Source organism: Arachis hypogaea, chromosome 9, assembly GCF_003086295.3.
Source record: "Arachis hypogaea cultivar Tifrunner chromosome 9, arahy.Tifrunner.gnm2.J5K5, whole genome shotgun sequence".
NCBI classification, from domain to species: Eukaryota; Viridiplantae; Streptophyta; class Magnoliopsida; order Fabales; family Fabaceae; genus Arachis; species Arachis hypogaea.
In genome coordinates, this window is record NC_092044.1 from 105951733 (window position 1) to 106023821 (window position 72089).

At 32.6% G+C, this 72089-nt stretch overlaps 3 protein-coding genes and 1 pseudogene across 3 annotated transcripts in view; 3 read left to right on the forward strand and 1 right to left on the reverse strand.

Moving 5' to 3' along the window:
• Positions 1–14993: 14993 nt before the first annotated feature.
• LOC112711500 (uncharacterized) lies at positions 14994–17586 on the forward strand (annotated as a pseudogene).
• A 595-nt stretch (positions 17587–18181) lies between these two features.
• LOC112711499 (uncharacterized) lies at positions 18182–21572 on the reverse strand. Its single transcript, XM_025764170.3, has 4 exons — positions 21027–21572; positions 19098–20324; positions 18941–19017; positions 18182–18636 (listed from the first exon to the last, which is right to left on the reverse strand). The coding sequence occupies exons 1-4, from the start codon at positions 21456–21458 to the stop codon at positions 18354–18356; spliced, it is 2019 nt and encodes a 672-aa protein (XP_025619955.1). The 5' UTR covers positions 21459–21572; the 3' UTR covers positions 18182–18353.
• Positions 21573–21807: 235 nt separating this feature from the next.
• On the forward strand, positions 21808–22352 carry LOC112711502 (histone H2B.11). The gene has a single exon (XM_025764171.3). The coding sequence runs from the start codon at positions 21808–21810 to the stop codon at positions 22216–22218; it is 411 nt and encodes a 136-aa protein (XP_025619956.1). The 3' UTR covers positions 22219–22352.
• Positions 22353–70306: 47954 nt separating this feature from the next.
• The window catches only part of LOC112711503 (uncharacterized), a 5625-nt gene continuing 3842 nt past the window's right edge, over positions 70307–72089 (forward strand). Inside the window, exons 1-2 of the mRNA XM_025764172.3 lie at positions 70307–70620; positions 70838–72089. The exon at positions 70838–72089 is cut by the window's right edge and continues 211 nt beyond it. Of these exons, the coding sequence (XP_025619957.1) occupies positions 71158–72089 (932 nt within the window). The 5' untranslated portion in view covers positions 70307–70620; positions 70838–71157. The remainder of the gene's footprint in view (positions 70621–70837) is intronic.

Consider the following 72089-nt stretch of genomic DNA (forward strand, 5'->3'; position numbering starts at 1 on the left):
ATTAATGTCAAATAAAAACGTCACTAATAATTTGAGTTAATAACAAAAAATAGGTATTCTCATTTTCTTCAACAACTTCCAACCATTGATCAATGAAATGATGATTCTTGATTTCTCTTTTTTTCTTCTCTCTCTTCACTCATATCGTGATTCACAATTTGATTTAAATCGTGTATAACGATTTATGTATATACCGTTATTAATCTCATATATATACATTACACACTCAAACTCTTATTTCAATGTATTACACTTATCTAATCCTCATATTAAAAATAAAAAGTGTAATTGATCCTACTTCTTTCTCTTGTCAATAAAATACACATAGAACAATTCCCATAAATCATATTTATATATGCGTGCCATATTAAACAATTATTTTGTGACACATAATTGTTTGAAATAGACTAAGAGAGTAAAATAGATATAAAAAAATCACCTATTTTACCACAACATATATTCCATTTATATATATTTGAACACCTCAACTTTTTAAGTTATTGATATTTCTCACTTTTATCGTATTCCTAATATCATAAAAAATAGTAGTTTCCTTTTTCTTAAGAAAACAATTGTAGTGTTGATGAAAAGTGAAACAGCAAAATTAAAGCACATTTAAATTGTGGCAATCCACCTAATTAAATAAATTCTGTGAATTATTTACCTGAATACACAAAAGAAAAACCTCTTACGTGCATGTGCAATTTCATCTTTATGTAAACCGTGGGAGCCAACCACGGTTTCAATGTAATACATAAACCGTTGCTACTAGGCACGGTTTACTTGTGAATGGAATTTGTCATAAACCGTGGCAAGGAACCACGGTTTATGAGAGTAGGCAAATGCACATAAAACATGGTAAGCAGCAACGGTTTATGAAGAAGTTTAAGTGGGCATAAACCTTTGTTAGCTGCAATGGTTTATGAGGAGAGAAAATCTATATATATGTGAGTAAGATTTAAGTTGGTGAAGAGATTATTGTCACAATGGCAAGTGAGGAAGAGAGTACTCTTGTCTTAGTGCATTGCCCTGGGAAAATCCAAAGAAGCAAAAAATATGGTGTAAAGTTCACTGACAGAGAACCACTGAGTGTTTTCATCAGTTCATCAAGCACTTTGTCAGATTTGAAGAACAACATCTTACAGAAGCTTGGGGTATTTGGTAGCAAGTGGGTGAAGAAGCTATTCTACAATATTCCCATCGCAGTTGTCTCGACCGGTGTTAAGTATGATACCTTTGTGCTAGCGGCTGATGGAGATACTAGGGTTCTGTTTTATTGTGTTAGGAGTTTTCTGGATGTCAGAATACACGAGTTGTTCGCGAAGTTGGAGGTTGGTGTCAATAGTTCTGGGGCATCAGCTCCAGTTCATAGCTCGTCTGCCGCAGGAGGTGCGTCTAGTTCAATGCATGTGGTAAGACCATCTGTTCCGCTGGTCGGATCCCCCTCATTTGAGGCTGATTTAGATCGAACAGAGGTTGTTGGTTCTGTACCTTTGGAGAATTCAGGGGTCTATGGGCAGGCATATGTGGTGGGCACCGGTGGTGGCTTGATCCATGATGCACAAAGCTTTCGAGAACCTGATCAAGTAGAGAATGCAATGTCTGACGATGACTCTTACCAGGAGCCTGTAGATATCATTAGGGACAGCGATGATGACACAGGTGCAAATCCACATACAGAGCATGGGCATTCAAGTTCTGGCACTCAGCAGTACCCTCCACACTTCTCCACTCTTAACTTGGAAGCTCTGGGTCAACATGCAGACAGTGGTCCTATAGTTGAGGGCTCTTCTATAGAATTTCAGATTGGGCAATCATTCCAGAATAAAGATGAGGATGTTTTGAGTGTGAAGGACTACAGCATCCATCGAGGTGTTCAGTACAGAGTCACCGAATTAGACCATCTGAAGTATCATGGAATGAATCTCAGGCATTTGTGGCCTATAATGAGTCGCATCGTCATCCCTGAGCATGTCTGCTATATCCCTATAGAACTCTGACTGAGTAATAGGATCATCGATGTCCATCCTGACGGCCGCGGTAGTAAAATAAGCAAATGCCTGTGCCTCGACACCCCCAAACAGCTGAGAGCTACTCCCCACATCGTAGGTGGGCTGATCCATCCCTGAGGCCAAACCTCCAACATCCTCACCAACCCCGTGCTGAGTACCATCATCCTCAGCAGATGGTTCTCTGCCTCGAGCTCGTCCACGACCGTCCCGCCCAGTCTGTCATATGGCTCTACATCAAGGAACCCGATAATCCACCGGATCTCCATCACCAGCACTAGGGAGGTCTTCATCCAAACGGTCATGGAGCCATCGCCACTCTCGATCTGTGGTACGTGTGCCTATACGCCGACGTCGATCGACTCGCCTGTTGTCTGGTCTGTAAAAAAATGATGATAATGTAAAATATGATTTGTGTTATGATAGAGTTGTACAGTTTTTGAGCTTTTATAATAATAGGGTTTTACTATAGATACAAATAAAAAATTGTTAAAAAATTAAGCATAAAAATTAAATAAAATATTTTAAAGTAACTATATGTTTATTCATATTTTAAAACTTAATGTTAAAAATTGAAAATGCTAAACTTGTCATAAGAAACATATGAAGTAGAAAAGGATTTTAAGTTGTTATAGGGAAATATATAACTGAGTAAAATGTAAAATATTTTTAAAAATTGCAAGAAAAGATATATATGGTTTAATCATATTAATTAAAATTAAAATTATGAAAACAGTTGAAATGACATAATATTTTTGGTACAAGATGAAATTTTAAATCACACTGAAAAAGGCATATATATATATGGTGCCTTCTATGGTACCTATTATCTTATTGTACCTATGGTGACTACAAAGAAGGTTACCAATTAATTGTGGACATTTGGTAACTAAAAGCGTGTCACTAAAAGTGTTGCTTAAAGAAAAAGTGTTACCCTTAATCGTTAACTTGGCTCTGATACCAAAAATTTTTAATTTCGATTTTTTCTTTTAATTTCTTTTTCGAAATTTCTATTAGCTCTTCAAATTTTTCTTTGAAAGTATTGACCATTTTTACCAGTTTATAACTTTTCAATCTTGTTTTAGTTTATAATATTCCTTTTTGCATGGATTATTGTATATAAAATCTTTTATCTGTTTGTCTTTTTCTTTAATATAACTTCTCAAATCCTCAATAACTTCTTTTATTTCTACACTTTCTCCTGTTTCTAAATGTCTGTTTAATTTTTCAATTTCATTCTCTATTTTTTCTTTTAATAGCTTTAATTCTTTTAGGTCATAATATGGTGTTCCAGGCATTTATAAATTTTTTAAGTTTAGCTCCAACTTGTTTATATTTGTTCTTATTTCTATCCTTTTTATTATAAGGTCATTAATTTCGAACTGAAGATTATTTAATTCTCTTTCATACTCCTTTATTTGACTTTTTAATTTTTTCGCCCTTTTTCTTTTTATTTTATTTTCTGGTCTTTCAATCTTTGTATACTTCATTAGTTATCTTAGAATTTCTGCAAATTCTATCATCGATTTATCACTATTTTCTAGAGATTCTATTAATTTTTCTAACTCTTCAACTTCTCCTTTCAATTTGTCATAGATTATTTTTAGAGCTTCAAATGCTCTTTGATTTATTTCAGAAAACTGTAAATAATTCAACCGATTTTCTCTTTCAAAGAGCTCTTGTTTCTTGTCTTGATAGGTTACATATATTTTCTCTTTATTTATTGTCATAACTTAGTGTTTAGGGTTTCATTTAATTTTTCGACCTTTTTTGTTAATTCTTTTATTTCAGAATTTTCTTCTTTAATCTTTAACTTAGATAAACTTAAAGGGCTATTAATTTTGGATTCTCTTTTGAAAATTCGATGAAACTAATTTTCATGATGGTTCTTTTAGTAAAAGAACTGGGTTTTCAATAGCTTTATATTTTGGTATTTCTGTTTTTACAATTTTCTGAAATAATTCATCGACATAAATTCTTTCTCTGTTTTTAAATATTATACTATGATGGCTATTTGTTAAAGCATAATTTATTGCATATGTAATTGAAAATGGTTCATCGTCTTGTTCCATTAGATTCTTTCTGTGAAATTTATAAGCCAAACTTATAGATCTTCCAAGATTTTCAGTTGATAAAGGTATAGCATATCCAAGATGGGCATTGAATTTAACATTTACATTTGCCAAGTTTCCATGAACAATTCCAATTATTTGATCTATTGGGTCATCAGTAATTCTTTTGTCACAGATTGCTAAGCTTATTGGTGAATTAATTCCTTTCATATATGTAGATTTGATTAAGACTTGTATAGTACTAATATGAATCCATCCAATTTTAGATCTTTTTTGTTGATCCTTAATTTTCTCAATCTGTTTACTCAATTCTTCATCATTTATCAGAGCTATTTCAAGTTCTCCATTATCAGATTTTATCTTTATAGGGGCTTCAAGTTGAATTTTTCCATAGTATATTATATTTTTTCTATTAAAAACTTCTTTTAAAAGATTTTGTTTATTAAAATTTTTATTTGATTTGAGATTTAATTCTGTTTTTAGAATAGCCTGTTTTTCATTATCTAATAAGGCAGATAATCTATAATAATCAGATTCTTCCGTTAATTCTAAACTTTCTAAATAATTCATAACTATGAGATTAAGATAAAGGCGTACCTTTCTGGAGAAAAACTTCCTTTATTTAGAATATTTTACATAAGATGTTTTTATCTCCAGAGGGGAGATTGTAGATACTAACTCCAGAAGGGAGTTTAGAATTGGTTTTTCTTAAGGGAATTCTTCTTCAAACTATAGAATCGCCTCGGCCGCTTCCTCCTTGCTCTCCTAGCATATGAGTACTCTTAGCCTCCTGCTTTCTATGGTTTGATGCCTTCTACAATTGCCTAAGCAACCTATTTATAATGGTTGGGTCTGATGGACAATTCCCATACTTACCCTTCTTATGACGTCATTGCTTACGTCATTGTTTATTATCTTGCACCAGCTACATTGTTGGTGCTCTATGACCTAAGCGCTTACGTCACTATGCAATAATGTTGAGAGATGCTTCAGATGTGCTGTCCTCCTCTTTCATCATGTGACCTTCAGATGCGTTGTCTTCTTCCTTTATCATGTGGGTTGATTCCGTTTTATTATTGCTTTCTTCAGATAACTCTGAGACACATAGCTGGCACTTGTGGTCTTCTATGTCTTTTATCAAATAGCAGAGATTCCTCTTTATCCCTTCGGGGAGCTTTTCTAAGAGTCCAGATAAGTTGTAGAATGCTGATTCAAATTCCACTAAGAGTCTCATCTCTCTTTCTTCAATTTCATTCCTTTTACTGGACACAAGCAAAGTATTTCTGCTTTTATAATTGATTCTTGTGTGAGATTCTCTTGTTATCTTTTGAGTTATTTCGAAGACCCTTGCTAGTGTGCTGGCTAGTCTTCCTTCATGACTGTAGATTGTTAAATCTTGAACTTGATCAATTGGTTGAAAATTTCCTGGGAAGACGGACATGAAGATCACTTGATGTGCTGGAACCAAGCATTCTTCTTCTTCATTAAAAATAGGTTGACTATTCGTAAATTTTAGGGATATATCCTTTGGATTTACGTTGTCAATCATATTTTTAAATCTTTTTACTGCATCAATAAATCCTGCAGGAAACTCACTAATAATTTTTAAATCATTAAAAATTAAAATTGTATCAATTAATCCATACTGGAAAAACTGATAGGTGTCAGATGGGGAAGCCTCTGAAAATATAACCAGCTTTGTTAGCTGTTCTTTGGCAATAGGATAATATCCCAAGATTGCCCTCTTTTCTGCAGTCCAATTCAAGACTATGTTAAGGGTTTCTCTGAGATTTGATCTACAAACCCTTTTCTTTTCCTTGATTTCAGCCCTTGTAGGAATGTTTCTTATTATCCCTGTTCTCTGGGTTTGAATTGGAGCTTTATCTGCTCTTTTTAGGGTTTGCTCTGGATGAAGAGCTTCATATTCTCTAAAAGATTCCTTTGCCTCTTCCAGTGTTAAAAACCCTCCTTTATGAATTATCATTGATTGCTGTGTAAATGGTGCTGCTTTTTCCCAAGCATCATATACTCCTTTCATGGGGCCATTATAAATTACATAATATTTTTTTATCTTGGGTGGATTTTTTGATAATTTCAGCAATTGTTTTATTTTCTGAAATTTTTTCCTCACCTGATTTGTCCACCACGCTTAGCTGGCTGAACTCTGATGATTTTGGTTGTTGTGTTGATTTCATTGCTTCGATGGCCTTCGTGAGGGATTGGATCTGTGTCCTTATTTGCTAACAATGCTTGCATTTTTCGAGTTCTTGTTCGTATTTTTGAATTTCTTGATTTAATGCGTTGTAGACGAACTCCATTCTCTTGTTAATGTATCTGCAATAACATTTTTGTCACCCTTAATATATTCAATTTTTATTGGATATTGTAACAAAAATAATTGCCATCTTACCAATCGTCCATGATTATAATCAACTTTCAAATTATATCGTATGAAACCTGTTAAATAACTTGAATCTGTCCTTAATGTAAATTCTTTGGGTAGTAAATCAATTTTCCATTTCTTAAGAGATTTAATTGCTGCTAGAGTTTCCCTTTCATGAGTAGTATATCTCTGTTCTGTTGGAGTAAAAGTCCCTGAAATATACCTGCAGAGTAATAATTAGAAGATTAGAAGATTTAAGAGAAGTTATCACAAAGAAAAGCGTCATCTAATGGAAAAAAGTAAATTAGAAGATTTAAGAGAAGAAATAATTAAGTTATCAAAATTAATAGATCAAAAATTAATGATTTTAACTAATGATAACTGTAATGACACCGAATTCTTAAAATCAATACAAAATGATTTTTCTCAAAATCTTTATTTTACTATAAGTTTTATTGAAGGACTTCAAAAACCTGAAAAAACTTATTTTTCACACGGAATTTCTAAAAAATGTTACCATGGAAATGATTCCCCACATCTATATCATACTTTTAACCCACAATTAAATTCTATAGTAGATATGCTTGAAGAAATATTAACATCCATAAAATTTCAAAGAAATAAGGAAAAAGAGAATCCCAAGGAAGAAAAATTTCAAAACATAATTAACATAACAGATTTAAAAGTAAAACCACCACTAAAATTATGAATATTGAAGAAAAATTAGAAGAAGTTACAATGCTTTTTAAACAATTAAAAATGGCTCAAGAAAATAATATTATGGAACATGGTTTTCAGATAGAGGAAGAATTAGTAAATTCTGAAAATATAGAAAATGAAGAACATATTCTAGATTATTCAAGTGACGAAGAACTAGCTATTCCAATACAAGTAAAAAATGAAGCTGGAACATCTAAAGATAATCAATCTCAATTTAAATGGGAAACAGGTTTTGATAATTATGCTTTTAAAAAAGGGTTTATAAATAAAAATTCAAAATATACAAAAATACCATCAAAATACATTCCTAAAATCCAGGAAATGGAAGGAGAAAGAATACTCGATTTAGACTGCAAAAAGAACGAAAAAGAAATTTTCGAAAATTGGTTGAATTCCTTCTTATTAGAAGCCTTTACTAATCCAAAACTTGGTGAATTATCTGGAAGGGACATTTGGAATTACATAGGGTTTCATACTAAAGGAACTATAAGAGATTATATGACATCAATAGAAAACTAAATAATAGAAGAATTAGAAACAAAAACAACAGCTTATGATAAGATATTATATATAATGATGATTTTATATAAAGAATTTTTTGGAAAAAATATTATAGATCATAGACAAGAAGTCTATAATAAAGAATATCAAGAAGCAAAAAACCATTTAGCTAATATTCAGATATATGATTTATGTAATGTGGAGTTTTATATATGTGAATATAGAATACATTATTACAAATTAAAAGAAGAAGATAAAAATCATTATCTTAGTATGTACATAACAAAACTTCCATATCCTGCTAATGAATTTATAATGGGAAGATTTATAAGAGAAATAAATAGAGGAACAATTGAAAATAATTTTGGTGGAGCAACTTCTGCTATAAGAGAGGAAATAAAAGAACGTTGTATGCAAGAAGCAACTCAAAAAAGATTTGCAAATATAATAAGAATTTGCTATCAGGATAATGAGGAGATACCTAAAAAATATGGTCTTAATAAAAATCTTCAAAGAAAAAGAAAATATCAATTTAGAAAAAGAAAATACTATCCAAACTGGAGAAAAAAGAGATATTTTAGAAAAGAAAATAACAATAAAAACAAAAGACAAAGAAATAACTATTGCCCGAATAAAAAAGAAAATTGTAAATGTTGGTATTGCCAAGAAGAAGGACACTACGCAAATAAATGCCCGAAAAAGAAGGATAAAAAGGATCTTACTAAACAAATAGAAATTGCTAAGTCTTGTTTCATGGAACCATTAGAAGAATCTGATGATAACTTAGACTATATTTTTGAATATGTCTCGGAAACAGACTCAGAGACTGAGCAATAATGCTATATTTATTACTATAAAAATAACAGAAAAGTTTATAAATACTTTCATAGATTCTGGGGCAACACAATGCTTTGCTAGTTCAAGTATAAAACTTGATTGGAAAAAATTAAAGAAACCATTAAGAGTCAGAATAGCTGACAAATCAATACATAAAATTAACCAAAAAGCAGAGATGGTTGAAATTTTTATTCAAAATTATAGGTTCATTGTTCCATCTATATATATGTTAGATTCTGGAATGGATTTTATCATAGGAAATAACTTTTTAAAGCTATATCATCTATTCATTCAAGAATTAACATATATAGTTTTAAAAGCTCCACACGACTCTTCAATAAATCAAAAATCAAAACGTATAAGAATACCAACTACTACTATAGATAAAATCTTAAAATTTAAAATATTTTCTATATTAGAAACATGTTATTTAAATCTATACTTTCAGATAAATATTCCAAAAAATAATCTTGAAATAAAAATAGAAGAACTCTTGGATGAAATTTGTGCTGAAAATCCTTTAGATATTAAAAATACAAATAACGAATTAGTAAGCATTAAATTAAAAGATCCCACAAAAGAGATAAATGTTCCAAATAAAATTCCTTATTCCGCGAGAGATAGAGAAGAGTTCTCATTAGAGTGTAAAGATCTTTTGGAAAAAGGAATTATAAGATCAAGTAAAAGTCCTCATGCGGCTCCAGCTTTTTACGTTGAAAACAACAATGAAATTAAAAGGGGAAAACGAAGAATGGTAATAAACTATAAGAAAATGAATGAAGCAACTATTGGTGATGCTCATAAACTTCCAAGAAAAGATTCTATTTTAGAAAAAATCAAAGGAGCAACTTGGTTTTCATCTCTTGATGCAAAATCAGGATATTGGCAACTTCGTTTAGACGAAGAAACAAAGAAATTTAACTGCTTTTACTTGCCCAACAAAAGAATCAACAAGTGTGTTGCTTTATGAATGGAATGTATTACCATTCGGATTAAAGCAAGCCCCAGGTATTTATCAAAGATTTATGGAAGAAAATCTAAAAGAGTTAAATGAATTTATTTTAGTATACATTGATGATATACTAATTTTTACAAAACAGGATAAAGAAGATCATCTTCAAAAATTATTAATAGTTTTAGAAAGATGCAAGGAAAAAGGATTAGTTCTTAGTAAAAAGAAAGCAAGAATAGCAAAACAAGAAATAGAGTTCCTTGGATTAATTTTATCCACTCAAGGAAAGCTAAAACTTCAACCAAATGTTCTAGAAAAGGTAAATTTATTTCCTAATAAAATAGAAGATAGAAAACAATTACAAAGATTTTTAGGGTGTATAAATTATATTTCTGATCAGGGATTTTTAAAGAATATAATAGAATACACTAAAAGTTTATTTCCAAAAATAAGTACTAAAAAAGTATGGAAATGGGATGAAAAAGATAGTATACAAATTCAAAGAATTAAAGAATTATGTGAAAAACTTCCAGAACTTTATATTCCAGAAGAAAATGACTACTTAATAGTAGAAACAGATGCTTCAGACATAACCTGGTCAGGATGTCTAAAAGCTAAGAAAGCTATAAAAAGTTTGGAACAAGAAAAAGAATCACTAGATTCTAAATATCCCCCAAAGGAATTACTCTGCAGGTATATTTCAGGAACTTTTACTCCAACAGAACAGAGATATACTACTCATGAAAGGGAAACTCTAGCAGCAATTAAATCTCTTAAGAAATGGAAAATTGATTTACTACCCAAAGAATTTACATTAAGGACAGATTCAAGTTATTTAACAGGTTTCATACGATATAATTTGAAAGTTGATTATAATCATGGACGATTGGTAAGATGGCAATTATTTTTGTTACAATATCCAATAAAAATTGAATATATTAAGGGTGACAAAAATGTTATTGCAGATACATTAACAAGAGAATGGAGTTCGTCTACAACGCATTAAATCAAGAAATTCAAAAATACGAACAAGAACTCGAAAAATGCAAGCATTGTCAGCAAATAAGGACACAGATCCAATCCCTCACGAAGGCCATCGAAGCAATGAAATCAACACAAAAACCAAAACCATCAGAGTTCAGCCAGCTAAGTGTGGTGGACGAATCAGGTGAGGAAAAAATTTCAGAAAATAAAACAATTGCTGAAATTATCAAAAAATTCACCCAAGATAAAAAAATATTATGTAATTTATAATGGCCCCATGAAAGGAGTATATGATGCCTGGGAAAAAGCAGCACCATTTACACAGCAATCAAGGATAATTCATAAAGGAGGGTTTTTAACACTGGAAGAGGCAAAGGAATCTTTTAGAGAATATGAAGCTCTTCATCCAGAGCAAACCCTAAAAAGAGCAGATAAAGCTCCAATTCAAACCCAGAGAACAGGGATAATAAGAAACATTCCTACAAGGGCTGAAATCAAGGAAAAGAAAAGGGTTTGTAGATCAAATCTCAGAGAAACCCTTAACATAGTCTTGAATTGGACTGCAGAAAAGAGGGCAATCTTGGGATATTATCCTATTACCAAAGAACAGCTAACAAAGCTGGTTATATTTCCAGAGGCTTCCTCATCTGACACCTATCAGTTTTTCCAGTATGGATTAATTGATACAATTTTAATTTTTAATAATTTGAAAATTATTAGTGAGTTTCCTGCAGGATTTATTGATGCAGTAAAAAGATTTAAAAATATGATTGACAACGTAAATCCAAGGGATATATCCCTAAAATTTACGAATAGTCAACCTATTTTTAATGAAGAAGAAAAATGCTTGGTTCCAGCACATCAAGTGATCTTCATGTCCGTCTTCCCAGGAAATTTTCAACCAATTGATCAAGTTCAAGATTTAACAATCTACACTCATGAAGGAAGACTAGCCAGCACACTAGCAAGGGTCTTCGAAATAACTCAAAAGATAACAAGGGAATCTCACACAAGAATCAATTATAAAAGCAGAAATACTTTGCTTGTGTCCAGTAAAAGGAATGAAATTGAAGAAAGAGAGATGAGACTCTTAGTGGAATTTGAATCAGCATTCTACAACTTATCTGGACTCTTAGAAAAGCTTCCCGAAGGGATAAAGAGGAATCTCTGCTATTTGATAAAAGACAGAGAAGACCACAAGTGCCAGCTATGTGTCTCAGAGTTATCTGAAGAAAGCAATAATAAAACGGAATCAACCCACATGATAAAGGAAGAAGACAACGCATCTGAAGGTCACATGATGAAAGAGGAGGACAGCACATCTGAAGCATCTCTCAACATTATTGCATAGTGACGTAAGCGCTTAGGTCATAGAGCACCAACAATGTAGCTGGTGCAAGATAATAAACAATGACGTAAGCAATGACGTCATAAGAAGGGTAAGTATGGGAATTGTCCATCAGACCCAACCATTATAAATAGGTTGCTTAGGCAATTGTAGAAGGCATCAAACCATAGAAAGCAGGAGGCTAAGAGTACTCATATGCTAGGAGAGCAAGGAGGAAGCGGCCGAGGCGATTCTATAGTTTGAAGAAGAATTCCCTTAGGAAAAACCAATTCTAAACTCCCCTCTGGAGTTAGTATCTACAATCTCCCCTCTGGAGATAAAAACATCTTATGTAAAATATTCTAAATAAAGGAAGTTTTTCTCCAGAAAGGTACGCATTTATCTTAATCTCATAGTTATGAATTATTTAGAAAGTTTAGAATTAACGGAAGAATCTGATTATTATAGATTATCTGCCTTATTAGATAATGAAAAATAGGCTGTTCTAAAAACAGAATTAAATCTCAAATCAAATGAAAATTTTAATAAACAAAATCTTTTAAAAGAAGTTTTTAATAGAAAAAATATAATATACTATGGAAAAATTCAACTTGAAGCCCCTATAAAGATAAAATCTGATAATGGAGAACTTGAAATAGCTCTGATAAATGATGAAGAATTGAGTAAACAGATTGAGAAAATTAAGGATCAACAAAAAAGATCTAAAATTGGATGGATTCATATTAGTACTAAACAAGTCTTAATCAAATCTACATATATGAAAGGAATTAATTCACCAATAAGCTTAGCAATCTGTGACAAAAGAATTACTGATGACCCAATAGATCAAATAATTGGAATTGTTCATGGAAACTTGGCAAACGTAAATGTTAAATTCAATGCCCATCTTGGATATGCTATACCTTTATCAACTGAAAATCTTGGAAGATCTATAAGTTTGGCTTATAAATTTCACAGAAAGAATCTAATGGAACAAGACGATGAACCATTTTCAATTACATATGCAATAAATTATGCTTTAACAAATAGCCATCATAGTATAATATTTAAAAACAGAGAAAGAATTTATGTCGATGAATTATTTCAGAAAATTGTAAAAACAGAAATACCAAAATATAAAGCTATTGAAAACCCAGTTCTTTTACTAAAAGAATCATCAGGAAAATTAGTTTCATCGAATTTTCAAATAAGAGAATCCAAAATTAATAGCCCTTTAAGTTTATCTAAGTTAAAGATTAAAGAAGAAAATTCTGAAATAAAAGAATTAACAAAAAAGGTCGAAAAATGAAACCCTAAACACTAAGTTATGACAATAAATAAAGAGAAAATATATGTAACCTATCAAGACAAGAAACAAGAGCTCTTTGAAAGAGAAAATCGGTTGAATTATTTACAGTTTTCTGAAATAAATCAAAGAGCATTTGAAACTCTAAAAATAATCTATGACAAATTGAAAGGAGAAGTTGAAGAGTTAGAAAAATTAATAGAATCTCTAGAAAATAGTAATGAATCGATGATAGAATTTGCAGAAATTCTAAGATAACTAATGAAGTATACACAGATTGAAAGACCAGAAAATAAAATAAAAAGAAAAAGGGCGAAAAAATTAAAAAGTAAAATAAAGGAGTATGAAAGAGAATTAAATAATCTTCAGTTCGAAATTAATGACCTTATAATAAAAAGGATAGAAATAAGAACAAATATAAACAAGTTGGAGCTAAACTTAAAAAATTTATAAATGCCTGGAACACCATATTATGACCTAAAAGAATTAAAGCTGTTAAAAGAAAAAATGGAGAATGAAATTGAAAAATTAAACAGACATTTAGAAACAGGAGAAAGTGTAGAAATAAAAGAAGTTATTGAGGATTTGAGAAGTTATATTAAAGAAAAAGACAAACAGATAAAAGATTTTATATACAATAATCCATGCAAAAAGGAATATTATAAACTAAAACAAGATTGAAAAGTTATAAACTGGTAAAAATGGTCAATACTTTCAAAGAAAAATTTGAAGAGCTAATAGAAATAACGATTAAGGGTAACACTTTTTCTTTAAGCAACACTTTTAGTGACACGCTTTTAGTTACCAAATGTCCACAATTAATTGGTAACCTTCTTTGTAGTCACCATAGGTACAATAAGATAATAGGTACCATAGAAGGCACCTTATTAAATTACTATATATATAAAATAAGATGCAATTTTTTTATACTTATTTAAATAAATAAATAAAATAACTATCCCACCTAGTCAAATTAGTTAAAAATGTTATGTTTATTAAGATGAGAACACAACTTCTTGCAAAACAGTTATTTGGTAATAAAATACATTAGTAAAACATATTGATTAACATTACAGATTTCTGAAGGGGTTAATTATCTCCAAGTTTAGGTTAATAAAACTTTACTAATAAATGATTAGAAAGAGAAAATAAAATAAAAAAGAAATTTGGTGTTTAAGAATGAAGGACACACATACGCCACAGGGTGAGGTTACTGTCTCTCTTTCTCTCTCTTCTGCCCCTAACTTTGTCTCTCTATCTCTATTTTGTGATTTTCTCTCTCCTCTGTAATAATTTATAAATTCTCACATCATGCTCTCCTTTCATCTCTCTCTCTTTTTCCTTTTCTGCGTTTTCATTCATTCACTCATCTAATCATCTTCTTCCATCAATTTCTCTATTTCAATCTTATTTTCTCTAATTTCTTTTCCATTCTCACGCAATTCTAGGGTTTCTTTTTTCCCCTCTTTTCATCACACAATCGCGCAACACCCTCCCAGGTAACACCTACCCTCCCCTCATTCATATACCTTCTTCTGCTTCTACTGCTTTTCCATTCTGTACCCTAATTCCCCCTTCTCATTGATCCCAATTTTGTTTTCATAATTCAATTCGCGGTTTGATTGCCGTAAAGTTTGAGTTTTTTTTTTTTTTGTGCTATTTTTCTGGTTTTGTGTTTATTGTTATTTGTGCGTTTTGATTATGACTCGTATCGTTTATCAGGTGGCATGTGTGGGGCTTTGAATTTCGGTTTGATTAGGGAAGTCCCTTTTCTGTGTTCCCCCCATTTTCCACCCATGGGTGTGACTCTCAGATTGGGGTCACCGTTTTTCTTTTTCTTTTTTGTTTTTCTTTTTGGTTTCCGGGAGATTGAGATGGTGGTTTAGCAACTGGGTTGTATTTCTTACAGGCTTTCAGGAAATAGTTGTGTGTGTTCATTTATGCTTGGTGGGGTTGATAATTGAGAGGGATAGAGGCTGGGGTTTGGTTCTATATATAGTAGTGTGTAGCAGTGGTGAGGAAGTTACAGAGGTTCTGTGAGGATGACAGATGTTCAGCCGCTACAGCAGAAGCCTGAGTCTGCCGATGCTCATGCTGAGTTCGAGCGTGGACTGGAGGACTTTATGCGTGGGCAGTTGGATGATTGTATGTCATTTGCCTCCTGTAGTTCCTCCCAGGCTCAGGGGGATGAGGAAGATGAGGGTGATCAGCTCGCTCGGAGGAGGCGTAGGTCTGATCTCGAAGGGGATGATTTGGCGGAGTCCTCGGCTGCACAGAGGCGCCACTCGCGAAGTCTGAGTTGATGGCGCTGGCTGGGTTGCACACGGTGTCTATGTTGGACTCCTCTTTCTTGAGGGGATCACAGTCCCCAACTTCTGGACAGGAGGGTGCCGTGGAGAGACCGAGCACTCAGGCATCTGCTATTCTGCAGATGTGGCGCGAATTGGAGGATGAGCATTTGTTGAACAGGGCTCGTGACAGGATGAGGGAAAGGTTGAGGCAACAGAGGGGTTCTGAGTCTAATACCAATGGGTCCAGTACCATGTCTGATAGTCGAGGCATTGAGAATCAAGGCAGTTTGGGGGATGCGAGTGAAAGCGAAAATGATTTTGGTACTTGGTCGCATGATCGGATTGAATCGCGGAATGCACGTGGGGATCGTCTTGTGTCTAGCAGGGAGCAATCTCCTGATCTTGGCGAAGTCGAGAGGGAGAGAGTTAGACAGATTGTTCGAGGATGGATGGAAAGCGGTATTGGTGATCATTCATCGAATGTGAATCAGAGAAACAATAATGGTAGAGCAGAATGGCTTGGAGAAACAGAGCGTGAGAGGGTAAGAATTGTCAGGGAATGGGTGCAAATGACTAGCCAACAGAGAGGCTCACAGAGAGGCTCACGTGGGAGCTGGAGGGATGCTCAAGTCGATCGAGCGCGCGATGTGGTTGCTGATCACGATGAAGGCCAGCCAGAGCATGTTCGGCGGGACATGTTGAGGCTGCGTGGAAGACAAGCTCTAGTTGATTTGCTTGTGAGGATAGAGAGGGAAAGGCAAAGAGAGCTGCAGGGATTGTTGGAGCACCGAGCTGTATCTGATTTTGCTCACCGCAACCGCATTCAGGTCTGTTGGGTACCCTGTCAGAATTCCTTTGCAATTCATGGTTCTTTTAGTCATGGTGTCCTCAATTAATCTTGAGTTGATTATGTAAGTCAGTCATACAAGAACTGTGATTTAATTCAAGGAGATAAAAACTTATATTATTGTGTGGATTTTAACTCTATAAAACTCATTTTATGTTGTGTTTGTGTTAATATGAATAATCTACATACATTTGTTTCTGTTGTGTGATACATCTGATCTGGACTGTTGCATTTCAATTCTTTGTATACTTCCTGTTGTAAATTGACTATTTACACGAGATGGTGTTTTCAGTCTTTGCTCAGAGGTAGATTCCTCCGAAATGAAAGAACTGTTGAAGATGAGAGACCTCCGTCTATGGCTGCAAGTGAACTAGTGCAGTTGAGACAACGACATACAGTCTCTGGTATAAGGCATGGAAATCAAACAACTTGATAATCTTTTTAAACCAGTGGGTGGGTGGCCTATTCTGCCTATTACTCATCTTGGAGCTTCTGCTTTAGAAATAAGACAAAAATTCAAAAGGTGATCTAGATGTATCTGTGTCTGCCAAGTGCTCAAGGCTTGTTATTTTCTTTGCTAATTGTTGAGTTTTCTTTTAGTTGTATTTCTTATGATTTGCAAAATAAATAACTGTTATTTATAATGGTTGATTTTCATTCATTATATTTGTGTATGGCCACTGTTTATGGGCAATATTTTTGCCACTAGCTTTTTCTTTATCAATGTTATTATAGGAAAGGTCATTCAGTTCTCTTTTTTCTTTTAAATTTATTTCTTCTCTCTCTCTCTCTCTCTCTCTCTCTCTCTCTATATATATATATATATATATATATATATATATATATATATATATATATCACACAAAGAATTGGATATTTTTCCTTCTGACATTGAATTACTATTCCGTTACTGGTTATTGTGGTAAGATGTTGTTATAATTTTTTTTCCATCAGTATCTAGTGTTTTCTTTAAATTTGCGCTGTGAAGTTCAACACACAAGGTTTTGTCTAGTGTGAGCTTGGCTCATTCTTTCTGCTGTACTACCCCCCACCACCGGGGGAAAAAAAACATTTTTTTGCCCAATTATTTCCTCCATAACCATGAACTATCATATACTAGGATAAGTGTTCTTATGTTCGGTATTATTTATTTATACAGAATACAAAATATGGTGATGAACTGATGATTGTTGACTACAAGTTCTAATGTTTGTTGCTAGTGATGGTTATGTACTGACTTATCTAGTTGTAATTTAGGGAGGGGTTTCGTTCAAGATTAGAGAATATTGTTCGTAGTCAAGCAAGTACCAATTCTGATAGTGCATCAAATAATCGTGATTAGCACTGTATTGAATTAAATTATATTATATTGAACAATAAAATCAAATACAATATAAATCATAATAAATTATAGATTTAACTACACTGTTACTCTTTATAATTTTACTAAATTTATAATTAAATCTCTATACTTTTTCTTTCAACTAAACTCTTATATTACTTTTAATTTTATAATTATGTCATTATCAATATAAAAAATATTAGAATTGACTATTTTTCTATAAATTAAAAATATCTATAATTAAAAATTTAATTAGATCTTTGATCATATATTTTTTTAAAAAAATATTTTATTAATTTTAACATTTTTAAATTAAAAAAAATTAATTACAAAATTAAAAGTAATATAAAATCTAATTGATAAAAAAATAAAATAAAATTAATTATAAATTTAATACAATTATAAAAATTAACAGAATAATTAAATCTAAATTATATCAATGTTATCCTCTAAATCAGTATCATAAACGCCTTCTTTTAAGTTAATCCAATAGCTTGATCTAGTTGCTAGTTTACACAAATGTTTGCGCATACCTAGCGTCTAGAGCAGACAGTACCTAATTATTTGAATTTATGCCGCTTTTTTCTGAGGTGAACCGATATGCGAATTACGTACAACAAAACAAATGTGCACATTGGATAAAAGAGTTATCGTTGAGTTGTTAGACTCTTTGTGCCAAATTTAAAAGTTCACATCTGAAGGCAAGTTTTTTTTTTCTCCTATTAATAGATCGCATATACATTAACATATTTTTACATGAAATCATCAATCAAATATAAACATCACTTCCAAATCTGACGCTTGGTAGACCTACCCATTTTCTGACTCTTACAAGACTTTCCATTCATGACTGCTTTCTTCTTAATTTTTCTTTGATCTATCATCTTTTCATGTCTCTGTTTCCGATATCGTGTGCGGTTATTCAACCAGCTGAAATAATCTTTTCCTGTAGTGCAGACAACGAAGTCCACAAGTTCATCATAATCCTCGAGTTCTTTGGGATTTCCTAGTATGCAATCAAGGAAAGCTTCCCCATTGCAGGTGTAGGAGGTGGCAGAACCTGATCTGTAAAATATAAAGGCAGAAGGGACACTATCAGGTATCCTGCAGGAACCTTTTCACTTAAACAAAACTGTAATTACTTCATCAAGCAATTTATGAAGCTGGTTCAAACCTCAACAACTCATGAAAAGAATAACAATAGCACTAACTGAACAGTATTGACTCAAAGGCACTTTTTCTCTATCTTTTCATTTCAGCAACATTATAATTCATCGGACTAATTGCATGACATTTCCTTTTTCTTTTCAAAGACAAATGCCAACACCTAAAAGGCCAAACTCGATTACAATTTAGAAACAATGTGTACCTTAAATTTTCCTTTTGAATTCCAATGAACTGCTCTACAACTTTGTAGATAGATTCTTTATCTCCATATCCAACCCCCTGCAAATTCACCAACGATTTAAGAACAACATACAAACCAAACTTAATTCAAGAACAAGAGAACTGAAAGCACACTTCACCTCTTCAGTATTATTAGATTGGACTACAATGGAGTAAGATTTCAGTCGTTCATGCCTTAATGGATCTAAAGAAACTAAATCCCCTTCTTCAAAAGCAATGAGAGACATCAGTGCCATAATTACATATATACACCCCTTTGCCAACAAATGTAGCTCACTACTAAAACTTATATATAGCAAGCCAGAGAAATGCACAATCATCGATTTTGAGACACTGTGACTTGTTGTTTGTTGCATTTTCATCAAATCACACAAAAACGCTTGAAAGGGTAAGCAAAACTTTATTTCTTGAAAATGGCGAACATGGCTGATCAATGAACCATATTTCTCGTGGAGAGAGGTATTTTCCATGGTTTTCAAACAACCTGAAGCACCACTATTAATTAGACACTTAATCGCTTGCATCAACGAAACACCCATGAACTTCAATATGGATGCAAGAAGACATATATCTCTGGCACTGGTATTTTCCTTTACACAAAAACAATCTCTAGAAGGATATTGGGAGAAAGCTCGATGAATTAGGCCTTCCAAAATTGAGTCAGCCATGCCCCTGCATGAATCAGCAAATATGCCCTGCTTCCCTTTCATAAAAGCAATGCAATCGGCCAAAATGTTGGCTTTTGTTTTGGAGGATATTTTGCATGAATTATCTGACAGCAATAAGACTTGGTTTAATTTGCTATTTGTGACTTGCAGAATAGAAGATTGAAATGTTGGATGACGCTTCTTATGCTGGGACAAATCATAGCCACATTTCGATTTGGAGTAAAAATTATCAATTTGCAAATGAGTAATGTGCATAGAGTACAAAACAACAGCTTTTTGGAATCCAATTATGTACCAGTTAATATTAGGAGTCAAACTAGTGGAATCTAAGCCAGCATCAATGGCTTCAGAAACCAAGGAGATTACATGTGCCTGGAACATCTTTGGTGCAGAAGGCATAGTAGGGTCCATAAGCAATGATATGGCAGGTGCAGGGCTAAGTCCAGGAAATCGAGAATCCTTGTCACAATGCAAAAATAATCTACTGACAAAATTCTCAAAAGCATTCTCATTAGAAACTGACAGATTAAAATGGACAGCTATCACCAACAGAACACTTGCAAAATCATGATGCATGGAATTGTGCACAAAAAGCTTTTCACCCATGGAAGATACTGAATCGACAAGCATGAGATAGCTTCTTAAAGTTTGATGTCTTAGAAGCTCATCTGCAAAAACCTGAAATAACTTTCAAGTTTAGTTGGACATGAATCATAACATTTCTATACATGTTTGTGTTTGGAAGTTAATAAAACAGCTAATATATATAGAAAATATGACTACAAACCTCAAAAACTTGGATAGCTGTGACAAGAATATTGCATTTGCAACTACAACTAAAATTAATGGTAAGCAAATTGAAACTAAAACTTCATACAACTGAAAGAAAATATTTTCAAAGCTGAATCTTGTTGCGCATCCACACCATGAGGCTGGTCATCAGAACAAATAAGCGCCAATGACAATATATAGAGAAGACTGCACTGAAGAAAAGATGTAGACACTTATCTATGCTGATTTGGTAATGTCAAAGGAAAATAATAGGCCTTCCACAAGAAAAGTGAACCAAAAACAGCTAGTCCAATTAAAACAAAAGTCTAAAACTTCATAAAACCTTCAGAGAAGCCACTAGAACTTTACGGTGAGTTATTCTAAGGGACAAAATATTGCTTTTACTACAGTCGAAATCGTATAGTTGAATCCATGCAACCAACTAAAGCTATCAAAAGAAAACGTGGCTATTGCTAATATTCTCGAACGCAATGTGTAATCAATGCACCCAAATTTTCAAGTAAGAAACAAAATCACAAGCTCCACAAAACAATTTAAATTAATAACACAAAAGCAGAAGCTAGAAGCAGTTGCAGGTAGTAGCCTTGCCTCTAGCAGCGCACACAGAAACAGACGGCAAGAATCGGATAGTTCCACATCAGCACCTGAGACGAAGTTCCGGAAGCGCAGGCGGCAATTGGCGACGTGGACGGAGACGAAGGCGTGGAGTGCACGGTGGAGAAAACGCGTCTTGTCGACGAGGAACTTCTGGTCGGAGTGAAGGAGTGTCAGAGAAACCATGCAGCAGCGAAGAAGGATAGCAACATCTTCAACAAGCGGCCAAATCCGTGAATTCTGATCCGGATTCGGATCTGACCCGGCAGCGTGACGGTCATGGAAGAGAGGGAGGGCAGAGAAGAGAGTTCGGAATGCGGTGCCGAGATTTTCGAAGAGGATTTCGCAAAGAATGAGAAGGTCACTGTGGTTGAAGTTGGAATTGGATTTAGAGAAGGAGAGGTATAGGGTCTTAGGGTTTTCCATTCTTCATGAGAAGGAGTTTCTTTGGCTGAGTGAGTGAGAGACACAGAGAGCAGAGGTTTTGGGAATTTTGAAAGTGTTGTTCCCACGCGGGCGAAATATGAAAAGAAAATACAAACAAAAATCATAATTAAATAATTTTGAGTAAATAATTATTTTTTATTATCAAATAAAAGAATGTTAGGGACCACGTCATCGATCCGCGCACACCACAAACTAACCAATCACATTCCACCATCGACTCCTATATAAGCACCGTACTCCTCTTCCTCATTTCACCAAACGCAGGCACAAATTAACCCTCTATACCTTCGCACTCAAAAGTTTGTTTTTGTTACTCTCATTTTCAGCCATGGTAAAGGGCGAAAAGAAACCGGCGGAGAAGAAGCCAGCGGAGAAGGCACCGGCGGAGAAAACCAAGGCGGAGAAGAAGATCCCGAAGGACGCGTCCTCCGGCGAGAAGAAGAAGAAGAAGAAGGCGAAGAGCGTTGAGACCTACAAGATCTACATTTTCAAGGTTCTGAAGCAAGTTCATCCTGACATCGGAATCTCTAGCAAGGCCATGGGGATTATGAACAGCTTCATCAACGACATTTTCGAGAAGCTCGCTCAGGAATCTTCTAGACTCGCGAGGTATAACAAGAAACCAACCATTACGTCGAGGGAGATTCAAACCGCTGTGAGACTCGTGCTTCCTGGTGAGCTTGCCAAGCATGCGGTTTCGGAAGGGACTAAAGCTGTTACTAAGTTTACAAGTTCTTGATTTTGGAGAAAAATTTGGATTAGGGTTTGGATGGGCTGTAAAGGGATGAAAACGCATTTTGTGAAGTCGTTTTGGCTTGATTTGTTAGTCGGTGTTTTTTATCAATGGATATTAAGCTTATTCATTTTTCCCTATATTTCTTGTTTTTTTCTATACTTTGCACCCTTTTTTTTTGTAACAACTTAAAATTTATTAAAGTTAGATTTTTAATTTATTTGTTATATATTTATTAACAAAATTTAAAGATATCATTCTAAACATCTGTGTTAGGCTTAGTTTGGTAAAACTTAGTTTGGTAAAGTTTTTACTTTTTACAAGTAGCTTATAAAAGTTAATTTTTAAAAGATGACTTTTTAAAAGTTGTAACATTTATGTTTGGTAAATAAAATCAAAAACAACTTTTAATAAACATAAGCAACATCAATTGTGTTTGGTAAAATAGTTTTTAAAATTAAAAAATATTATAATAGACATAAATGCAAATATTAAATTTGAAAATTAGTTAACATATGAGGTTATATTAGACTTTTAAATTTTGAAAAGTACAAGTCAACTTTGAAAAGCTCTATCTTAGGTGCTTTCAAAATACCCCGATCTTTTAAAAGCTGCAAGCACAAGCACATGATCTTTTTGATTTACCAAACACAAAATGAGAAATTTGAGCTTTTAAAAAGCACAAGCACATCTTCAAAAAGTTTTACCAAACCAAGCCTTAATAAGTTAGCTAAATCTTATCTTATTTAAAATTTAATACGACTTAATTTTTTTTTTTTTGGGGTCATGGAATACGACTTAAATTGAAAAGGGCCATTCTTATTTCTTGGAGACATTTCTGCTTGTTTGTAACACTTTTATTTGTTAAACGTTGGCTTGTATCTTGGGCTAATGGCTGACAGCAGCGTTGGAAGAGTCTGGCCCAATGCTGGTTTCTATGGCAAAGCAAACCCGGTTGTATTTAATATTTTTGTTTTTGAAATGAAAGGAAAAATCAATTTTTGGATACATAATATTTTTTTTTTTTGGTCGAGGATACATAATATTTTGAAGATTGATAGTTGCAACTCAGTTAAATAATTTGTTGGGCCAATGGCCCATTCATGGAGAACGATTGTACTCTACTTAATATCGAGATTTGGGCTTCCGGCCTGATGGATACCCTGGTGCAAACCAAAAAAAAAAAAAATATCGAGATTTTCGAGTAACTAGATTATACCTTCGTTTTTAAAATTTAATTTTGATACACTAACTTGTAAAGTAATTTTATACATATATTTAATTATGTAATATCACATTAGTAAAAATTATTATTTTTCATATTGATCGTGTGAATGATCATTCAAAAAAACAGATATGATTGTGTAAAACGCTTTACACTATCAATGCATCAAAAGAGAAAGATGAGCAATTTCAAGACATCATTTCCTTCAATTGGTGAAAAATATCTCCGACAATATCTTACATTATAGTTTCTTCTTTATTGTATCGTGAAATTTTTATTGAAAGAAAACGAATATTAGTGTGGACAATACTAAATTTTCTGCACGTTTAGACTTCAATTTATTTTTTTTAGGGAAGGGATAAAGGAATAAGTGCTCCAATTCCTTTCACAACAAGAAGATGAAGATGGTTCCTCTAATAGCCTAAGAGCAATTGATCGAAGAAATTTTGTTTTACCATTATGAATTAGTCACCAAAATTTTGCATCAACTATGCCTCTATCATTCAAGGAGTCATAATCATCAAAGACACCTCTAGCATCAGAAAAGCTTACAAATTTAATGTTTACTTTTCTCCTCTCTTCTTCGTTAAAAAAATACCTCTTCAAACATTTAACTCTCTCATTAGTGATCTCAATATCTTGATGAGGAGAAACTCGTGTAAGATCTTCTCTCAACTATTGATGGCTATAATACCTATATAATTAGTGGTTAAGAAGAAATTAGTAATAACTCAATTATCTTTACTTATAAATAAAAGTTATAATTATAAATTATAAATGTGAAGGGTTAGGTTACCTTGCGTTCAATGAATGTGCTAAATAATGAAAGGGTATACTATTTTTTGTCCATCTTTAAACAAATATTGAGTGCACAACATTATAGAAGAATGATGATTCTTATTCATTTTTTCTTTCATAGAGATATATAGCACTTTTCACATTTTTTATAATTAGACCCCACATCTCATTAATCAAATGAAGAGTAGGTGCATCCATGTCTGTACTTCTTAAAACATTATAAATAGAATTTGTAAAAGCAAGAATATAATCAATTTTTTACCACCAATTTTCACTCAATTTTTTCTGTAACAAACTCACCTTTGCCAATATTATCTTCCTTGTATGAAGACCACTTTTTACTTATAACCATCTCTTTGAGTCCTTACTTTAACAACTTAAATCTTTTGAGCATCACAGTAGTGGAGGCAAATCGAGTAAGAACAACATTAAAATTTGTGTTTAAAAGAGAGAGTGAAACTGTGAAATTAAGACTGGGAGACAGAAATTAGAAAATTCCAATATTATGTTTGGTGTAAAAGTGGATGTCTCAATATCCTATTTGGTTTGAGATAGAAATTGAGAATAAAATATTTGAAATTACAAATTTACCCCTAAATTTAAAATAAAACCCTAACCCAAATCTTGTTTCAATTTTCATCCCCTTTTTCTTGAGTTCTAACCGAGAAGTTAAGGAATCATCTGGTCAATCTTGCCACCGGTAGCAGCGCCAGTGATCTTGTCAAGCAAGGTGCGCCGTAGTGTCTCTGACGCTTGTCAATCACGCCGCTAGTTACTCGTGAGGGTTGGGTTGTTGTGCCGTTCCTCGCCTCTACGTCTGCCTCACCACCGCCACCGCCATCTCTATTCTGCTCTGTGCTTTTCCTCGGAGCTGTGCCTCTGCTCTCCTTCTTTCACTCTTTATCGTCGCCGTTCTACTTAGGTAGGTACAAAACCTTGTTATTTTTCCTTATTTGCTAATTAATTTTTTTGAAGATTAAAGTTGATAATTTGATATAGCATTTGTTGAGTTAATACTCAAAATAGTCTCTGAAATTTGACCCCCGATTTAATTTAGCCCTCAAGATTTCAATTGACTCTAATTGTACCCTGAAATTTTGACATGCGCCTCAATTTGGCCCTTCCGTCGTTTTTCGTCACCAGAGAGCTGACCTGACAAATTTGGTTGACACCTGGCACTATCAAAACGACGTCGTTTAACTCTTGGCGCCCAAATTGTTTAGAAACAATGTCGTTTGACATGAGAAATGGGTTAATACCAAAACCCAAACGTTAACCACTTCCAACTGACCCTCCTTCTACCTCCTCCTCTCCTCGTATACGTACCCTTAGAGAAGAACCATGGGTGTCGCTGTAACTAAAGCTTGAAGCTTTTCTTACTTATTTTGCCCCCCATTGTGAAGACTAATTGCCTGGGAATCACCATCTCTTCAAAAACAGGTTACTAACAAAAGCGTTGCTCTCAACATATGATGCTCTATTTTTTGCAAAATGTTGCATGAGGTTTGTTCTTCATTTTTTTTGATCTATTTCATCATCGAAACTTTGGCGGATTTTGGTTGATTACGGTTGCTAATGATGGTAGAGTTCTTGTATGATAGGATTTAATTTTTTTGTATGTATGTGGCTGTGATCAACTGAATCCTATAATTTTTTGTAACGCGGTCATTGATTCTTCATATTCCATTTTAAAATAACAATCTTACTCCTTCATATCCCATTTTAATTGAAAACTGAATCTATTATTTGTTGCAAAATATTAGCTTTTAATTTGACATTCTAGCTGCGCAGTTCTGGTTAGTTTGTTTATTTGTTCTTTTTAATTGATTTTTCATTGGAAAACTATGTAATTTTAATGGTAGACTCATGCTGTATGTCATTTAATATGTTCTTGTTACCTTTTGATCATTTTAAATCTAATAAATACAATAATCTATGCGGTAAAATTTATGAGATGTGGTATAGAACAACCGAACAACTTTTGTATATCTTTGAGAAATTGCATTGATCTATGAAATTGCATTGATATAAGAAAATACATGTGAGATTTGGTGAGGTGTCTGGAAATGCTCCATTAGCACCACATCTTGCTGTTGATAATGCACAAGCTTCAGAGGTTATACTCACCCAACCCACTTACTCACAGTTAGAAAATCAAGAACATGTAGTGATTGGTTTCTAATATTTGATGAACTGTTGACTAGTTTGTAACCGTTTATCATACACGGTTAAATATTTTTTTGGATCCAATTGATTGATATTATTTGGTTATCTTTGAGAGACTCTTGCGATTTGGGAAAATTGGGCTGCTAGGTTTTATTTGAAATTTTTAGGGGTTAAATTGATGCCTTTAAATATTTTGCGACTTCATCTAACTGCTTTGCTGCCAGGTGTCAACCAAAATTGCCAGGTCAGCTTTCTGGTGACGGAAAACGACGGAAGGGCCAACTTGACGTGCGAATCAAAATTTCAGGGTACAATTAGGGTCAATTGAAACCTTGGAGGATAAATTGAGTCAGGGGTCAAATTTCAGGGGCCATTTTAAGTATTAACTCAGCATTTGTTTATAATTATTCTGATTTTAAGTAATTAGTTAGAATTCGCCCTCATGCTGATTTTCCCTCACCAAACAAAGGCTCAAAGTATTGTGATGTAAGGTTTAGGACAGTGCATAGTGAAGTGTCAGTAGAATATATAATCTTTTGAATTCAGTTATTTTATTGCATTGGAATGAGTAAAGTGAAACTAATTATAGATCCTAAGCTTGTCAGCATTGAAAATCATAATTACAGAAAGAGAAAGAGAAAGAGAGAGTGAGAAACTGAGTGTTGGTTATGGCTGCTACAATGTAAGATAGTCCAAGAAGTCCAGAGACAAAGCTTGGAATGAGAGTTATGTGATATTTTTTTCATTATTTTGATCATCCAAGATGTTGATGCTTATCTCTACTTAGTAGTTTAGTTAGAATAGATTGAGAGTGAATTTTTTACTTTTTGATGTTTTCAGAAATTGAGATAAAATCAGATGCTACCTTAGCTGAAGCAGTTGAAATACTAGTAGAACACAAAGTGAAAAAGGTTTCTTTTTATTCTTTTAAAAATGTAGTCTTTTTTATCACATCAGAAAAGTGAAAACAAAATTCTTCTTTAAAATTCATTATTAATCATTCAAATGATTGAGTGAAATGTTGGTTTATTGTGAGCTACTCGTCGACCACATTCCTTTAATCATTGTATGAAAAGAACCTAGGAATTGGTCTCTTTACTTTCCAGACTCAAGATCAAACAAATGAGAGTGATATTATCATGCTGAAAATATTAGCATATTTTTTTATTTAGTCTTTGTGATTTATATGTTTTTAATTCTAGTGATTTTTTCAAATTCTAGTACTTGAATTGTATTGTATTAGTTATATGAGATATGTGTAAGGAGAAACTATGTTGAATTACTCCCTATGTAATCGTTGATATGTCAATCTCTTGTAAATGTCTTAATATATAAATAAAACTTTTGGTTCCAGCAATTGCACACTTCCATTTTTTAGCTTATAATTCCTTGTAAGACTTGCAAATATTTATCATCCAGGACTTGAGAAATAAAGTACATCATCATTATTAATTCTTATTAATTCTTATTGCTAAGAAATAAAATTAGTGGATTAGGACTTGAGAAATCATTGTAAATTCTTATTGCTAAGAAACAGAATCAATGGAGCATGACTTGAGAAATAAAGTACATCATCATCTCAGCTTCTTATTGCTAATATAAAAGAAAAGTAATACCGTTTTGACTATCTAATTAATACCAAAACATTGTTAATCCTAAATCATTCTAACTAAGTTTTAAAATATTATACTAAACTACATAACAAGTTTCATAAACATATCACAACTTCAGACAATAACCACTCATCCTAAAAGATAATGGATTGCACAAGAGCACTCTTTTGAGAATATGTGAAGACCCAGAAGTAAGTACATAGATTCAAATTTTTAGAAAACTTCAATACGACTTGCACCACCTCATCCCACTAAACCCAAGCTGTTCAAGCTTCTCACCGATCTTAAACTTCCCATTCACATCGGCGAGAGCTCAGCAATTACTTGGGTATTGTTTGCTTGGGCAGCGGTGGATTGCTAGATATGCTCAGCCATCCTCTCTAGAACATCAGTTTGTTTCTTCTTCCTACTAGAATGCCTTGTGCTACCTGCACCAGATTCAGAGTATGAAGCTTGCCCTTGCCCTCCGTCGATGTTTGTATTTGAAGACATTTCAGAGTCGTCCAATCCTTGAGTCTGGTCTTCAATTTCTTCATTAACTTGTTCTTCTGCATCAAAACCACTAACTGCACCTGCCCCCATGTCTTTGTCCTTTTTGAATATACCCTCCAGCCGGTGAAACAAATGGAATAACTTTCCAAGAGTATAGAATTTAGTCGGGTGTGTCTACGACAAAAAAAAGTTATAGTCAGTATACACTCTACAGTGACAAATCATTCAACTTGAGTTAAATTCACAGACGACCTTTATGCACGCATCAAGGACATATTTGCTATCAATTTTTACACATCATTTTTCACAATTCTAGCCAAATCCACTGCATGTAAGCATCTCAGAGGCGTACTGATACTTCTCCTTCATCCTTTATGCTTATTCTTGCAATGTTTGACAGTTAGGGTACAAGTTGGGAAGGCCTTCAGCATCTTCAAAGCTAGTTTTTCAAAAGTTTCAAGTTTGAAATGACTACAATCAGCCTTCTGACCATCAATAAGGAAATCCTCCATGAAGACAACAGATGCTTCAATTTCTTTATCACACCATATGCATTTGTCCATTATCACCTAAGAAGAAGTTTAATATAAAGAAAATGTACAATCCAATACTATCACAACCGTCAACAATAACCATCAATAATAATTCTTATAAATACCAAATAAATGTCAATTACAATAACCATGTTTCAATTCATAAGTCTTACAATACCATTAATAAGTCTTACACTACTATCACAACAAGTCTTTCAAACACAAATTAAGGTATTAAAACACAAATTCGATGCCAATATAAACTTATTTTCAACACAAATCTAGTACTTCACTTGACTTCATTCAAATTAGTACCTCAAATCAAACATATTAAGCCTAAACACATTGCATGAATAATTTCAAGACTACCCACTTTGCTTCTAATTCTCACCACTAAAAATAAATAGAAGGTAACCACAAAATATTATCAAATTGTCAACACTATCAACCTAATAATTAGGATAAAAATAAAGCAAATTAGGACAAAAATTTGGCTTATGAAATAAATAAAAACAATCATATTTAGGACACAAATTTTGATCGAACTAACTAACCTAGGTCACAGAAGCTACGACGACGACAAGATGGTGGTTGACCTAATTGTGGCGGCAATACGACGAATGCTGCAGCTGGGGTCTTGTTGGTCATGCGTAGGAGAAGATGAAAATATGAGAACATAGTGGCTACAAAGATGAATGTGCGACGGAGACTCATATTCCTTGTGATGGCTAGGCCGGCGAGGACGACGTGGCAGACCTGGCACCAATGATGCAGAGGCTGTAGCTAGGGTCTTCCACGCTGATCCTACATAGTTGAAGATGAGAAGATGAGAAGCTAGGAACACAGTTCCTACCAAGGTGAACGTGTGACGACGACTCACTACCTTACGGTGGCTACGAGGCAACGACGCAACAGTGGTGTCTTGGCGAATAGAAGATGCACGATTGAGAAGAGGAAATGTAAAGAAGCCTTAATTTGATTTGCACAAAGGATAAATTTAGAATTAATTAATTAGAATGAGAATATTTTGGTCAGAAAATGTTAGTTAGCTTTCAGTTTCGATCCCTAAAAATTTCAGCCTTCTGTGTTCCCACTTTTTAGAAGTAACTGAAATGCTGAAATTTTAGATACGGAAACTAAAATTTTAGTAGTAGTCTCTGGGCCAACAAATATAATATTGAGTCCCAATCCTCCAGTCTTCGTCTTAGTACCTCAAAACAAATGCTACCTAAGTAACTTCAATAAATTAAATTCATTGAAAATAGATAACCTCATATGATGATTAACAATGAAGTTTTTTTTTTATAAAGTGGCATCTTTAGCAATTTGAGTAATCCATTTGCATTCTTCATAAACAAAATTATTCGTCTATGTATTCTTAGCTGCACAAATATCCTTTAAAACAAGGTTGAGAGTATGAACAACATAGGGAGTCCAATAAATAGATAAAAATTCAGCTTCAATCAATAAAATTAGCTACTTTACAAATTAGCGCATTGTCAGTCACAATTTGTACTACATTTGAGAGACCAACTTCTCTGATCACATTTCTTATTTGCTTTGCAACAAAATCTTTGTCCTTGATCTCATCTGAATAATCTATAACTTTCAAAAAAGCATATGCCCACTTTTAGTCATGGCCATAAAATTAATAAGAGGCCTTCTTTGGAGATCACTCCATCCATCACTTACAATGTTGAATCCCTTTCTACTCCATGAATTTTTGATAGGCTTCAACATTCTTTTCATATGTTTTTCTTTCTCAAGAAAATTTATGCTTAATTTATTGTACCCAAGAGGAATATAACCATGAACCATCAATATAATTATTGACAGCATACGAAAAAGCTTTGACAAAATAAGAATTTTTGGCTAGATGCATGAAAAGATAATCTTCATGAAAAAAAATATTCTAACAACATGTAAATCTAAAGTCTCCCTTGCATTTACATTAAAAGCATTCACTAAAGGCCCAGAAGCTATTTCTTTCTTGAATCAAGTTCACTTGCATTAGATAAGGGTGGAAGAGGAATTAACTTAGACTTTTTACTTTCATACAATAATGTAATTTTATTATCAATTTTCTTAAGTTCTTCAAATTTTGTTGATGTAACTTTTGTACAAAATCTAATTCCTTTTCCTGAAATCTTCAATAAGTGTGCTCTGACTCTAGACTCTAGTGTAAGAACCACTTAACAAGACCTTGCAAAATTTATATTGAAACTCTAAATTTTTACTACCTTCAATTTTATCTTTCTTTATTATAAATTTTCATAAGGGCTTGTCTATACTTTTTTCAGAATCATTTTGAACACTCTCTATAACTCATCATTCAAAATCCTACAATATTTAAAAACAAAAATTATTTTTACATAATCTAATTTCTTTTATACAAAACAACAACCACTAAACAATGTAATCACTAGTCAAATTTGAAATATTAGAATCGATAATCATAGAGATCTACTCAAAAATTGATACATAATCCATTATAATATATATAATCACCAAGCCGAAGCTTATATAAAAAAAAAAACTATTAAAGAACAGAAGGCTGGATTTTCTTTTTAGTAATTAACATATATATAGCTAGCGAATTGATACAACCCGTCAAGCATAATCAACCACTAATTAACATATATATAGCTAACGAATTGATACATATATCAATAAGGAGAAGACAAGGGTTTGGTTTCATTTGAAAAGAGAAATCAAAGTATGACAATAATATGTAAGATAAGATGATCAATACAGTAATTCTATAATTATTAACTAAGAGAAGCACATAGTAAAATAGAACCAAAGAGAAGCATACAAAACCAAAAATTGAATGATGGAGAAACATTCTTTCTTACTTGAAATAGAGTAGGCAGACGACGACCAGAGTGGCAATGAACAGGCAACGAGCACGGGTGGGCAGGGAGCAACGACGACGAGCATGACAGAAGTGGTAGTAACGACCGAACGTGTGGAGATTAACGATTAACACTTGTACAACGGCGACAAGCGGAGGTAATTGCAGACTAGCAGTGACGAAGAGAGGGTGAGTGGGTGTGGAACCAAAGAGGGTGGGACGGTGGAAGGGAAAAAGTTAAGGATTGGAGATTTTTACCGTTTCAGTATTTCACTTTTGTAAAAATCACTTAAGTTCAATTTTAGGCTGTGTCCTGCATGTCTGGAATTCTTTTTTGTTTTTTTTACAGGATACATGTGGACACGGGAGACACGCGTGTCGAACAAGTGTCTATGTGTGTCATGTCTGAAATGTGTCCGACAAGCAGACAAGACAATTAAATGAAGTGTCTGTGGTTCATAGCTAAATTCTAATTTTTTATTGACTTTTTAATAAAATTCCTAAATTATCACACCATTTATCTTCAACTTCAACCCAATCATCATCTTCAACTGCCTCCCATCTCCCTCTCTATTGCCACCACTCGCCATCATCATAATACTCATTGCACAATATGAAAAAACGGTGTTAGTTTCTCTGGAGGAAGGTTGGTTAGTTTCTCCGAAAGCAACGTCTGATTTAATGTCAGAGTTGTCTTCACAGTTGTCATTGAAGCGGTTACAAAAACACTTAACAAAAACTGGGTGCTTATTATCGTGATTATCTTCCATGAAATTCTGCACCATTCTTGCTAGACACACACAGTTTGATTCCAAATCAGCCCCAGCTACGTCCTTATCGAAATGTACATCATTGTCGATGATCTTCTCCACTGGCACCGCCGTTGAACTCCTTAGAACGCAGGGGAATTGGTGCTCGAAGAAGTGCTTCAACCGCCACTTGGCCATCGGCTTCACCAACTTCAGCCTCCTCGTCTCTTCACAAAAATTAGAATCAATTAGTTGAATTTTCATTGTAAAAGGCATGATGATGATGATGATGATGATGATGATGAACAAGAAGATGAATGGTGAGAGGTGGCAATAGTGAGGGTTTTGAAAATTTGGAAATTGGAAAGGAAGAGATGGTGTTGGAGTTGAGGTTGAAGATAAAGGATGGAATAATTTGAGAATTTTATTAAAAAATAAAAAATTAGAGTTTGGGTACTTTTGTCATACGAAATTCATCTTTCATGGATATAACATTAGCTTTCTTATTTAATTGGTACTTTTGTCAACATTCCTAAAATTCATGGGTACAAATAGTTGTTTTTCTAAAAAGAGTGAAAAAATTACCATGATAGATATAGAAGAAGAAGGAGGTCAGAGAAATATCATAACTAACTACATTTTCTTTAATCCAAAATCATAAATATCGTTTTATTGAAAAATAAGTTTGGTCTAACAAAGTATAATTATTAAGATGAACAAAATTTTTTATATCTTATAACAAGTTTTAATTAATAACACATATATGTACAATCATTTTATCAATTTTTTTGGTGTACTGTCTGGAATCTAAGTATTTTGAAGTGATTCATTTCTAACAATACGGTTCATTTTCTATTACCTAAGAATGATAATAGCTACTCGTGGATGAGATCTCCCCTCCATCCCATCTAAGAAAATACTTTTCGTACCTGCTCTATTTTTATCACGGTGGATTTTCATTTAATTATCTCTGCGGGAAAGACAAATGCCAGCGAATATCTGTAAATATTATCTTTAAAAAAAATTTAAAAATATTAATACAAAACTATAATATAATCTAATATAATTTGATAAAAAGTTAAAAACTAATATAATGTAACACAATTCAAGCATAATTTAATACGATCTAGTCTACACATTAAAAAAATAAAATAAAAATATTTTTCAACATATAAATAACATAATTCACTTTAATATGTAAGGGTATGTTAGTAAATTCTTTTTTACAGAAATTTAGCGGGACAGGATTTTTATGGAAACGGGTATCTCTACCCCCATCTCCATCCTCATTTATTCGTGAGGACGGTTCCTATATACCTTGTCGTTGCGAATAATCTCTACTAGTATTTACTTACTTTCATGAGTTTCTTTTATACTACCTCTGTTTTAATATAATTATCAATATAAATATACTTGTAAGTTAAATTTAAAATATCATATTAACATATCTAAAATATTGAAAAATTTAAATGGAGGAAATCGATACCTAATATTATGGTTGGTATTCAATTTGAAATTGTCATATGAATCCTTTCTCCTTTATATTCTAATAAATTATAAGTTATTTTTTAGTAAATAGTCAAAGTCGTCTCTAAAAATATGGTCACCTGTTTTTTAAATTGACCATCGAAAGATTTTTTAATTAAATTTGTCCTTAAAAAATTTTAAGTTAGTTACATTAGTTATTTTTTTACTTTCGTTGCTCATAGCATCAAAATTTGCTAATATGATACGTTAAGTATCACCATATTACACACATGACAGTCCTAATTGGCTTCTAATATGATAAGTTTATGAAATTAAATCAAATCAACTCCAAAAGAGAAATTTCAATGTCTCAAGGTCTCCCTTAATTTTAGATTGATTTGATCTAATTGCATAAATTTATCATGTTAGCAACCAATTAGGACTGCCAAGTGTGTATTGTGGCCAATGCGATGTTACTAAACGTCCCACATTAGAAAATTTTGACGTTATTAGTGACAAATGGACTAATGTGACTAACTTAACATCTTTGAAGAATGAATTTGATTAAAAAATCTTTCGAAAACTAATTTAAAAATAAGTGATCCTTCAAAGACAAATTTAACCATTTACTTAATTTTTTCTCTCTCTCTTTGGGACAATATTTGGGTAGGAAAAATAAATTTATTGGCCCCATTATTTGAGGATTATTTTTTAGATATTATAAAATGAAAGGTGTAATACGATGATATTATACAAATTTAGTGTAATGCACTGATGTGGAATAGATTAATGTCAAATAAAAACATCACTAATAATTTGAGTTAATAACAAAAAATAGGTATTCTCATTTTCTTCAACAACTCCCAACCATTGATCAATGAAATGATGATTCTTGACTTCTCTTTTTTTCTTCTCTCTCTTCACTCATATCGTGATTCACAATTTGATTTAAATCGTGTATAACGATTTATGTATATACCGTTATTAATCTCATATATATACATTACACACTCAAATTCTTATTTCAATGTATTACACTTATCTAATCCTCATATTAAAAATAAAAAGTGTAATTGATCCTAATTTTTTCTCTTGTCAATAAAATACACATAGAACAATTCCCATAAATCATATTTATATATGCGTGCCATATTAAACCATTATTTTGTGACACATAATTGTTTGAAATAGACTAAGAGAGTAAAATAGATATAAAAAAATCACCTATTTTACCACAACATATATTCCATTTATATATATTTAAACACCTCAACTTTTTAAGTTATTGATATTTCTCACTTTTATCGTATTCCTAATATCATAAAAAATAGTAGTTTCCTTTTTCTTAAGAAAACAATTGTAGTGTTGATGAAAAGTGAAACAGTAAAATTAAAGCACCTTTAAATTGTGGCAATCTACCTAATTAAATAAGTTCTGTGAATTGTTTACCTGAATACACAAACGAGAAACCTCTTACGTACATGTGCAATTTCATCTTTATGTAAACCGTGAGAGCCAACCACAGTTTCAATGTAATACATAAACTGTTGCTACTAGGCATGGTTTACTTGTGAATGGAATTTGTCATAAACCGTGACAAGGAACCACGGTTTATGAAGGTAGGCAAATGCACATAAAACACGGTAAGCAGCAACGGTTTATGAAGAAGTTTAAGTAGGCATAAACCTTTGTTAGCTACAACAGTTTATGCGGAGGGAAAATCTCTCTCTCTCTCTATATATATATATATATATATATATATATATATATATATGTGAGTAAGATTCAAGTTGGTGAAGAGATTATTGTCACAATGGCAAGTGAGGAAGAGAGTACTCTTGTCTTAGTGCATTGCTCTGGAAAAATCCAAAGAAGCAAAAAATATGGTGTAAAGTTTACTGACAGAGAATCACTGAGTGTTTTCATCAGTTCATCAAGCACTTTGTCAGATTTGAAGAACAGAATCTTGCAGAAGCTTGGGGTATTTGGTAGCAAGTGGGTGAAGAAGCTATTCTATAATATTCCTATCGCAATTGTCTCGACCGGTGTTAAGTATGATACCTTTGTGCTAGCGCCTGATGAAGATACTAGGGTTCTGTTTTATTGTGTTAGGAGTTTTCCGGATGTCAGAATACATGAATTGTTCGCGAAGTTGGAGGTTGGTGTCGATAGTTCTGGGGCATCAGCTCCAGTTCATAGCTCGACTGCCGCGGGAGGTGCGTCTAGTTCAATGCATGTTGTAAGACCATTTGTTCCGCTGGTCGGATCCCCCTCATTCGAGGCTGATTTAGATCGAACAGAGGTTGTTGGTTCTGTACCTTTGGAGAATTCAGGGGTCTATGGGCAGGCATATGTGGTGGGCACCGGTGGTGGCTTGATCCATGATGCGCAAAGCTTTTGAGAACCTGATCAAGTAGAGAATGCAATGTCTGACGATGACTCTTACCAGGAGCCTGTAGATATCGTTGGGGACAGCGATGATGACACAGGTGCAAATTCACAAACAGAGCCTGGGCATTCAAGTTCTAGCACTCAGCAGTACCCTCCACACTTCTCCACTCTTAACTTGGAAGCTCTGGGTCAACATGCAGACAGTGGTCCTACAGTTGGGGGCTCTTCTACAGAATTTCAGATTGGGCAATCATTCCAGAATAAAGATGAGGATGTTTTGAGTGTGAAGGACTACAGCATCCATCGAGGTGTTCAGTACAGAGTCATCGAATCAGACCATCTGAAGTATCATGGAATGAATCTTATGAATTTGTGGCCTATAATGAGTCGCATCTTCATCCCTGAGCATGTCTGCTATATCCCTATAGAACTCTGACTGAGTAATAGGATCATCAATGTCCATCCTGACGGCCGCAGTTGTAAAATCAGCAAATGCCTATGCCTCGACACCCCCGAACAACTGAGAGCTACTCCCTACATCGTAGGTGGGCTGATCCATCCCTGAGGCCAAACCTCCAACATCCTCACCAACCTCGTGCTGAGTACCATCATCCTCAGCAGATGGTCCTCTGCCTCGAGCCCGTCCACGACCTTCTCGCCCAGTCTGTCGTCTGGCTCTACGTCAAGGAACACGATAATCCACCGGATCTCCATCACCAGCACCAGGGAGGTCCTCATCCAAACGGTCATAGAGCCATCGCCACTTTCAATCTGTGGTACGTGTGCCTATACGCCGACGTCGATCGACTCGCCTATTGTCTGGTCTGTCGTAAACCTGCACCCTGGGAGATGCCTGTGATGACCCTCGGTGACGAGCCTCCTCAATCAAGACAATCGGCCTCGGATCCTGAAAGGCAACATCTGGAGATAGGAATCTGTGGGCCACACGGCACCACCACTCAAGGTACTCAGCTGATGGACTGGGGTCAGAGACTCGATCGACCGGTATGGTTGATTAAAGCCGGTTCTCCCAATGCTGATGCCACTCCTGATAATATCTAGGGAACCATCGGTCCCCACCCCTGCCATCCTTCGCATGCAGCCAATCTATGTTCAGAGCGCACTGAGGGAGATGCTGAATACCGCCAAACTGAGGTAGCACCCTTTCCACCTGATACCACTCAATCGCAGCAAAATATATCAGGCTGGTGATGCTGGTTCATAGCCTACGGTGCTCGTCAATTAGTATCTCTGGATGAATAACAGAAGCAACCTTGGCAGAAGAATAAGGCTCCCACACAACTGTATCGAAAAGGTTAAACTTAGGTAAGACCATCAGATTTAACATAAACCAGTCCAAGTAAGAGCAATAATTACATGACTCACATCGTGGATACGCAATCGATCCAAAGAAAGGCGTGCAGACACCACTCTTTGATCTCCTGCATCGTTCCTCGGTAGATATGTTGCCCACCTATAATTTTCATTGAAATCATGTCATAACCAACAACAAAACATGATGTTCAACTTATAAACCAAAAATATTAAAATGTACCTGAATGCAAGCAGAAATCCGAATCCATCAAACCCACTAGGCCTCAAAGTGGGAAACCTCCAGAAAATCCAAGACTGTAGAAGCTGTAATGGCCCGGCCAAGTTAACAATGTTTCTGTTTGTCCCACGACAAAGACATCTATACAACCAGGCCAGTGCCGCCGAGCCCCATCTATATCTGCCCAACTCGTCCAATGATGCCAAATAAGGCAACCAGTGAAGGTGGACCCGGTTTGTGTTCTTGTCCGCAAACAGCTGAGAGAACAACAACATCAGAATATAGGCACGCGCGTATATACGCACGGTCTCCTCACTAGCATCTGCTGGGAGAATCCGAAACCTCTCATGGAACCATGTGTAGCACACTGTCATCTGCTTGACTTTACTCTGCGGAGGTAACTCCCCAAACAACTCGCGAAACCACACCCATGCCGGTCTTCCGTGTTCCATCAGATTCTCAAACTCAGTCAGGCACCCACTGATGGGATCCCCATCGATCGGCAAACCCAGCTGATATGGCACATCTTGCAAAGTGATAGTGCACTCCCAAATGGCATATAAAAGGTGCGAGTCTCAGGATGCCATCGCTCAATAAATGCGCTAAGTAGAGGTTTGTCAACCCAGAACCAGTGACTGTTCAGCCTAGCCAAATGATACAAGCCCGCGGTCTCCAAATACAGTATAATCCGGTCGTGTAAAGGCATATTATGCTGTCTCCTAACGCCACAAATAACCCTAGTAGACTGCAAAATGTCGGTAACAAAATTCCTCAACATACGACCAATACTAATAACATAGTGTAGAAAAAATTATCACATACCGACTTTGGTTTTCTATTTCCTCTAATAAATGGTAATAACAACATCAAAACAATAGGAATAACAACAATACCAACAGAAATAATTCTACTAACAATACCAATAATTATAATGCTAACACTTCCAAATTCTAAAACAAAATAAAAGTAATAATAATAACTACCATTATCATAATAGTAACAAATATAATAATACTAATAATGATACAACTACTACTGCTACTATGAAGTCATAATAACAAATTAAAAATAAAAGTAATAAAATGATATTACTAATAATAATTATAATAATAATAATAATAACTAACCTCTTCATCGATGAATCCAGCCATGTGAGCAACACTATTTAGTCGATACAAGCGAGCTTCGTCCTCCATGGCTCCACCACCCAAATCTTACCAAAACTTTCCAAAGCTCTCCCTGAAACTCTCTCAACCCCCCTTGCTTTTTCAATTTTTGTTTCAGCACAAATGATCCGCCATGACCATCAACGAATTATGTATTTATACTACTTTGCATGTAAATTGTGGGAACCAATAGGGTTTTTATTCAAGTCCCCCTCTTCATAAACCGTGGGTTAGGTCGCCACGAATTATGCCCAATCTTTTCCCACTATAAAACTTTGTAGCCTCCAACGGTTTACGTACAAAATAGAAATCGTGGTTAACTCTCACGATTTATATAAAGATGAAATTGCACATGCACGTAAGAGGTTTATGTTTTGTGTAATCAGGTAAACAATTCACAGAATTTATTTAATTAGATAGATTGTCCTTTAAATTGTGCATCTTTTATATATATATATATATATATATATATATAGACGTAAAAATAATTGGGTTTGACTTTTTTGTTTGTCTTGTTTCAATGGATTTTACTCAATTAATATGTTGGCTTGGTAGGGTTGGAAAAAGATCCAAAAATGAAAAAATGATGGCATAATCCAAGTGACTAAGTATATGTATATATGGACCCAAACATATATAACACGAGTGGTTTCTTCTTAACATTGTTATTGCTTGTTCACAAGATCATATTGTTGGAGAAATTATTACATGCTCACAGAAGAAGATTATGGTAAACTGTATGTTTTATTTATTTAATTATGAGGTGACACCTTACGGATTAGATTTAACATATTTCATGTCTTGCATTTATTGTAAATATAGAAATCCAACAACGAGAATTCAGATTGGTTTGTGCAACGTACTTTTTAATTAACTTGTGGTTTTTAAGCTTAATCTAAGAATTATGTCGTAACAATTTTTTATATAAAAAATATTATTTACACATAAAATATTAACCATCAAATTAGTCACTATTTATTTATATATAATATATGTATAGATTAATTTATTTTTAATATATATTTTATATTTTAATATATATTATATACTAATAATTAATTTTAACGTATACTTAACATAATTATTTTTTATACATTTTATTTGAGATTGAAATTTTTTACTTTGTTTATTCCTCTTGATCTTTAGTCCTAACGTTATCTTAATAAACACATAACAATTCGTAAAATTATAGCAAAAAATTTAGTTAAAGATGTAACCATTTTTGGCAGTTGATAAAGATATCAAATTTTCGACATTTTATAAAGTTTTACACACATACATGTATATAAATCATCAATATAATTTCAATCATATTAGATGTACATTAAAATTAATCATCAATATAAAATATACAATAAAATATAAAATATATATTAAAAATAAATTAAATTATACATATATTTATATATAAATACGTAAAGATAATTTAGTAATTGAATTTTAGTGTGGATATAATATTTTTAATGTAATTTATATTATATTCTACAAAAAAATTGACAGAAAATATACACATAAGAGTAATAAGAGTAATATTATATGATCAATAAATATTATTATTTTTTATCAGTACTTGATTAATAATAATTTTTATTTATATTTACATATATTTTATATAAAAAAATGTATATAATTTATATTTATATTTTACCAAAATTTTATACATATAAATAAATACAATTTATAACCACATTTTTTAAAATTTACACACATAAATTAATAAAATTTATTCATTAAATACAATTTAGTATTTATATTAGTCAAATAATAAAAAATAATAATAATTGGCCCAAGAATTTCTCTACACATATTAATCATTATAAGTGCCACCAAATAGGACCCCTCCCTAATCCAACGTAAAACCCTAGAAATTTGAAACAAAGAACATGCATGCATCTACAAAATTGGACACATCAATTCAGCGCCACACATGGAATACAACTCTTGATGAACCCAATCTTAACGTAGTGGATTTAATTTTGTGCAATAATAATGATGATAATCTTGATTGGGGTGAGTCCAAAAATCGAAATCAAAGTAGGGAACATGAAATGATGTGTTATATGGCTTCTTGGGGATGGAGTTTTGCGGAAACAAAATATAATAGCAAAGGGGACAAGTTGGAAGAAGATAAAAATTTGTGCATGATGGATTACCTAACAGTAACATAAACCCATACATGCATTCAATTTTCACATCCCAAAATATGGCCTTGTCTACATGCAATTGGAACACACAAACTAATAATGGAAAATGTACTACTTACTAACAACTATTAAAAAAGTTATCCCAATAATTCCCACTTCTTCATGTATACCTAATCCCCATATCTTGCTCACTAATGGATTCCATGTGGCAACCCTAGCTTGCTAGCTATTCTCTAGAATTTACTAAATGAAAGCTTGTGTTTAACTTATTATTATATTGTCATATTTTAATTAGTTGTTGCCATGTGTTCCTCTTTTTTCCTTTTTATAGTTTTGTTAGAATTATTAAGTTACTGAAAAGATGTTTGGCATGTCATTTATTTATAATCAATAAAAAGATAAAAAAAACAGTTATTCCTATTGAATCTTTTGGAAATGTGAATTTAATTATCCTTGTTCGTGTAGAAATTAACTTGTTAAGTGAAAATATTTTTTTCTAAACATTATTTAAAGAGTTTAAAACATAATAATAATAATAATAATAATAATAATAATAATAATTACGTGTGGACTTTATGGAAAAAGTTTACTTTCGTTATTGTAGTTTCTTCTATCAAAACTTAAAATCCCCACTTTGATCAAAATAAAATGAAAAAAGAAAAACTTAAAATCTCCAACGGTGAAATGTGGTTATCATTTTCCGTTTAAATAATGCAAGTTATTATTGAAGTGGTGGCTTGCACTTAAATATTCTAAGTACATATAGTTATATGCTTTAATATATATTAAGAAAATATGTTTTGCTTGTATACTTGGGTTAATTACTATCATTTCATGTCAGCATGTTTTAATAAAAGCCTTCGTTCGTTGAATCCTTTCCACAAAAATTAGAATCGGATTACTGAAGATAAAAGTAAGTTTCAAAGAAGTAAATAATAATTAACAATTTTTTTTGTTAACATAACAAATGAAGCTAATTTCATGTATAAAAGAGTTTTATATAGACATTTAATTATTTATTATTATGTCAATAAAAATAATTAATTTTTAAATTAACTATTTAAAAATCATCAAATCTATGAATCTAATTCATTGGAAGATCGTCTAAATAATTAACACTGTCAGCATATGGTTCTAAACATCAAACTAATTCGACCAGTTAAATTTGATTAACTGAGAATAAGTCATTAGATCAGTTCAATTCAAGGTAAAAATCGTTTACCTGTGAACTAGTTAAAAATATATAAAAAAAAAAGGGGTTAACTAATACGATTTTTTAATTAGTTAATCAATTTAAAATAATAAATCACAAAGTACTTTTTAAAAAATATACATTTTATATATAAATATATTATATTCACTTCAATCTAAGTTGAATTTTAGGTAAACTTTTGAACTATTGAACCTATATATTTATTGCATTTCCACATGAAGAACACTATTATCAAAGGGATATGTTATTTTTGAGTGAAAATTAATTTAATTTCTTGTATATGGACTGTATGTATATATAGCGTACTTATCATTAGTCAATTATATATATGGTTGTAATAAAAAAATTAAAAATTATGTTCACCTTGATTTTATATTAGAAGGAGGAAATGTTCACTATCAATTGTTAGCTAGCTAGCTTAAGCACACAATAACACGTTTGATAGATATGCATGATTTGAGAAATCAATCAATATTATGATGTCGAATTTCCCTTATTCTTAATTGGGAAAAATCCATTTCACAAATAATATAATCCTTGTTATTATACTTTTCCTGTAAGAATAATAACAATGGAACTTTCGTTCAACAAATAATAATAACAACGCAACAACAACAACAATAACATATTGGATGCTCTCAAAGTTATTGTTAAATAAAAAGGGATATATAATCTCAATATTTTGCTAATTTCGTTTAGAAGTTTTATGATTTCCTTTAATTTGTTAATCAAGATGTGCTCATTTTTATTTTTACGTGCATGAAGTATTAGGGCTTGAGGCGAAGAAAAAAAAATCAAAATAGTAAGACTAATATATAAATAAATAATTATAAAAAATTTATAACAAAAAATTTAAATATTTTCCGATTATTAGGATCCTAAAGTCAGAGACAAATAATAAAAAGAAAAAGAAAAAAAAGGAAAAAATGGGTTATGAATGATACATGCATGTAGTTCAAATCCCTGATCATTAATCAAAACAACATTAAGAACACAGAAAAAATAGAACAGAATACTACTTAAAAAAAAATTCTTAATACTTCTACCATCTCTATCCAAAAAATAGGAGTTACTAGCTTAACCATATATAATATATATTAAGATTAGTACTAATCTGCATGATTTAATTTGTCTCCTACTATAGCTTGCAATGATTGATTTTAATGCCTATAAATTATGAGTCCTCAAAACAAAGTTTTAATCCATCAATTAATTGGCCCACTAATCAAACATTTTTGTTTCACTAAAATTCTAAACAAATATATACTGCAAGAATATCTAGCTTTTGTCAAGCTTAAAAAAACAAGACTATGAATTAGATATGTAATTACCAAGCTTCTGAAAATCAGTCAATCAAATCGATCAAATTATAAATCGACGAAAAAAGCAGTTTAAACAAAAGATATAATCATCTATTTCAAAGTTGTGATTGAACTGTCGAACTAGTCAGAAATTATCCGATCAAATCAAATCGAAATCTGGTCGGTTTTCTCATTTTGAACAAAAAAGCAACGTTTCGTCCATTAATTAAAAAAAAGTAGAAAACAGTAATCCAGTGACCGTAATCCTCTCACTTACTCACTCATTCACTTACTACTAGAGTACCAGGCAGCAACATCTCTTTCTTTGAGCTCCTTCCTCACTTGCTCCGTCCAGCCACCGCTGTGTCACTATCGTCGTCGCAACTGCACGAAGCAACTTCCCTGCTTTGGTCGTCTCTGCTACTGCTCAAAGCCGCTGTCTACAAATCGTCTCGTGTCCTTCATTCATCGCGTAGCTGCTATTCTGTCACGCCAGCTTTGTTCTGCCGCCCTCCGACCCTTCTCTGCTCCATCTCCGTTGTGCACACCCTTCTTATTCTTCCATCTCGTCGCTGTTCTTCAACTAGTCCCGCCACCATCGCCGGCCGCGCTTCTCCATCGTCATCCCAACACCTCTGTTTGCCACACTTTCACGTCTGTTTTGTCGATCTTTCCCTCTGTTTTGCCGTGCTTTTGCTGCAATTTTTCCGTGCTTCTACCGCGCTCCAGCCATTGACTTCCAGTCACTGCTCAACCTTTCGTTCATCCATCTCCGTCAAGTTATAAAGCTCTATCTTGCTCTCCCTCTTCTGTTAATTTTCAGTTATTATTTTAGTTTGTTGTTGTTTTAATTATTAGGTTGTTGTTCCAAACTTCCAATATTTGCTTTGTTTTGTTTTTGGTTTACTGTATTAACTTGTTTTGATAATTAATGTGTTATGTTATGTTCTTGTTTTGATTATTAATTGGTTTTGATATGTTCTTGATCTTATTAACTTGTTAATTTGATAAATTATTGTGGTGGTATTGTTCTTGACTTTGTGATTGTTAGGTTGTTGTGCTATTCTTGACATTTCAACTTGTTAATTTGATAAATTATTTTTGTTATGATTTGTTGTTCTTGATAGTATCAATTAATTTGATTAAATGGTACTATTCATACATTGGCCCACTACTTAGTCAGGCCCAAAATTAATAAAGCCCAATCAACACAGATTAACCAGACCGACTCCTACCTGACCTCATAGAGGTCAGATACAACGACATGAGTTCAGCCCTACTTATTTAAATAAGTAACCGACTCCTACTATCTCTCCTTTTCATCTAGAAATGAGATCTCAACAATCTCCCTACCAAAAGGGAGTAACCAATCTGCCATAAAAAAGTGGGACTACTTAAAAGACGGTTATTCACTTTACACTTATATTTATAAATACCTTGACACTCCTAGGTATTCTTCGAACTCCAATCAACTAAAAACCTGCCTAAAATTCTTGCTAAATTAAGCATCGGAGTCCCTTACAGGTACCACCTCCCACCTCTCCATGAGGAACTCGGATGGATTCATCCCTGCAGGAGTAGATGTTGGATCTTTCACCCAAAGGCGTCTGGACCTCACATTCAGGTCCAAACCACCCTGGTTCTAGGTAAGCCATAGAACATTGGCACCGTTGCCAGGGACCTGGTAACCAAGACCGTACGATTGTGGATGACATTCCAGAAGATGGACACACGGCTTCCAATTTTGAAGCCCGAGAAGAAGAACAATACAATAATGAGCGAGTGTTAGTTATAACTTCCTAAGCTGATAAAGGTAAAGGTGTTGCAAGAGACACACACCAATCAAACATGGAAGGACACAAGATAAGCTAAAAAATTCATCGATCTGAAAGATCCGAGCCAAGAGATCCTACGGAAATTATGAGGCTCATCCACGGATACCAAGGTCGGTTGGAGCAACTCGAGCAGGAGTTAGAGTGACAACGAAAATTTGAAAGAGCCTTGAGAAGGGAGGTATGACAGTGAACTGAATTACAAGAAAAACTCTTAAAATTGGAATCTGACTTCAAGGGTAGGAGAGCCCAAGCTGATTGAGAAGAAACGCCTCTGGCGGGCAAAGATTCATTCATAGAAGAAATCATACGGGCTAGAGTTTCTAAAAAAATTAAAACCCCATACATGGACCTTTATGATGGAATGACCGATCTGAGACATCATCTGAGCAATTTCTAAAGTCGCATGTATTTGGTAGACGTATCGGAAGCAACTCGCTGTAAAGCTTTTCTGACTACATTAACAAAGGTGGCAATAAAATGGTTTGACAGTTTACCACCTAGATCAGTCACCTGCTTCGACAATTTGACGAGAAGTTTTCTTACCCAATTTTCCTTTGCCTCTTGGGAGTAAAGCAAGAAGTCAGGGAATCTCTACGGGCTTGTATGGAAAAATTCAACAAGACGTGCTTGAAGATTCAAAACCCACCTGTCAAAGCAGTTATCATGGGACTAGTTTATAGCCTCAGAGAATGTCCCTTCTCCCAATCCATACCAAATAGGCACCCGACCTCTTTATATGAGGTGCAAGAGCGAGCCGAAAAGTACATCAACATGGAAGAACCTGCTCGGTTAAGAGAACCTACCCCAATACAACACAATCAATATCAAGCTTGAGACAAAGAGAAAGAATCAAAGAAAAAAGAAGAATACAACTCGGACAAAAATCGAAGATATGACAACTATACCCATTGCGAATTTTTCTTGTTGACGTCTACAGATAGATTTGCCGCACAGAAAAGATTTTACCTCCCAGACCAATCAAAAACAAAAAAGGTAAAAGTCAGTTAGAATACTACGAATATCACAAAATCTATGGCCATTTCATCAATGATTGTTATGACTTCAAAAATGTGATCGAAAAATTGGCTAGGGAAGGCCAATTGGATAGGTATTTAGCAAAAAGATCAGATGATCAGGGCAAGAGAAAAAGAGATGAAGAAGATAGGGTTCGGCGAGATCGGCCACCACGAACTCCTGAGAGACACATCCACATGATTGCTGGAGGATTTACAGGAGGAGGAATAACAAAATCTCCCGCAAGAGACATTTGAAAAAAGTTTACCAGGTTAGCGAGAAGGCTAAAACGCCCAATCTGCCTGCCATCACCTTCATAAAAGAAGATACCCAAAGGGTAGCAGCTGGACATGACGACCCTGTCGTGATCATAATGATACTTGCCAATGTAAACCTCCATAGAACCTTGGTAGATCAAGGAAGCTTAGATGACATCTTGTTCAAAATAGCTTTCGATAAGTTGGACTTAGAGGAAAAGGAGTTGAAAGCATACCCAGATACCCTCTTCGGTTTGGGAGATACTCCTATCCGACCTCTAGGGTTTATCTCTCTCTGTACCACCTTCGGGAAGGGTACAAAATCAAGGACTTTGAGTATAGACTACATAGTAGTTGACGTAGCATCAACTTACAACGGCCTGGTAGGTCGGACAACACTAAATCGACTTACTGTAGTAGTCTTTATCCCTCACCTTTACATGAAATTTTCTACTCCTGAGAGAATAGCCATTATGAAGGGAGGCCAAAAACTGAAAAGAAGGTGCTATAATGAAATCCTGAACCTACAAAGGTATACGAAAGAAAAAGAGATCAACAGCATAGAACTTGGAGGTGTCCAAGTTCGGGAGGAACTAAGACCCCAACATGAAGGAAAGATTGAAGAGGTCCAGATTGGGGATGAGGTCGAGAAGACAACAAACATAAGGACTAATCTAGAGAAGTAGTTAAAAGAAGAACTCATTAAGCTCCTACGGAACAAATCCGACCTCTTTGCCTAGAAAGCCTCTAACATACCCCGAAATCCGTCCTGACCTCATGAGCCACAAGTTTGCTGTTTACCCAGGATCATGACCTGTCCAGCAAAAACAACAAAAACTTATCCCCGAAAGGGCAGAGGTCAGAGAAGAGCAAGTCCAGGAACTTTCAGAAGTCAAATTCATAAAGGAGGTAAAATACCCATTATATCTTGCTAATATGGTATTCAATGATCAGTTAAGACCAATGAATATTGGCTGTCGTCGAAGCATTATTTATTGGGTTCTAATTTCTAAGAAATGTTCAACAATTAATGGCATCTAATGTAATAATTAAGTTACCATGTAATAAACTAATAATTGACAAATGCTTCCCCCTTCAGTATATAGCTTGCCATTGCAAATGCCAAAATTTTAGCAGGTAGATAAGGAACTGAACCTCAAACTCAACAAACCAGAAAGAACTAAAAGGGAAAGAGTTATATATAGGTACAATAATACTGTAAAAATCGACAAAAAAATTATATCATTCAGAGTTTCAACTTACTTAATGCCACAAATTAGTATAATTTGGATCTACTATAAGTTAAAATTAACCTCAATTATAATCAACTAAGATATCTCAAATTTCCAGAAACATGATGAGATTCCCCTTTCGAACTCAACACCATTGTTTCTTACTTCCATCCCAGATTTTAATGCAACTTCTACCCGTCATATTTTTCACATACGTAATGACAATTTATAATAACAAAACTCTTCAAAAACATATATAATTGAGATGTCAAATTTAAGTCAATAACTGTAATTAGCAATGCAAGCGAATAGCTTAAGAAACGATGCAATTCTCACCGCATTTTATCTGCAAAATAGAATTCATTTTTGCTATCAAACCAAAGAGTAACCGAAAGTCAAAAGGTCAACACAAAGAAAAATAAACGTAATCTGAGCTGAGAATGAAACAGTGAGAAGGAAAATGAGAGAGAACCTGCAAGGAGTTGACAAAGACCTTGCTGCGATCCATGGAATCCCCTGGCTTAATCTATTTTTGGCGAATCAAAACCCAAAACAGAATCTATAACCCTAAAAATTAGAAATAATATACATTCAGAAGCTAAAACCTCTAACTTAAAAACCATAAAATCAAAATCCTAAACCGTAGGACACCTTCTCACAAAACCACAAAGTCAATTCATCACAAATTGAATAAAGAACAAAATCAGAATTCAACACTAATAATAACAAGTAATGCTCATATGCGATTCTGCACGAGAAAGCTTCTAACACAGACAACACGACAGAAATTGAACCAAACATAGAAAAACCCTAACTAAATATGAAATTATGATATAGAACCCTAATTAAATTTAACACACACTACTGGTTAGGGAGTGGGTATTAGGAACCCTAATTGCCTAAATCAGGAAAAAAAAACTAAAAGCCTACCTATTGTAATGAAGGAAAGCGAATCGAGCAGGGATGGATGGAGCATAGGCGGCACGAGTAGCAAATTAAAGGAGTCACGGAACACAAGAAAGCAGCGGCGAACAAAGAAGCAGAAGAGCACAGTGAGGCGGTGGTGTGACGTAGGAGAGCTGCGGCGTCGTTGCGAAGTAGCAGAGCTACGAAGGCGGTCGTCATAACAGAGCCGCGGTGGTGGTGTGGCGTAGCAAAGCTGTGTGAGGATGTGGTGCAAGGAAAAGAGGAAGGTATGGAGGAGGTTGAGGATGAGAGAAAAGAACTCTCTTTTAGCTTTCTGCAAAAGGAGAAGGAGGGCGCAGGTGTGAAAAGGGAAAAAATTTCTCAAGTGTTATAGCCGTATATATTAGGAAATGCTTATAAAGCGTACCCAAAACCTAACCATTAGAGTGCTCTTGAAAAGCGTCCATTTTTGTGAGAAAAGTGTATCCATAGATATTAAGATAAGGCTACACTTTATAATTGATCTTTATAATATCTAAGGAAACAGTTTCAAGTGATGCCATAATTGTATTTTCTATTATTCTATAAAATGGTAACACGGAGAAAAGCGTAGCCTATTCTATGCTTTTCAAATGTAGCTTAAAAAATATAGTTAAATGGGTATTTTTTTGTAGTGAAAGAAATTTAAAATAATAGAAAAAAATAGAGAAAAAGGGGGAATAGGAAGACGGTGGCTTGCATAAACTAAGTTATAAACCAAAGAAAAGGAATCTATGGGTTGCAGCGGCGACGAGTAGTGATAGCAATGAGCGATGAGAGCAGCAAGTCAGTGAAGTTAAAAAAAATTATAAATCCTAAACCTGGAAAATTAGAAATCAAGAAGGTGATTGTTATGATGTGCTTAAAAGTGTTGTCTAACTTATTAATAAAGTTTAAAAATTAATATTTAATTTTAAAGTATAAAAATAAATAATTTTTAAATATTTAAAATTTATCATAAAACATAAATTAGACAAAAATTAGACACCAAATTATAAAAGGGAGCCACTCAGATAAAGACGTCTAAAACGTCTTTTTTTAAAATGTTTTCTATTAATTAAAATTTAACACATATAATGGAATAATCGTGTTATTTTTGTCAAAATTAGGCCAGACAAATTAATTTGACTATAGTGAATCAAATCTTAAACCAGTTCAAGATTTGATTTACTATTTTTATAGAAAATGACTACAATACCCTTATTATAGAAAATGACTAAAATATTCATATTAATTTGTCTGGTCTAATTTTAACAAAAATAACACTATTTAATTTATTATATGTGTTAAATTTTAATTATTAAAAAATATCTTTAAAAAAAGACGTTTTAAACGTCTTTATCTGAGTGGCTCCCATTATAAAAACCATAAAATTCACCAATCCAAAAATAAATAAATAAATCCCTAGGGATTCAATAATATAGAGTCGTAGAGCGAGCAGCAGTAGCAAGGCACAATGCGAAGGATGGATGGCAAGTAGCAGAAAAGCAGAAAACTAGGCAATTAATGACGTAAAGCAATGGCAGACACCATACATGAAGCAAGAAGATGTGACGGAGGTGAGGCAGAGGAGATGCAAAGCAACAACGTAAGGCTGATTGAGGCGCAATGACTCAAAGCTGGAGGATGGGTGAAGGTGGCAGATTCAGAATGAGAGCGTAAAGGGAGCTATTGAGACGACATAAGAGTATTTGTTTTTTTTTCAAAGTACTTGTTGTTTTAGTTTTGAAGAATGTTAGAGAGCTTTTAAAATTTATTATTTTTTGTCATTAATTGGTTATTAATATTTAAAAATATAGATTAAAATATATTATTAAATTACTAAACTAAAAAAATTGTATTAATAATTAAAAAATAATGACAAAAAAGTTACAAGGGTTCAAAGGGTACTAGCATAAATATTTTTTAATTTTTTAATTTTAGTAGAAATTTTTTTATGGTGGCATTTATATTGGAAGACTAAATAGTAAAAAAAATAGGTCATGTTTTTTAAAAGTTGCATAAACATAAAATACTAGTTACACTTTAAAAGTGTACCAATTGCATTCTATCGCTATATTTTACGGGCGTAACAATAAAAATGTGGCCAAAACTCAGAATAAATGCCATTCTCACAAAAGTGTGATAGATGACTTTTTCAGGTTACATTTTTTAAGCGTGGTTAGAAAAAAAAGTTGGTAAGAGAACATATTTTTTATAGTGGTAGTATTTTTTAGGTATAAAATTTTTCATTTTTTTAATTGAATTTTTATACGGTTTTTAATTTTCTAATTACTGATTAGATAATTGTCATATAAAAAACGTTAAAATTAACGAAATATTATTCTCAAAAAATATTTAATCAAAGAATTAATTAGATATTCTTTTGGTGACTAAAAAATTAATTAAATATTAAATTAGGTACCTTTAATTTGTGAATAAATATTCTATTAATTTTAAATTTTTTGTACTAATAAAATTAATAATAATATAGAAATTTAATTAAAAATATATATATATATATATATAATTAATTATAAATTTAATAAAACGATAAAGATCAACCAAATAATTAAATCTATTTTTTAGCTACCCTAATAGCTAAGCTAGCTAGTTGCTATAATTTGCTTACTTGCTAGGTAATTTATACGTACTGTATATAAAGTTATAAACAAATATTTTATTTTTTTTATCTTTCCCTCACGAACTTTATATACAGTTTTTATGGAATACTACTCTGTACATAGTAGTACCAAAAGTTGTAAGTAATTAAGTATTTAACTACTAGGCTTTAAAGTTTTCACCTTTAATTTCTTATCAAATTCATTTACTGATTTCAGCTTTAATTTCTCTCTCACATACATGTTCAGGAGGAATCTTAATTACACTAGGATCTAAATTTAAAGTGCTTAACTAAAAAAGTAGATGGTCATATTATTGATATTATATTTTTTAGATTAAAATAATAATCTATCTTTGCTAGGTCGTTACTATTTATTTTCAGTTTTATCCAAATATTTCCAATTTCATTCTTTTTTTATTTTTTAGAGTAAAACCCAACTCTCCTGAAAACCACAATGAATGATGAGTCCACATACATGAATGATGATAATCCAATCCCCAAAATAACATCAATTAGAGTAAGACAAGGTCCTGATTTCCCTCATACCATGCACTTCCCAATAAATCTATATACTGGTCCTTCACTTAGAAGAAAGAGTAGTTTTTCACATACACCTTCCCATAGTAGATCACTTTAACTTTTTGATATTTTAAAGTTAATATATATATATTGCTACAAAGTAGTGATTCTTTTATTCTCTTCATCAACGCAGCATTGTCTTCATTATTAAAACCTTTTTCTTTTATTTATTATATTATTTTAGCCTTTGAGTTTTGTGATTTATTTTTCTGTCAGAAATATAATTATTTATATTATTTTTTTATTAGTTTAAACTTTTAAAAAAATAATTTTATAATATAGTATTAGAATTTTATGTTCAAAAAATAGAATTTGATTCTTGGTGAATCCTAAAAATAAAAAAATAGTATAAACAAATAAAAATTTAAAAATTTATGTAAAAATTAAATAAACCCAAAAGAAATTCTTATTTAAAAAAAAATATTAAAGATATAATTATTCATATTACTTTCTTTTATTTGATGTTTAAGTTTTTAAAAAAAGTGATTTCAAAATATTATTTTATTTTACCCACTGTGCTGTTTTTTCATTCATCCAACAAATATGATTTATTTTGCCCACTGTGCTGTTTTTTCGTTCATCCATGCATGATAATGTAAAATATGATTTGTGTTATGACAGAGTTGACACAGTTTTTGAGCTTTTATAATAGGGTTTTACTAATAGATATAAATAAAAAATTGTTAAAAAAATTAAGCATAAAAATTAAATAAAATATTTTAACGTAATTATTATGTTTATTCATATTTTAAAACAATTTTAAAAATTGAAAATGCTAAAACTTGTCATAAGAAACATATGAAGTAGAAAAGGATTTTAAGTTGTTATAGGGAAATATATAACTGAGTAAAATGTAAAATATTTTTAAAAATCGCAAGAAAAGATATGTATGGTTTATTCATATTAATTAAAATTAAAATTATGAAAACAGTTGAAATGACATAATATTTTTGGCACAAGATGAAATTTTAAATTACACTGAAAAAGGCATATATAATATAATATTGACTTATAAAAGTTGCATGTAGCGATAAAATTAGACATTCGACGACGTCTGCATCCATTTTCTATCATTTTTATTTTTGGGATAAAATTTCTACTCCATTGTTTTGATATAATATACTTAATTTAATTTCTCCAAACTAGATTGGTTTGGTCATATGAAAAGGTTACCGTGTGCAAACACTATTGAAATTTGGAGACAAAAGGTGCTAAAATACTGAAAAGTATAACTCAATACTCAAAGCAATAATGTGGTGAAATAATTTATTATATAAGATTATCAAGTAAATAGCCATTTTTTATTATATAAGATTTGACGGCTCAATTTTATCGTTATGGAGGGCATGTGTGTGCTTTGCTTGGATATGGAGTTTGGGGGGAATACACATATATGTGGGACAGATTTTTGTCAGTTTGGGAGGAAGGAACTCGGATCGTGCGAGTTCATAGGATTTGAAAATTTTATAAACAAAACGCACGGTCCGATTTGTTAGGCAACCATATAGGAATTCAAGTATAAGGAATCGGACCCAACGAGTTGACATCTTAGGAATGGGTATGAAAGTCGCAGGGTCCGAGTTCTTAGCTGGGAGAATGAAATGGTGATCAATGAACTCGGACCCTCCGTTTTGTGGCAAGGAGACAAAGAAATCGGATGGTCCGAGTTCTGTCTTAGAAATGAATTTTTTTGTTTCAAAGTTAACCTAGTCGTAGGGTTCGAGTTCCTCAAAGGTTGTGATATAAAAGGGTGAAGTGAACTGGTAGGTGGGAAAGCAACTGGGTATTCCTTCTTCTTCGACGGCTGCATCTTTCTTCTTCTTCAAAACTCTCTCTTTTTTTCAGTTTTGATTTTGATAATGTAGTATCTAAGATTATGTTTCTATTATAGTGAGCGAAAAAAATGAGTGACAGAGTATTGCTAAAATTATTTTATTTTGGTCAGATTTTGTTAGAAACGGCTGAAGCAACGGATGAGGTATGGCCTGGATACCTTGCATCCAACGAATACCTGCCAGGCATAAACTCAGGCTGATCGCCATATTGTGAATGTGCTCCATCTGCAGACATGAACCCAAGCAACTGGCTAAAAGAAGTTCCATCACCTATTTCAAACTGTGACATACCCCAATATTGTTGCTGTACTGGATATGATGGGGTGAACTGTGTCTGAGGTAGATACTGGGTTGAGGCTTGAGGTTGTTCTTGTGGAGGCGGAATTGCAGGTGATATATGTTGCTCCTGCTCTTTATTGTCCTCATCCATATCCTGACTACCCTCATCGGTATCTTCATTACCCTCATCCATATCCTCATTGCCCACATTCAGATCCTGGTTGCCTTCATCATTCTCTTCACCCGCAAGATTTGACAAGGCTAAGCGGGCCCCATATTTTGATCGGAACCAGTTCAGGTAGGTATCCACCGGATGCTGTGAAGGCATGGGAAGTTCAGAAAGAACGTAGTAATACCTATTGGTCCAATGCATTACCCATTTTGAATGAGTCGGTGTCGTGGCCCAGTTAAGATTTTTAGGTCCAGTAAGAATCTCTCCATGAGCCTTATCCAAATTCTGTTCTTGAGAAGGTACTCCCTGAACGAAACCGAACTGTCGCCTTAACCTATCCGTGGCATGCCACTCGATACATTCAAACGACACCAATGGAACTGTCGCGCTCCAGATAACCGATTGCATGTATATTTCAGCAGGAATTATATTTGGATCCACACGATCCATAGCATAGGCAACCCAGCCAAACTGAAAAATTAAAGAAAAATCATGATTACAACCCACAACACATAACTCCAACACAATGACTGATAGTTTTGTCGAAGCCCAATATTCCGAAAAGTAATGCTTCTTTAATTAAAAACACACCTGGCCTTCCTGAAGTTCATCAAAGGCCTTCCTAAAGTGAGCTAGCTTGAGATATCTATATCGTCGGTCACCACGCTCCCAATTACGCCACCTAATACGATGTCATCAACTAGCGCAAATGAATCTTAAATATAAAGAAATTGATACATTGTAACATAATATTACCTGTTTGCAAGTGGAAAACTGCGGGGTTCTCTAGGAAGCGGCGATAGATATGGCAATCGGATCCAAGCCCAACCCAGCAGCAGTGTTAGTGGACCATCTATTTCCTTACAGTTATAACGAGATGCCCTGCATAATGCCCTGTAAAGGTGTGCTAGGCATGCCGAACCCCAACTATATTGTCCAATATTGACAAAATCACGAAGCAAGGGTAGAAATTTCCAGTGCACACCTGCCCCAGACTTATCCCCAAACAGTATCGTCCCAATCAGCAACATAATGTGACACCTCACATACCTAGTAATTAATGACAATATAATATTATAACATATCTGTAGCATTATATAATACGATGGTGAATACATTAATAGAAAAACATCTAATGTAGCATATTAGGCTATCATGAGACAATATTACATAGTCCACATGGCTAATACATAAATTACTTCATCAACATAATATGACACCTCACATACCTCTGTATACTGATTTCATCATTTAATTCTAAATTCTCTTTCAGATTCCGGAGCCATGTCAGTTTTATGCAGCTTGATCTACAGTCCTCTCTACGAGGTGCAACCCCAAATTGAAGCAGACACTCCGCCTCCATGGCTTCAAAACTACTCATTGTCATCCCTGTGACTGGAAGACCATCCGTGGGAAGACCAAGTATTAGAGCCACATCTTCAAGAGTCACGGAACATTCACCAATGGGGAGGTGAAACGTATGTGTGTCTGGGTGCCAACGTTCGATTAGAGCATTTACCAATGCTTTCTGACACTGAACTATCCCAATCTGAGACACATGATAGAACCCAGTAATCCGTAAATGCTCCTCCACCCTATCGTTGTACCGATCCGGAGGAACTGGGTGGTTACATGTCAACATTCTTAATTTCTACAAAAAAACATAACAAATAACTAGTCATATAATTAACAGTTACTAACTTACCATCATCAATCATTTCAGTAAATCCATATATAACTAATTCTTTTAACTTCTAAAATTATTGAATTAATCCTTAAAATTATTAATAATTAAAAATAAAAGTCATGACCTATACATTTATTTATTCTTAACGAATATTCTCAACAATATTACAACAATTTAAATATTATCTAATACTAATTACTCATTTGTGAAACACATTTTTCCCTCAATAATAAAAAATATTAACAATCAGTATATGCCATCATCAACAATTCTACACAACGTTAACATTCATATTCTAAAAACTATAAACATTGTCATAATTAAAAAAATAGCATGGCTTAATTAAAATATTCCTATTAATCATTAAACATTAACATTTTTATCAGTCACAATACCAATAACAATAACATAAACATTTAAATTCTTCTCTAACAGTTATACTTACTTTTTTAAATCAATATTTAAATATGCTTAATTAACTAAAACATATAATTATACTATAAATTAATAAAAAATTAAAAAAAATCAACATTCTCTACTGAATAAGAGATCTATTTACTTCTTCTTTTATACCAACCGAAATCCTTTCATCATTAATAATGATTATAATTTCTTATTAATAATAATATTTTTAATTAAAAATCTGCAAAAAAAATTTAAAAAAATTTAAGAAATATTGAAATATAAACTGCATCTATTTTTTTATATATCAACTGCATTTTTTACCAACAATCACCATTATAATAATTAAATTCTTAATATTAATAATTATAAATATAAATAAATTTCTAAATCTTAGAAATAATTAAAAAACACTTACATAATCAGGATCACTGAGATAATGAATAATATGAAGCTCACATCGATCAACATCTTTAATTTTATGTTTTTTGGGCATGATTGCTTCTTCTCCACCATGCAAAGATGAGTTTCAGAGATGAAGAAGAAGGTTTGAGAGTGAAGTGTGTGTGCAGCTTTCGTTTTCGGATGGTGAGAGAAGAGCAATTGGGTTTGTTTCTTTGTTCAAATAGGGGCACCGTTCGGGGGAAAACTGGAGAGCGACGCGTGTTACATGCAACAACGAACTCGGACCGTGCGTTTGGCTTCTTCAGAAATCGGACGGTCCGTGATGATATACAACTCTGAGGGTCCGAGTTCGAAACTGGCTACAGGGGATTGCATGGAACTCGGACGGTGCGAGTTGGGATTAGAACTCGGAGGGTCCGAGTTGTTCCCCCCTGACACCACCATTTTATGAATCACTCCCTTTCCCCATATCACCGCACTTCACCAGCTCAGGACCCATATGTAAATTAAATTCCGAAGATTTGACTATGGATAAAACTAATTATAAAAATTTAAACTACTGTATTTATAAAAGATAAATATCATTTGACAAAATTAATCAATTATTAAAATTAAAATTGACTCTAATAATTTTTGAAAGAAAATTTCAAATTATCTCTATTATATTATCCTCAACTTCTTTTTTTTAACTCATGAATAGAATCAATCTGTTCCATAATAAAAATATGAATCAGAACTAAAATCAAAATCAAAATCAAAATCAGTCATTCCCTTCACCTTTCTCATTCTTAGTTTCTCACCATTTTCGTCATCTCAATCTCGCTTAGCTTACTCAGATCTACCCCTTATCTCAACTTCTCTCTCACTCTTTCTTGCCGTCAGCCTTGTTGTCGCTAGATCTACTCATTTTTCTTTGTCTTGTCTAGGGGTGGAAACAGGGCAGGCCAGACCAGACTTTGCTCTTAACAGGCCTGCCCTGTCATATAATTCATTGGCCTGAGCCTAGCCTGCAACTTGTTATAAGCTCTTTATAAAGTACTAGGTCTGACCTGTTATTCAGCCTGACCTGACCTGAAGCCTGTTAAAAGGCCTGATAATTTTTTTTTACAAAAATAAAAATATTATTTAAAAAATTATTTTTTAATAAAAATAGTTATATGTAATATGTAATATATTTAATATTTATAAAAAATTGTAAACTTTTAATATATTTAAAATATACAAAAATATTTATAATAAAATATAATAAATTTAAAATATCTCATAATTTTATTAATAATAAATAATTATTTATATATTTAATTATATTTTAACATGTCCGAGCAGGCCTGACAGGCCTATAAGGCTAATTAGTAAGCCTGGGCCTGGCCTATTAATGTATTAAGGTTTTTAAAAGAGTCTGAGTCTGTACCTATTTTATAACAGGCCAGGTCAGGCCAGGCCAAACACAGGCCAGGCTGCAGGCCCCTGGCAGGCCTCCTGACCTTTTTCCACCCCTAGTCTTGTCTCGTCGTTGACTGCTCTAGTGGCAAAGACAGAACGCACACGTAATGGGAGAATGATGCAAGAGGTATATTTCTAGTGGGCAAGACGTTCCTCGTCATCGCACCCTCTTTCTCTTTGTCTTCTTCGTTCTTTTTTTTTATATTTTCCTTTCTTTCTCGCTCGTCTTTCTTTGGTTTCACTTCCAGAGTTGGTGGCTCAGCGACTCTTTCTTTCATCGGCGACGTGTTTTACCTTCTCTATTCTTTTCCCATTCTGCTTCTTTTTTCTCTCTCTTTCTCTTTCTGTGTGTATGACACCAGGACGTCGCTTAGGTCACAAATCTTGGCGAGGTTAGCAACCCCAATATGGTGAAAATAGCCATAAACCCACCTTGGTTGGCTAAGCCAAGGATGCACCTCTTACTCTCAAAGAGTCTAGAGAAAAATAAGCACACAGCTTAGCTACTTCATACTCAAATCAATTTCAACTCTATTTCATAAATAAAAGGTACATGAGTTATTTATACTAGTGGAAGAAGAAAAAACCTTCGTAACTTGGACGATATGGGACTAATACATAACACAAAGTTCACTATTCTAAATAATATGGGACTTGTATTCCCTTATTATAATTAACTAATATAATTAACCTACTAACACTACTTGCTCCCACATCAGTGTATATGTCTTGTGTTGATGGCAGTATTGGTAATGGTGTTGTAGAAGTGATGTGGTTGCCGTATTTTTTTTCTTCTTCTTTCTTCTTCCCTTCTCTCTCTTTATCTCTCCCCCCTCTCTCTCTGTTTCTTTGTTATAATTATTTTATATAATATTTTTAATTTATGTTTAATATTTTATGATAGCTTTATCTTATTTTGTGTTGAAGTTTATGTTAGGTTAATTTGTTAAATTATTGTACTTTAATTGTTGTTATGATTAATAAAAAATTAGTTTATTTTAAATTATTTTATTCTATTTATTCAATTTTATTTTAGTTTATTTTATTTTAGTGTAGTTTGATGACACATAACTTGTTAGGCGACAAAGACACTATGTATAGATTTTAGCAATGGTATAACATCTAACTTATGTCTTTTATGTGTTTAAAATTTGTATTATTAGTTGGAGCCTCAATTTTATATAAGTATCACTTTTATGTTAAGGTATCCGGGTCTTATGGATGAGAAGGAATTTACGGGCGTGCGTGGTCGAGCGAGGACATTAGGACACACCTCAAACGTGCTGAATTACCATGACTGGCATTAGTTTTTGCTTTGATCAAGAGATGGTGCTCTGAATTCCATACTTTTTACCTGTCCTGTGGAGAGATGATCATTACTCTGCTGGACGTGACATATCAGTTGGGGTTTAATATTGATGGAGATCATGTACGCGGCTGCATCGGTAGATGAGAGCAATTCTACGAGGAACATTCTATTGAGGACTTTTGTCATCAGCTGCTAGGAGTTATACCTGACCCAATAACAAACAAGCACAGAACAAGCGGATTGTCAACCTTTCACGATTTTGAGATATTGTATGTCGGGAATTGGAAGTAGAGTTGTTAGAAGAGCACCTGATACAGTACACCAGAGGATAAATCATGCAGATCATTAGAGACATTTTATTTTCGGATGCATATAACTCTCGTGTTCACATGAGGTGGTTGTCTTCTGTTGGAGGATCTTGATCAATGTGGGAGGTTGTCTTGGGGTTCAATTGTGCTGGCGTGGTTGTGCCGTCAGATGTGTCGTGCCACTAATTATAGGCAATAGAACTTAGGTTGATGCAGTGGTTTACTTCTCTCTTGGGCATATCATCATATACCCATATGTCGATTCGACAGATTTGACTAGCGCCGATTTTCCTCTAGTTGAGAGGTATTGATACCTTTTTTATTGGTTTTATTATTTTTTAGGTTAATGTTTATAGTTGTGTGATTTCTAACAACTCATGATATCGTAGGTGGGTGGGTTTGGAGCTACTCAATGACAGAGCGAAGACTAGGCTTTGGCAGTGGAGATGGGTCCTCAACGACATTTATTTATAATGTAAGTATTATTTTAAATTATAGTTAAAATTGTTCAAGTCCTTTTTCTTGAAGTGCGTCATGAAATTGATCGCAATATGTCTTGTACAAAAGGCTTGGAAGGCACGTGGCGGTTTTTAACCACTTTCATTAGTGTTCAATCCAGTGTCAATCAACTTGTGCCAGTCCGAAATCACCAATAGAGTTGGCTGAGGTGTGACATGCTACCTGAGATAAGACAGAAAATTGATCAAGCCTCCTTTGTGTCTCTCTCGACCACGGCAAATGCAATAGGCAATATATTTGAATTGTCATCTTGGACTATAGCCATAAATAGAGTGCCTCCATATTTGTTATACAAGTAGTGTCATCAATAGATATAAGTGGTTTGCAATACTTGAAAGTCTCCACATAAGGAGAAAATGTCCAGAACTCCTAATGAAACATGGCAATGTCAACATCACCATGCTAAGGCTATATTACAAGTTGCACCCAATGACCTAAATGATCATAGTTGTTAGAACATATCAATATTTAATTAAGCATACGTAACTAAAGAAAGCGTAATGAATCTTACTGAGTAAGTACATCTGCATTGCGAATAACTACCTAGGAAGCTTGTTGTATGATTTCTTCTAATCTCCATATATCCCAACAATGACTCTCTACTGTATAAGCCAAACCTTTCTGTACGACATTTTGTAACCAAGTGATTCTCAACAGATCCTAGCAAAACTCTCATGTCAATTATTAGATATGCTTTGATCATTGTGAATATGTGTTGAGTTATCATCTTTGAGTCCAATCTTTCATGGTCTTGGCCTATTGATGTTTACATGCAAGAATGATTAAGCGTGGCAATGGGTAGGGTAGGGTACGGTTTAGACCCAATCCTAACCTTACTCGCGGGTTGAGAGCAACTCAATCCTAACCCTATTTGCTGATTTTCACAAATATGCGATATTATTATATAACCTAATGAACATGAAAATTAAAAATTTAATACAAACAATACAATGATCCCATAAACAACATAACTATCAAATGTTCAATTCTACATAAAAGTTTTACTTAAATTAATAATACAAACACAAATAAAATCATTGTAAGTCCATGAGCATTTCATTTGCTATAATAACATCATCACTAATCTATGACTTCAGATACAACATTATTATCATCATCATTTGCAGTTTGATAATAAGATTTTTTACCTAAAAATCAAATATATTATTTATTCATCAATCTATATAAAAATTTAGCATTAACATAAAAAAATAGAAAGTTCGAATCATAAATAATTTCTTTGTCGATATGTTGTCCACAACCAGTTTTGATTACACATAAGAACTTCTATGGTATCTTCATGAAAACTATCACGATAAGGAGTAATTACTCGACCACTTGTGTTAATAGAAGATTCAGAAACAATAGTAGACACAGAGATAACAAATATATCTCTCGCACTTCTTTGAAGGGTTGGATATGGATGTCAAAGATATTAGCAAGCAGTGCTGATGAGGGGAGTGGGGGCAGACGCAGAGTTGCAGAGAGATTGAGATTTGAGAAAAGCAAATTAGATATTAGGGTTCTTGAGAAGTTTGAGGGATTGTATATATGTGATCTGAGTGTAGGGTTGTGATATAATATTATATTTATATATCACTAAAATAGAATTAGTTTTTATATAAACAAAAATGTTAAATTATCAATTGATGATCTTGACTCAATAGTAAATACCTTTTGCACTGAGTGAGACTCAACTCGTATCCTACTCAACTCGGACTCAAAGCCGCTCCGTATTCAACTCTACCGCAAGGAATCAGGTTAGCAACCTTACCCGATCGGGTTGAGTACCCACGAATGAGATGCATGTTGCCACCCCTAAGAATGAAGACTATTGTATGTCTTCACCTCCTATTTTTTCTGCATTTGTGGATAAGAAATGCGTATGCTCTATTGACAACCTAATCCAAAATGAGTGCACTATACATCATACTTCAATTGGTCACTCTCTAATATCTTATACTCTACGACCTTCCTAATGCAATACGTCTTAACTACCATAATAACTTTCTCCTTGTTTTTAAAATGTTCAATATCAAACTCATTGGTAGGATCATCCTTAAAGTCTTTTTGACCAAACAAATAATCTTGATTCATTGTCTTGAGATTTAATGGAAAAAAGTGAACAAAATGATCGTATGTCGGGAAATAGCAGACTGTGTTGATGCGAGTTGTGAGTCAGTGAAGTAGTTAATCTCTTCCTCCTCCTCATCTGGAATATCCATGGTTTCAACCTCTACATCTTCACTATTAGATACAGGGTTAACTTGATAGGAATTTGTCATTGAGTCTTTGATCGCAGAACCCTCATGGCTTTCAAAATCTGCTTGCAACATCCCATCATTAGAATCTTTGATACTTGAGCCCTCTTAACTACCCTTATGTGACATACTTAGGTCAACCATCAATTTTCTAATATTTGTTCTGGCTATCCTACATGAGGAGGTATCATCACTAATATTCAAGGAATTCTCTCCGCACAGGTCGACCAGAAAAATAAATAACACCAAGAGATGGACATTTGCCCAAGAATTATGTCAACTCCTTATTAGATGTATGCCCTCATCATCACATGATTGATACCTAGATCACACAAAGTCTTATTAGAATTGATAGTAACATAATAAAATAATAATAAAAATGTCATCTATGAAATATAAAATAATAAAAATACATAAATACACGCATGAAAAATAAAATTATACCTTTTGTAAAAATAAAGTATCATCTACTTACATCGGATATCTATAATAGTTCTTTTCACTCTCTTTGTGTATTGTTGACCAATGACATGTACTATAAAATTTTTCAACATTGTTAGACATTTCACTTCAGCTGGCATGTATATAAAAGTCGGTTGAGTAGAATTGAATGCAATAGATCTATTTTAATCATATATTATTTTACCATCATAATGAATAGATAATAATGGTATGTTAGATATTTTAAAGAATAAAAATCAGAAGAAAAAAGAGTAGAATGAGAGGTGAATGTATTTTTTTATTGAGTAATTAAGCTTCTCACTCGATGATATTTATAAAGAGTTAGGGACAAGTTCATCGAAATCTTGTGTAAATCTTGAGAATGGTATAAAGTTCGCCTAAGACTTAGGCGAATTTTATACGATTTCAAGTAATTCACTGAAGATTTGGACGAACTTTGGAGCATTTGCTTAAGTTTTTCGAGAAAGAGTTGGCCAAACTTCACGAAAACTCTAAAAAAAATACGGATCCTGAAAAATAAAAATGTTTTAATTTGTTCTAGAAATTAAATTTTTTTAATTTTATAATAAAAGAAAAACCAAAAGATGACACATGTTGCAAAATTTCTTATTTCTTAATAATGTGAGAGCCTTTTTTACTTATTTTTGCAAAATAAAATTATTTTCTTTTGAATTACAATGACCATTCATATTAAAACATATAGTTGTGGCATGCATTTATAGGTTAACCATTTCTTTATGCTAATTAAGTTTGTTCAGTAATCAATAACGTTACACCACGTACGAATTGAAAACAGTGACAATGATATTAATATTAAAGAAAAATTCTCAGTGCAGCAACTAGTGTTTTATATATATATATATATATATATATAAAATACCAACAAACCAACTTATCATCCGAGGGACCTAATTATTGTTTTCAATATACAATTCATTTTTCTCCAGTAATTTTTTGTAATCATGAAGGCAAAAAAATAAAAAGAAAAAAGAAAAAAGAGCGATCCATGAAAAGATTATAATATATGTACAAATTAAAGGTATTGAAATAATTTTTTCTTAAAATCTTGCTACCAACAAATTAAAAGCAAACAGAGAATATTTAACGGTATAATTAAGAAAACGAAAAGGAAAGATGAAAAACAATAAAACGATTAAAATGCATAACATAACATAATGTGTAAGTCAAAAGCAGGGGAGGATCGATGTTTACGAATTTTAATATTTTGTGCTTTAAATATCAGAAAATGACCTCAAAACAACCAAAGTTTGATTTTTGCTTCTTGAACGCCTAAGATAGAGCGTCATGAAAAATAATAACCAATTTTTTTAATTATTTACAGTATCTCTCAATTATAAAAATATTTTCACACAATTCTTGTACAACATAAAATGTATACATCTATATTTAAAAATACGACTTATTCATGCTTAATAAGGTATTAGTAATGATAAATAATATTGTCGTGAAACTTTAAGCAAATAAAATTTTCTCACGTAAAGGCCTCTTTTGAAATTTGCGTAAAGTTTGTATATGTTTTTTTTTATTTGCTTTGTGTTGATTTTTTTTTTTTTAACAAGAATCAAAATTTAGACATTTTGGTTATAAAAATTTTAATATTATATCATGAAATTAATTTTTAGAATAAATTTAAAAAACTAATAAAAACTACATAAATAATTATATATCTATCAGATACCAAATAATCAAATTAATTAGTTTAATTTAAATTCGAGTAAAATATCTTGGAATAATAAAGAATTATTCTTCTTTGAGATCGTTTGATAATGATTCAAAGTCTTGGCTTTTTGAACATTTTTTGTCCTATATAATAAGTTTTCTTAGCTCAGGAATTCCTCAGTATAATGAAAAAATGATGCCTATTTGATTTGAATTAGAAAACTAAGCAAGAAATGAAATATCCAAGAGATGTGTGTTATTTCTAATCATATGCTTGAGAATTCTGGAATTATGATTATTTTGAAAATGTGCTTCTCACCTAAAATTAGGTCTAGGGTTAATTTTCCTATCACACCCATTATAATCTTTAATTTTGATCCAATAAAATAAATTGCATGCGCCGTTCCACCATTTTAAGCAGAACATTATATTCATATCTTTTTATATATTGACTAATGATTAATTTATAGGCATATCAACTCATCTAAATCTTGTTAGGTGTGACCAATGCTTTTTAATTGTTCAAACAAAATAATGTTTTCAATGATTAACAAATATATTTTAAGAAATTTATCCAGCACGAGTTAGCTTGAGTATATATGTTTATATATATTATATACGTAGAAAACCTACCTTGCCTTTAAATAAAATAAAATAAATAAATGTTTAGGTGTGTGTTATCGGTCTTTATGAAGCTAATCAAGCTATTATTAAAATGATTAAATTACTCTATTATTCTATGTAATTTTATTAAATTTATAATTGAATTTTTATTCTTTAAAAATTTTTAATTAAATTTATTTATAATTACAGCATTACTATTAAAAAAATGTTTAATTTAATTGAATATATTAAGGCATATTTATTAGTCACTAGCGGTATATGAGGGATAAAAACATTTTTACAATGTTTACTATTAAAAAAAATTAATTACAAATTTAAAACTAATATAAAAACTTAATTAAAAATTTTTAATATACAGAAACATAATTACAAATTAAAAAAAAATACCAGGACTAAAGAATAAAAGGGCAAATCATTTAAATAAATCAAGGAGCAAAAAATTATACAAATTTACCAAATCAAAAATTATTTCATAAATCAACCAATGCACATTTTTATATAGTTCGAATTAGGTTGTTTCGAACTTGATTTACATGTAATTTGAATTACACACGCACACACCTACTAATTTGAATCAACCTGATTCGAATTACACACATACAATAATTCGAATCAGGTTGATTCAAATTACACCTTGATTTATTAAAAAAAATACATAATTTATTAAAAAATTTATTAAAAAAATAATAATTTAAAATTAAAAAAATATATTTTATTTTATGCATTAAAAAAAAGCTAACAAAAATATTTAATTACGAGATTTTTTTAAAATATTAATGAGCTATCAATTCGAATTTTATACCATACTCTTTTGTCCATTTTTAATAGCTCATGAATATTTTTTAATAAATTTTTTTAAATTATATGGTGAGATACGCATGGAAGTTCAATCACTCTTATTCGAATTATATGGTGAGCAATTCAAATTTTATACAATACTCTTCTACCCATTCTTAATAGCTCATGAATATTTTTTAATAAATTTATTTTAATTATACCACAAAAAAATATTTTATTCTATACAAAATAATTTAAAAAATGGCTTAAAAGATGTTAGGAGTACTATAAAAATTTGTAATGACTTAGGACATTAAAGAAATACTCTACATAGTCGATAATAATTTAGAAATTAAAGAAAATATATTTTTATCATGTATTTACCTAAATCATTAGAATATTATAAACTTTTATAGTACTCATAACATCTTTTAAGCCATTTTTTAAAATTATTTTGTATAGAATAAAATATATTTTTTAATTATTTTGGATGGAATAAAATATTTTTTTTAATTTCTAAATTATTATTGACTATGTAGAGTATTTTTTTTAAAATTTGTGTACATGCATGTATTTACTTAAGTCATTGGAACATTACAAATTTTTATAGTACTCCTAACATTTTTTAAGCAATTTTTAAAATTATTTTGCATAGAATAAAATATTTTTTTGTGGTATAGTTAAAATAAATTTATTAAAAAATATTCATGAGCTATCAAGAATGGACAGAAGAGTATTGTATAGAATTCAAATTGCTCACCATATAATTCGAATCATGTAATATCTCACCATATAATTTAAAAAAATTTATTAAAAAATATTCATGAGCTATTAAAAATGGATAAAAGAGTATTGTATAGAATTCGAATTGATAGCTCATTAATATTTTAAAGAAGTCTCATAATTAAATATTTTGTTAGTGTTTTTTTAATGCATGAAATAAAATATATATCTTTTTAATTTTAAATTATTAATTTTTTTAATAATTTTTTTTAATAAATTACTAATTTTTTAATAAATTAGGGTGTAATTCGAATCACCCTGATTCGAATTATTGTATGTGTACAATTCGAATGAGGTTGATTTGAATTAGTGAGTGTGTGCACGTGTGTAATTCGAATCAAGGTAATTCGAATTACATGTAAATCAAGTTTGAAACAATCTAATTCAAACTATATAGAAATATGCGTTGATTAATTTATGAAATAATTTTTTGTTTAACAAATTTGTGTAATTTTTTGCTCTTCTTAGTTTAATATAGTGAGTTGCCCGTAATAATTTGACTTACTGAAATCCAATAAAACTTCCGTTTCTATATCTTATTAGCTTAGCTTATTCATTTCATAATTAGCACTAGAATTTAAGTATAAGATTTAAGATTTAAAATTAAAAAATTAACTCATATTAACTAAAAATAATTAATTTTCTAATTGAACTCATATGTTAAATTTATGACAAATTATACTCGTATATCTTTTGAAATTTGTTAAAAAATTATAAAAGTTGCATAAGTCATTTTTAACTTCTACAAATTCTTTATCTGTAAAAAAAAAAATTCATAATGATAGAAGAACAATTACAAAAATTCTTTTCTTAATATTGTCACAAATGACATACATTTTTGTCATTTAAACTGAAGCAAATAACATAGAATTAAAAAAATTTAATATAGAAATGACAACAGATGCATTTATAAGAATCTGTTGTTTACTTTAACACGATATAGATAGAATTATTTATACATATTTTTTTATTAACTTAAATTTTTTAAATAAATAATTTTGTGTTATAATATCAAAATTTCTAGCTATGATTAACTAATATAGAGTTTGAATTATTATTATTACTACTCCAAAAGCAAGAAACTAAAGGTAAGATAAACTAAAAATAAAAAAAGATTTATACATAATTGTATTTTATGTTTCTCATTTTATTAATTTAAAATTTTAAGTTATGTAATTTTATGATAAATGTTAAAAAAAATTAAATAAATTTTTTAATTTTAAATTAGCTAACGCAGAAGAGATGAGTGTTTACTTATCAAATAAATGAACAGTGTGTGCAATTTTGATAAATTTTAGAAAATGTGAGTAGTTTACATTGACCTTGAATTTATTGGTTAAATTTTTGTGTGTCAATTGTCAAAGAATATTAGCAACTAAAATTTAACATAACGTCACGGTTTATGAGCTTTTCTTCTTTTGTTGTATCTAAGATGTGATATAATAAGATACTTCCTACTTCTTTTAATCCTTAACTTAATAATAGAAGAATCAAATGATTACTATCTCAATTATTCCATATTTATTGCTATTACACAATACACACCTTGAATTTTATCAGAAAAAAAGAAGACACGTTGCTACTTACTAGTGACCTTAAAAAGTATTGCACCCACCAAATTAATCCTACTAAATATACCTATGAATATAAGATTAGCCTCTTCTAGCTTGGGGGAGGATAATGTATGTAATTTATTCAAATCTTCACAATGTAATAAGCTCTTGCATTTAAGTGCAAATTTGGAAATATGAGTAAATATTTAATCTTAAATTAACTAACTTGAAATAATTATTATTGATCATCAAAGTTAATAACAAAAAATTATGACTTTAGAAAAGAATAAGAGTAGTCAAACTCATATTAATAGGACCATTAAGATAGGACAAGCTATCAGGACAATTTGATTGATTTTGCTTTTAAAATTATGTTGGTTTAGATTTTAGGTTAAACGGATTGAGTTCGATTAATTTTAAAAAATGATAGGTTAAATGGACTATTAGTAAATTCTTTTATATTTAGAAAAATTATTCTAGTAAATATTTTTTATTTGACTTAAAAATTTGATCCATTAACAAAAAATACTATTTATTTAAAATTTTAAATTAAAAATGATATTTTTTATCAAAAATATTTTTTAAAAAATTAAATAAAAAATTAAACCTATTGAATTGACTATAAACAGTCTAAACTAAAAAGTTATGACTTATAAACAAAACAAATTTAAATGTATCATGAGTTTAGACAAACCAAAATTAAATAAATCGAGTAGGCCATTTAATAGTCCTAATATGACATAAGTAAAAAGATGATGTTTCTTTTTTATTTATGGGTAAAATATACTCTTTATTATTGAAGTTTGCTAAAACTATTTTTAATTTTTATTTTATTTTATTTTTGTCCCAAAAATTTTCAATTTGTATCAATTTTGAGAATAATTTTATAAGAACAAATTTTAACACAACCAAGCCAAATATAATTATCCTATATTATTACTAAATTTATTCTAAAATTTTAAAAAATTCAGCTGTCATAGATATATTTGATGCAAATAAAATTTTTTTAGGACAAATTAAAACAAAACAAAATTTATTGATATTTTTAAATTTTTAATAAATTAAAAAATATACTATTACTCTTCAATTTTTAGGATATTTTTCAACTAAAATGTCAAGGATTATCCACTGCAAATTTGAACTAAATTTTATGATTTATCACTGATTATTAAATTATTATATATATAAAATAAGATTCAAATTTTTTATACTTATTTAAATAAATAAAATAACTATTCCACCTAGTCAAATTAGTTAAAAATGTTATGTTTATTAAGATGAGAACACAATTTCTTGCAAAACAGTTATTTGGTAATAAAATACTAGTAAAACATATTGATTAACATTACAGATTTCTGAAGGGGTTAATTATCTCCAAGTTTAGGTTAATAAAACTTTACTAATAATTAATAAATGATTAGAAAGAGAAAATAAAATAAAAAAGAAATTTGGTGTTTAAGAATGAAGGACACACATACACCACAGGGTGAGGTTACTGTCTCTCTTTCTCTCTCTTCTGCCCCTAACTTTCTCTCTCTATCTCTATTTTGTGATTTTCTCTCTCCTCTGTAATAATTTATAAATTCTCACATCATACTCTCCTTTCATCTCTCTCTCTTTTTCCTTTTCTGCGTTTTCATTCATTCACTCATCTAATCATCTTCTTCCATCAATTTCTCTATTTCAATCTTATTTTCTCTAATTTCTTTTCCATTCTCACGCAATTCTAGGGTTTCTTTTTTCCCCTCTTTTCATCACACAATCGCGCAACACCCTCCCAGGTAACACCTACCCTCCCCTCATTCATATACCTTCTTCTGCTTCTACTGCTTTTCCATTCTGTACCCTAATTCCCCCTTCTCATTGATCCCAATTTTGTTTTCATAATTCAATTCGCGGTTTGATTGCCGTAAAGTTTGAGTTTTTTTTGTGCTATTTTTCTGGTTTTGTGTTTATTGTTATTTGTGTGTTTTGATTATGACTCGTATCGTTTATCAGGTGGCATGTGTGGGGCTTTGAATTTCGGTTTGATTAGGGAAGCCCCTTTTCTGTGTTCCCCCCATTTTCCACCCATGGGTGTGACTCTCAGATTGGGGTCACCGTTTTTCTTTTTCTTTTTTGTTTTTCTTTTTGGTTTTCGGGAGATTGAGATGGTGGTTTAGCAACTGGGTTGTATTTCTTACAGGCTTTCAGGAAATAGTTGTTTGTGTTCATTTATGCTTGGTGGGGTTGATAATTGAGAGGGATAGAGGCTGGGGTTTGGTTCTATATATAGTAGTGTGTAGCAGTGGTTAGGAAGTTACAGAGGTTCTGTGAGGATGACAGATGTTCAGCCGCTACAGCAGAAGCCTGAGTCTGCCGATGCTCATGCTGAGTTCGAGCGTGGACTGGAGGACTTTATGCGTGGGCAGTTGGATGATTGTATGTCATTTGCCTCCTGTAGTTCCTCCCAGGCTCAGGGGGATGAGGAAGATGAGGGTGATCAGCTCGCTCGGAGGAGGCGTAGGTCTGATCTTGAAGGGGATGATTTGGCGGAGTCCTCGGCTGCACAGAGGCGCCACTCGCGAATTTTGAGTAGGTGGGCTGCCCGGCAGGCACAGGAGATGATAACTACTATTGAGAGGAGGAATCGTGAGTCTGAGTTGATGGCGCTGGCTGGGTTGCACACGGTGTCTATGTTGGACTCCTCTTTCTTGAGGGGATCACAGTCCCCAACTTCTGGACAGGAGGGTGCCGTGGAGAGACCGAGCACTCAGGCATCTGCTATTCTGCAGATGTGGCGCGAATTGGAGGATGAGCATTTGTTGAACAGGGCTCGTGACAGGATGAGGGAAAGGTTGAGGCAACAGAGGGGTTCTGAGTCTAATACCAATGGATCCAGTACCATGTCTGATAGTCGAGGCAGTGAGAATCAAGGCAGTTTGGGGGATGCGAGTGAAAGCGAAAATGATTTTGGTACTTGGTCGCATGATCGGATTGAATCGCGGAATGCACGTGGGGATCATCTTGTCTCAAGCAGGGAGCAATCTCCTGATCTTGGCGAAGTCGAGAGGGAGAGAGTTAGACAGATTGTTCGAGGATGGATGGAAAGCGGTATTGGTGATCATTCATCGAATGTGAATCAGAGAAACAATAATGGTAGAGCAGAATGGCTTGGAGAAACAGAGCGTGAGAGGGTAAGAATTGTCAGGGAATGGGTGCAAATGACTAGCCAACAGAGAGGCTCACAGAGAGGCTCACGTGGGAGCCG

Coding starts and splice junctions, on each gene's coding strand:
- LOC112711499 (XM_025764170.3), bottom strand. CDS start 21,458: ATGGAAAACCCTAAGACCCTATACCTCTCCTTCTCTAAATCCAATTCC. Junction 19,018..19,097: donor AATCTAATAATACTGAAGAG/GTGAAGTGTGCT, acceptor GTGAATTTGCAG/GGGGTTGGATATGGAGATAA. Junction 18,637..18,940: donor ATTCAAAAGGAAAATTTAAG/GTACACATTGTT, acceptor TATATTTTACAG/ATCAGGTTCTGCCACCTCCT.
- LOC112711502 (XM_025764171.3), top strand. CDS start 21,808: ATGGTAAAGGGCGAAAAGAAACCGGCGGAGAAGAAGCCAGCGGAGAAG.